Here is a 72,089-nt window from a genome sequence, read left to right as displayed (position 1 = left end):
TATCCGAGTTATTTTAACATCTAAAGCCTATTTTCAACTGAAAATAGGAGTGGGATAGGGGGAGCCGAGAGGTAGAGAAGAAGCCCACTAAAAGTGACGACAGAGGTTTTTTGAAAACACATTGGGCCGAGTAGGATGAGCTACCATCTTTGCCAGTTTTCCATGTAGCGATAGACGAAGGGGTCGTCACCGAAAGTCCCCGCTTCCTCCCCCCCGGAAGTACCTAAAATAGGTCACCCCCGCAAAGGGGGTACACATTGTGGGCGTGGCCATGGGTTTCAGGTCACCCCCACCAGGTTGTGCGCGCGATTACCACAAGGTTACCCTGCGGCGCGTTTACTTCCCGCTGATTGGCTAGCGCGAAATTATTTAAAATGGCGTCAGTGGCGCTGATTGGTTGGTATTTTGGCGCGAAATTGTAAAAAATGGGGTCAATGCTCCTTTAAAGGAATGGCCGTCGCTTAGCTATACTCGGGCTTTTCCATTGTTAACGCTGTGACAGGTTTTTGATTGATTAAGAGCAGATGTTTACGGGGAGACTCGTGGAATGCGCCGTTGCTAGGATACTCCGCGCGCTGTAAGAGGAACTTCTAGAATTTTATTCGGAGCGATTTCGTTGTATACGTGAATTTCGAAGGAAAAATGGCTACGTTAAATAGTCACGATATTCCTTTAAAATTTCTTTCGTGTAAAACAAATAATACCAATTTTAATGATTAACTGAAATTTTTGCGGTTAATTTATTTGTTCCGCTGACCTCTACTCTCGTTTGACGCTGCTCACATCGATATTGGGGAATTCAGAGCCGGATACCATTTCTCTCTTTATGGTTGTGGGGACTGCGTCAGGTTCGCCAACTTCCGCTTTTATGGCTTGGATGTGGTGGGGCTTTTCAGATAGAGAGTCCAACTGCTCCTTCGTCAAACGTTGCAGTTGAACCAAACAATACCTTCCGCCCACTTGACGTCGTCGTTGTGATTGGTGCACTGGTTTTGGGAGGTGACTGTGCAACGCGTTAATTTGTTTTAAAGAAATACCATGACTTCGAAGGTGACCTTCGAGGGTTTGGCTAGTATCGAAGATCCGGTCGCAACTGGGGTTCTGTGGGCCTTATTCCTTTCAGGGTGAAGTGCTCTTTCGTGGCGAAGTACATTGCTCTTACGTTTGGCCCGATATAGGCACTTTGAACATCCAAAGGGCTTCTCGTTCGAGTGTCTACTTTTGTGTCTGATCAAATTATCCTTATTCGCAGACGCATAGCTACACTGATCACACTGAGATGGTTTTTCGCCGGAGTGAGTTCTTTGGTGGCGAATCAAAGTACCCTTCTGTGCAGACGCGTACATACACTGGTCACACTGAAATGGTTTTTGGCCCGAGTGAGTTAATTGGTAGCGAATCAAATTACTCTTGTGGCTCGTTGCGTAAACGCACTCTGTGCACTGGAACTTCTTATCTTCTCGGCCACTCATTTGGCCACAATCACGCTTTACAAGTTTGGTTCAAAGTTTCTTTTGGAATTATGAATTTGTGTCGCAAATACAACCGGAAAGTCTTGCAAAGTTCGTTATCGATAAAACCACTTCTAGAGATCCCTAAAATATAGTAAAATTTAAATAAAATATTTTGGTAAAATCAGATTCGGTGCTAGCCCTCGTAAGATTTCAATGAAAACATTTATGTTCAACTCAGGCGAACCAACATTTTTAACAATCAATTTTGGCTAACACGATTCAGGAACGTTTCTGTTCCACAGCATAAATAGTCATAAACATTTTATTCTATGTAAGGCCCTACGAGTTTATTTGTCGTCTACTAAATAAAAGGGACACAAAGCCATCAACTTCGTGTCGCAGCACGCCTTGAAGAGATGCAAATTTGCGTTTAGCTCGAGCGCATTCTAAGACATATAAACGATGAAAACATTTTGCTATTATAGAGATAAAGTTAAAAACAAAATTAAAATTATAGTTATTGTAATTTATTTTATGATTTCTAATGGAGAAAATGACTTTCAGGCTAAAAGATTCTGCCTCGTTCTGGAGAACACCTATTAATCCGGGTAATAACCTGGCCTAAAACCTCGATATACTCCGTCTGGGCTCGGAAAACGTTGTCTTATTCTCAACACCGCGCAAGCAGGGTGGACCAATCGATTCTCGACACCCAAATGTCCGAATAGCCACAATGCCCAATTGGAATAGGCAGCGAACTTCAATCGGTCGTTGGAAATATTCAACATATTTGCATCGAGAATAAGTTCGTTTCTCTTGTTTAAGACTAGATCGAATGGTTCAAAGCACAAGATGCGAATCTCTTGTCCGTTCGTTAAACAGTCCGGACTGTTACAGCAACTGTTTTTTGTTTCCGTAGGCATTGGTTGACAATGCCTACCGATGCAAAAAGGTTCTGGTAGGGCATCGTCTGGAAGAGGCTCTTCTGGTCCCGCGCCGCCCTCAGCTAAATTGGAATGCATCGTTTCGCTTCTCTCAACGCATAGGTCCATTTCCGCCATCCCTGATGATACGGTTTCTGCAACAGCTTCATTGGTAAAATTCTAGACAATTTCAACAGCAGTGACTCTTTGCCTGCCTGGGAAATCTTCTGTATGATCTTCTAGAATAGTAAAAAGTGGTTTCGTAACTTCAATATGATTCTACAATTCGGAAGACTTACTTGTATCTCCATCTCCGTTTCCGTTTCTAATAAGCCACTGCTTATTATGGAATCGTTATTTCTATCGACTTTAGCCATGGCGTCTCGGATTCCTCTACCCCAGCAGCACAGACAAGTCGTTATATTGTCGCATAACGGTCGTACAATTGTAAAATAGTCTTGGTCATTTCGAGGTCTTTAGAAGACCAATTTGTATATAGCCATTTTTAGCATTATTGTTCGGAGCACCGCTTTCTGACGGCTTTGCGACACCCTTCCCGCGAAGTGCAATTAACCGCTAGATGCCGATACAGTCAGAGCCTACAATATCATAATTTTTCGAAAATGTAACCATACACTAGTATAAATAAAGAAGGTTGTCAACATTTTTATCAGGGATGCCATACTGTTTTTATTTTTAAAAACAAGGATTGGCGGTTTTTGGGCTTTTTTGAAGTTTAGTTTTGGCGGGTTTTAGGTTGAAAATCTGGCATCCCTGATTTTACGAAAACCAGCTGACAACGTGTGAAGCTCCGCATCCGAACGTTCTAAGAAGAGCTTGGGAAAAAAGGTAATTTTTCAGCAAAGATGTTATTATTTATTTTGGTATTATTGGCACAAGTGTAATTGTAGAATTGGTATAAACGTAAATTGCGCTTCCACATAATACTTACTAGTTAAGTGTTTTTTTCTCCTTTAAGCCTTGTAAGTTGTATGCACTGACATTTACCGAATTTCGTCTCGACTCTAGTCGCAACAGTTTTCTAACTAATATAATAATTCCTGATAAATTTCTATAATCTATATAGTTAGAATTTGTTTTTACAAACAAGGAACGAAGATAATAAGCGAAAAATATATGATAAAGATTATGTCAGTAAAAGGCAAAATATTAGACGTAAAAAGGCGTACTTAGAAAATATATTAGCAGAAGCTAATAAAACCTCCATCGATAGTGTGTGTATGTGGCTTCAGATAATGAAGCAAGTTGTTCCAGTGCGAATCCCACTTGCCCTAAATACGTGTTGGAAATTGAAGTTACCCAAGTACATTATGAAAAATATAATGACTTAGTAGATGAACATAACCTTAATGATGATATATCATTAAAGTCAGTATCATCTGATAGTTCTTCAGACTCAGATACCAGCTCAGATGATCAAAACTTAGATTTAGATGATGACTTAAGAAGATGGGCTATTGAGCATAATGCAAATTTTTCATGTGTAAATGATTTATTGGGAATTGTTAGACGACACCTGGACGTTCCAAAAGATGCGCGCACTCTTTTGAAAACTCAACGTACTACAATAGGCCACACTATAAAAGTACAAAACGGAGAATACTATCATGTTGGTCTAAAAGTAGGAATTCAAGAATTTTTGGCCCAAAATCCTGATTATTCTGAAACCCTTTCATTTGCCATAAATACATAAGATTATGTATTTGTACCCCGCCGTTCCGCTGGGCACTACGGCGGCACACAAGACAAAGAGTCATGCCGGACAAAAATGCACTTTGCGAAACAAACGTTCGGCCAGTGAGACAGCCATAAAGACTGGCTCACATATGGCAAACAAACGCCCTCATCATGGCCCAACAAAAGGCGACACCATGGGCTGCCCTAATTCCCACCCTCGCACAGCTGAGGACTAGAGTGACTTCCTCTTCCACCACACAAATCCTCCCCAGTAGGATATTGAATGCCAAGTATGGAACACCCCCGAGGTTCCAGTGACCCAGCGCCCCGATCACGAGACACCTCCTCGAGGACTCCAGTGACCCAGCAAACCGGGTGTGGACCGCCCCCAAGAGCCCCGCGACACCGAACGCCGGGTGTGGAGCCCCTCAAGAGCTCCAGTGACCCCATCAAACCACTGGATAGGAACAGTGTACCTGTGCAAATCAGCCGCAGGTTATTAGCCATACGTTGCCCGGCTCTCGCCACGAGGAGGCTTTGCAGTCAGGATTTAAGATGGACTGCCATTACATAAAAGCACTAATAAACATTTTTGGCCAATTTTTGGAAATATTTATAGCTTCCAGAAAGGCATGGTAGGCCAGCCATTCATGGTGGGAATTTTCTATGGTGATTCTAAACCTGGCTGTATATCTGAGTTCTTAAATCCTTTAATAAAAGCGCTAGTGCAATTACAAGAAGGGATTAAGTTTAACGGAAAAATAATTCCTTGCCTTCTTAATAGTCCATTTATTATGGACACTCAAGCGAAAGCCGATTGTAAAAAAACCAAAGGGCATACTGGATACAAGTCATGTGATAGATGTGAAGTACATGGTGTATATTTTGGGGGACGTACTACATTCTTAGATTTAGATAGTCGTTTACGAACTAATGTTTCATTTCGAACCTTAGATGACGATAAGTATCATTTAGTTGGGGAACCGTCTCCTTTTTTAGCACTAGATATAGACATCGTAAAACAATTTCCATATGATTACATGCATTTAGTCTGCCTAGGTGTGATGAAACGTCTATTAATTCGATGGCTTAAGCAAGGTACAAGGGCTGTTAGGCTAGGGATCCAACAAAGTGATGAGCTATCCAATAAACTAATTTCTTTCAAGAAGTATATACCGAAAGAATTTGCTAGAAAACCCAGATTTGTTAAGTATTTTGAGCGATGGAAAGCCACTGAGCTTAGACAGTTGCTACTATACACGGGTCCAGTGTGTTTAAAGGGCATAGTATCTGAAAGTATTTTAAACAATTTTCTATTGTTACATTGCGCTATTTATATTCTTTCAAGTAGTGAATATTGCCAAAATTATAGTGATTATGCCAATGATATTCTGAGACTTTTCATAACAACTGGAAGTGAATTTATGGTCAGGATTTTGTTGTTATGAATGTTCATGCATTATCTCACTTGGCTTCTGACATCAAAATGTATGGTCCCCTTGATAATTTTAGCGCCTTTCGTTTTGAAAATTATTTACGCATTTTGAAAAAAAAATTACGTACCCCAAATAAGCCACTACAACAGATAATTAGAAGAATAAGTGAAAATTCGAAACTTAAAACAACTCCAATATTAGAGAGTCCAATTTTAAAAAAGGAAATTCAAAATAACTTGGATTATTTGCCACCTAATGTCACTGTGTATGAAAAAGTTATTTGCAATGAATTTGTAGTTTCAAAACGTATTGGTGACAATTGTTTTAAAGTCTCTTCTGGAGAAATTATTACTGTTCGGTGCATCTTTCAAAATCCAACGAAAGATATTTATGTAGCTGCTAACGTAATTAAATGTGTTGGTGATGTGTATTCCTACCCTCTGCTATCATCTCAGCTTGGAATTATAAAAGGAATGAACACTAAGAAATCAAATAACTATCCGCTCTCAAGTTTAAAACAAATGTTTATTTCTACCAGATGAAAAAGGAGACTTGTGTTCTATTTTTCCACTTTTACACTTGTGCTGAAACTATTTTTATTTATACTGAGAAGCTATCGTAAACTCAACCTTCTTAATAGATCTTTGCAGTTGTTAATTTTGTTGACTATGAAGCTGTCGAAGTTATACCTCTAACTTGGTGCGTTTCTGAGGGAATTTGTGTCTATCCACCCAAAAGTTCGAAATTTAATTTGCCAAAAATGGTTAGAGAAAATGTTAAACCCAATACAAATTGGACAGAGTACAACTCCAAGATTATTTATAAATCAAGTATATTACATTTTTAAAATAAAAACCTCATTTAAAATTTAATCAAGTGTCATACGATAGCGCCAGAGAAAAACTTAAATTAGCACAAAATCAATCTGATATCCAGAGTCAAAGTGAACCAGAACTATTAGGACGGGGACTTAGTAAAAATTAAACGTACAGATGTCATCCAGTGATGAAGAATCATGTGAAATAAGTAAGTTAGTAGTGCTTTTTTAACAAATAATCAAATCTATAACACCTACTCGTAAACTTAGATGAATTGCAAAAGAAAACAGTTCACGGTTCAAGGAAAAGGGGGTTGACTTCTTCGTCACAGCAATATAAAAAAGATAAATTGTTTAAAATGCCAGATGCTCCCTCATTTTTGAAGAATAGTGATGAAAGTGTACCCAGTAAGTTTTATTTAAATAACGTTTAATCTTCTTGATCAAATTATTATCGATGTACACATGTTAGCATCCAGTGGCGTAGCCAGAAATTCGTCGAGGGGGGTTTAAGTATATGAATCTTCATAGGGGGTGAAATTTAATAGTCAAAGATAGGCCAAAAGGGGGGGGATTGGACAAAGAAACCCCCCTTGTCTTTGCCACTGTCAGCATCAGAAAATAAAGCAAGCCTACTTCTGGTGAAAAATCCCCAATATAAAACACACTATTTTCTCCTGTTTTTAATTCGAATAACCATAAGATTACTTTTGATAAACGTTAGTAGCATGTTAAATTAGAAAATATTCCACATTTATAATTGGTTATTTTATTGCCAAATAGTTTGTAATGAAGAATCAGATCTCAGATCTGAAAATAGTGGCGAACGATCTACGCTAACTTCCAAAATTATTTCTCTTGAGAATAATTCAGGTAAAATATTTTTTGGGACAAACAGTTTTAATTGCACTATTGAAATTTATGATTTTAAATCTGTTTATAAATAGTATAGTAAAAAGTTTAGTGGACTGTTTACCTCAATTTGATTAATTTTATTTTATTTGTACAGAGTTAAATTATACAAATAACAGCATGGTCCGGGGTATCTTTACTTCAGACAATATGGTTAAGCAAAGTCTCAAAGAAACCTAATACTCACCTATTTTTAAATGCAGAAAATTCTAAAAGAACAGTGCCAGTAATGAAGTTGCCCAACAAGTCAAACCCATGTTTTAATAACATTGTGGAAGGTGGGGAAAATGGAACTGCTAATTAATTTCATATTTTTCATGAAACATTTTTTTTACAGGAATGAGTGATGCAGTATTCAAAAACACTGTGATATCAATTCTTTGTGACATGAAAATTAATCTTGATGGTATTGAAAAAGCTCTAAAGGGTGACAAGGAAATTTATGTGGATGCTTGGGATAACATAAACAACGAAAATAAAAAAAACTGCTGTAGGTTTTACATAGTAAAATTCAAGATAGTATAGAAAAACACTACTATTTAAATTTTTAACAGGTAGAATATTTTTCAAAAAGCTTCAAAGACTTGAAACTGATTGATGTAATTTTTAGTAAGGCATTTAAACGTATTTTTACCATTCAGAATGGCAATTAACAATATTTCCAAAATCAACAGATGCTGTTTCAATTTGCACAGGAATGAAATCTGACTGCTGTAAAAGATACCAAGTTGAAAACGTAGTTAAAAACTGGTTAAAACATGGCAAGGACCGAGAAGGGGGAAAACAAAGAGACTTTTATCAAAATTGCAACAAAATGTTGACGGATAAACCTCACTTGACAACAAATAATTAGGAGGAAACTAATTCCTGATATTTTTACGTCTAAGAGTATTTAGAATTATTTTTTTCAAAATATTTCAATTAGTTTTCTAATTGTGTTAGTTCCTTTTTATTTAAGATCAAGTAATCCACTTGAATATTTAAGTCCGCTTTCAATATAAGTTTTTTTTCAAATCGTTTATTATAACTGTTTAAAAGTGTGTAAAATATAAATGTTACAAATTGACCTAAATGGTTAAAATAATTGTAACATTGTTTTTCGAATATAAAATTGTATCAATTTTTCATTTTTGAACAGGAATAAACTTAGTTCTCTCCTATAACAAAAATATCCACATTAAGTAAACCTACTTATAAGAGTCGCATTTTAGTCGGTTCAACGTCTTTTTGGTAGTCCTAATGTAGTCATATAGTAAGTCTCGAATGACTACATGAGGACTAACATGGGTAGTCGGCCAGTCGTCTGTTAAATACTCATAATTTAGTCATATAGTACGCCACAGACGACTACATCGGGACTAAAATGTGCAGTCAGCCCGACGTCTTTTTGATAGTCATAATTTAGTCATATAGTACGCCACAGACGACTACATCGGGCCTAAAATGGGCAGTCCGCCCGACTTTTTTTAAGTCATATAGTACGCCACAGACGACAGAGAAATAGGCAAGATTATAGAGCGATTTTATAGATAAGGTCCCTTATCCATAACCACATTTTTTATAGATACCAAAATTATAGAGCGATTTTTATAGAGCCACCGAATTTATAGATACTTAACCTCGCCTTCTTTTGCCTCCGGCGTTTATACAGAGCCTCGCTCACCACCCGTCGTTTTATATATACTTACAATGACCGTTCAAGCCGCTGACTTCTTCGCTCCAGGGGTCCCCCCTCTTTTTTCCCGACAATAGCAAGCCAAGAATGTTACTCGCTCTTTTTTCGTAGGAATAAGTCTCTTTCACGACGCGCGTTCAATTGCCTAATATTAGTTGAATAACAAGACATATATTTTTTTCATTTTTTATTTTTAATTTTGATAATACACCAGACTAGGTAACTGAGTAAAACACAAGAAGAACAAGTTATACGCTTGAAGAGCAGATGTCAGGTTACGCCTCTCAATTAGATTAGTATAATCGCTTATAATGGTAAATGGACTTGAATAACAACCAAATTTACGCATTACGTCTGGAAATATATCAGAATCTCCTTGACCGAAATGGATCTCTTCAAAATCTTCGCTGTGAGGGTAGCCGGCAACGCGTTGAACGTGAAGTTTGAGAACTTCGAACATCGCTTCAATACAGGGCCTCTCCTTCTCAATTTCAGTCAAATGTTTGTCGACGGCGTGGATACATAAATTTAAAGCTAGGATACCCGCTTCCCCAAGTTGGAATTCCTCTTTTTTCCCGAAACTTTTATACGCCAAAAGAGTAACGTTCCCTTTACTAGCTAAAAGTTCAAAAGTACGACCCCCAATCTTTGCGAGCTCGAGACTAAATTTTTTTCAACTTCTCTGGTGTGTGATTCAATGAGATACCAATTTTGATACATCTTATTAAAAGCTACAGGCGGGAGGCATATTGAGGATTGGAAAGTAACGTCGTTGAAAAAGAATATTTCCAGGTCCTCACCTTTTAAACCAATTGATAGTCACGAATGTTTTCCTAAACGCCAGCGAAAATTGATTTTCCGTTACCCAAATCGTAAGACATCTTAACGCTTCGAAACCCGAATACGAAATGACGCAAACCCGGGAGCTACCCCCGGTATTAATATCCCTCGGATGACTCATGCACCCCGGGGAAAAATATATCGCGCCCGGACAAGATTTTTTTATTACCCTTAAAAAGTTCCGAAATATACTGCTGAAATATAGAACCGAAATTTCAAAAAAAGAATCTAGTATAAGTACTAAAGGTTTTAAGGGGTTTCTAACTATACTAGGGGGCTTCTTTTTTTACCCTTCCATCACCGATTGTATCAAAATAATTATATGTGGAATAAGAACGAATATATTTTTTTTTTTTAATTTTACCTGGAAAAAAAAATAGGTTTTAATAAAATTTCCGGAGCAGCGATTAAAAAGTAAGACGTACTCAAGACATTAATTGATGGGCCCTCTCGGCCACCGCCGCGGCTAGTATGGCCTGGACCGCGTCCAGGACCACGTCGGGTAACTCGGCTGTAGCCTAAAGAAATATTATTATTTTTTATTTAGATTAGTTAAATTTCTTCTTACACAACGACGATGTTGGAAGACTCCCCGCCCAATGGAGAGTTGATAGCCGCTAGCGATAAAAATATATTTTAAAAAATAACCGCTATTTTATAGGATAATAACTTACGGGTCGGGGATGACGGGACGGCCACGCCCGTACCCCGGAATTCGCGGGGGTGGTAGGCTTTCCCCTGGACTAATGAAAATCATATTTTTTAAGAAATGTAAAAAAATTAGACCAAATGCGAGTCACGCTTCTGCGATGGGGGCAATACATCGACTGCGCCGTAACCAACATCGCATTATCTCCACGCGTTTTCGACCTCCAACGGGGCTATGATATTTCATTTTTTTAAAGAATTGGAAAAAAAATTTGACCAATTTCAACTTACACTACCGCCGGAATTGGGACAGGGGCGATGACATTTTCCCCTTCCGGGGAATGCGATCGGCGTTCTTCGGGACTAACGAAAAATTTTTTTTAAGAAATGTAAAATAAAAAATAGGCCAAATTTTAGCTTACATTGACTCTAGCTGCTCGTTTCGAGATGACATTTTGGAATGAAGCCAGATAATTCTAGCACTCACGGTCAAAAAAGATGACAATGAGCAAGTCGAGAGAAGGGGGGGTGTCCGCAGGGGTTGAATCACCCCACCTGCAAGTAGAAATTGCCGCGAGCCAAACGACGGGGGGACAATACTCGACTTTTTTCCATAGAAAAGGAGTAAAATGGTGAAAATAGATGACAAAAAATAAGCTGAACTTGAAGCAACGAATATTTTTAAAATCAATGATGAAACGGGAGCCCCTGATGTACCCTCAATTCCCCCCGAAAACAATTTAGACTCGCTTAATGACGATTTATTTTTACCTTCCGAAGAAGAAAATTGGCTAGCGGAATTCCCTTTAAACGAGACGTCAAAACTCCCAGCTGACAGTCCCGAGAATAGCGAGACACGTGGCTTAACTACAGCGGGCGGAGACGAGAGGAGGGACTCGCTCCTTCCTCCCGAAACGTCAAAACTCCCAGCTGACAGTCCCGAGAATAGCGAGACACGTGGCTTAACTGCGGCGGGCGGTTCGCCGGAAGCCTTGGCGCCCGGGGAGGAGAGGAGAGACTCGCTCCTTGCCTCGCCAAATATAGGAGCGCTAACTATTTTAATAAGGAGGAAAATAAAATTTTACGCTTAAATCCGGAAGTAGATACTTTTCTCGGCTTGAATAATATTACGTCGGAATTTCACGAGGGTTCAAGCGTTAATAACCTTCTTCCTTCTAGACAAAGGAGTTCTTTTTCACAACTTCTACCCCGTAATAACTCGGTTCTTCAAGCGGATTTAGGGTTAGATTCGTCCCGACCCGGGACTTTTCCTCAAACTAACGCGGTATTTCTTAGAGAGACTGTTTCTCGCGGCGATTCGCATACCCACGTCTTTACTCATAAAATTAGGTGTCTGAATCCGGAAGTAGAAACTTCTATTACCCCACCCCTCGATTTGAATATTACGTCAGAATTTCACGAGGGGACAATCGTTAATAACCTAGTTCATTCCAGAAAAAGGAGATCTTCATCGCAACTTCTACCACTTAATTTAGCGGTTCCCGGGGAAGTTTCACCGCGAGCCGGGACTTCCACTAACGCGATTTTAGTTAGAGACACTTTTTCTCGCGGCGATTCCCCATGCCCGGTGTTTTCTCCTTCGCCACGTAAGAACCCGGACCCTCGCATAAAATTTTAAAGTGGGGGAGTGAAAGTTCGATTTCATCATTTAACTGGTATTCGAACGAAGATATTCCTCCTCTTTTATCGCCTCTCCCCGCGGACGATGACGAAGTTCAACCGCCTCAACCATTTCAGCTCGATGAACTAGAGATCGACCAACCACCCCCGATTCAAGTTGGAGGTAATCAACCGGAAATCGCTCAGCCTCTTCAAGCACCCCAGCCTGAAGACCTGCCTGCTCTTCAAGAAGAGGAGCGTCTACAGCTCCCAGTCATCCCGCCACTTCCGCTTCAAGTCATCGAGGCTCCACCCGTTCAACAAGATGGCCAGGGTCTTCAGCTGGAACTACCCGCGAATTTTGAAATTATCCAAGATGGAACGAAAGAATATCCGCTATTCAATCTCGTTGGAAGATACGTTAAAGTGCGCTTCCTCGCCGACGTAGAACTCGGGATTACGCAGTTCGTGACCTTTATTTTTGATCAACTTCTCCATGATGACCGAGTTCAAATTTCGTGTACCTCGGAAGTTTTCCCGGCGCGGGTGCTCGAGATTTCCTTCCGCCAGAAATCGCAACTTCAGCCCGGTGATGTTTTCGATTTACTCGAAGGGGAGATCTATCTGGATGAGCGAGATGATTTCTGGAACTCACCAATTTTATTCACGTTAAACGTGGTAAGATTACCTCACGGAGGGTCCCTGAGGCGACGAGGACTTAAAAAGCATATCGATTACATACGCGATAAAAGAAGTTTTATCTCAGTCCAAAACAAAGACTCCTTGTGTCTCCCGCGAGCATTAATTATTGCTATCGCTCATTTAAAGAAAACGGAAACCCCAGAAATAAAGAATATTTCCAGGAGTATAAGGCTTTGTACAAGGGCTCTTCGCGAAAACAAAGGGAAAAAGCCGAGGAGTTACGCGTCGAGGCCGGCGTTTCGAAACGCGAATGTGGAGCATTCACGAGTTTAGTGCATTTCCAATTTATTCTCTCTGACTATCAAATAATCGTTTTTGAGGTTTATAACGACAGACCTAGGGTATTATTCCAAGGCGAAGGGGGGAACTCCGGTAATAAACTTTATTTAATTTATAATCAGAAACATTATGACGTAATCGCGAAATTGACGTCATTCTTCCCCACTAATTATGCCTGTTCCATCTGCTTGGTCGGATACGATAAATTTGATCGCCACAAATGCGCAATTTTCTGCAAATCCTGTTTCAGACATCAGAAATGCTCCGGTGAGCTAGTCAAATGCGCCGATTATTTTCGCTCCTTTCATGGACTGGAATGCTTCCAAAGCCATCGCGAATCGGTTCCCTCCCTCTGTAGTCAAGTTAAAGTGTGCAAAGACTGTTACAAATACGTGGACTATCGCTCTAGGGAAACTATCCATTCTTGTTTGGAAGTTTTCTGTCGTATTTGTAAAAAGCACGCGCCGCATCCTCACCTTTGCTTCGTCCAGCGAATTAAAGACCGCCCCGAGCCTGACATGACCAAACGAAGATTAGCACTAGGGGGCGTGCCTTCTTATTTGTTTGTGTTTTATGACATCGAGTCGATTCAGAATAAACAACACGTAAATAAAAAGGGGGCGTTCGAGCATGAGCCGTTTCTTCTAAAATCCCAAATTGTATGCCCCGCGTGTATCGACGAGCGAGACTCGAACTTCGATTGCGGGGTGTGCATCCGCTTTAGCTCGCGACAAAAAAAAATTTACGAGGGAAATGTTGTGAGGAAGTTTGTGGATTATATCAGAACTCTAGCGGATATTAAAAAAATTTGCTTATTCGCCCACGCCGCGAAATGTTATGATCTCCAATTCGTATTTAAAGCCGTTCTATCAATCGACGAGACTTTTGTGCCCTTCGTGATAGTAAACGGGACTAAAATTCTCTTCTTTAACTGTTTTAATTTCAATTTTCTCGATTCCTATTCGTTCATCCCCATGGGACTCGCCGCGTTTAGGAAGACGTTTGGACTAGGGCCTTCCATGGATAAGGGTAGATTCCCTCACCTTTTGTTTAATTTTGTCGAAAATAATTTCGATCCCGCTGACCCCATAAACACTAATTATTCGACCGAGAAGGGGGATAAATTTCCGCCCCTTGAAGCGTACGGGGCTAACTATCTAGGGGTAAACGAAAGAGCGGCTCTTCTTAAATGGCACGGGGAGCAAATAGCCGCGGGCGGTCACTTTGACTTTCTAAAAGACGCGATTTTTAATTGTACGGCGGATGTCAATATACTCCGACTGGGATGCGCAACGTTTATACGTGAATTCATGGAAATCTGTGACACTGACCCTTTCCGCGCCGCCATCACGCTTCCGGGCGCCTACAATTACGTCTTTAGGAAACGCTTTCTCATTCCTGACACGATAGGGATACTCCCCCCCCCCCCGGGGGATGAGAAATAGGGACCGACAATCAACCGCGGCCTTTGAATGGCTCGCCTGGGAAGAAAAACGCAGGGGTATAAGAATAGTGTCAGCTCTGCGGGGGCGGGAGGCTATGGTAGGTAAATTTAAAGTCGACGGTCTAGACGGAAATGACGTTTACATTTTCGAGGGTTGCTATTTTCATGGCTGTCCACGGTGTCAAGTAGTGGGAAGAGACAGACCCCTATGGTCAGATCCCTCGCAAACGTTTAACCTACGCTATCAACAAACAGTCAGGGTCGTTGCTCAACTCCGGAAACTTAAGAATAACGTTACAGAGATCTGGGAATGTTATTTTTACGCGCTTCGCCGTCAAGCGAAGGATAAGGCGTTTTTCGAAAAAGTACGTGCCATGTTAATTTCACCCTTGAATCCTCGAGACGCGTTTTTCGGAGGGAGAGTTAACGCGACAGTCCTTTACTTCAAGGCCAAAGGCGTTGAACGCGCGTTTAACGTCGACATGCTTTCACTTTACCCGACTGTCAACCTTCTAGATAAAATACCCGTCGGTCACCCGAAAGTTTTATTAGATCCTGATGATTTACGAGATCTCGATTCGCTGGACCTGTTAATTTAGTGCCGTGTTCTCGCCCCTCCTAGACTTTTTCATCCTAACCTACCCATGCACTGTAATTCGCGACTTCTTTTCGTTTTATGCGGTACCTGTGCACGTCTAAGATTTCAAGGAAGGTGTCCTCATTCCGATCCCGAGCGGGCATTCGTGGGGGCATTCGTTTCCGACGAACTGAAACTAGCCGTTTCCAGAGGTTACAAAGTGATTGAAATGTACGAAGCTCGGCATTATCAAACAACGCAGTATAACAAGGAGACCCAGGAGGGGGGCTTGTTTTCGGACTACATCAAGACCATGTACAAAATGAAGGCCGAGGCTTCGTGGTTTCCAGCGGGGATCACTACCCCCGAAGAAAAAAACAAATACGTCTCGGATTTCGAGGACCACGAAGGCGTTAAACTCGATCCCGCGAAGATCGCGTTAAACCCCGGTAAACGTGCCATCGCGAAGTTAATGTTAAATAGTTTTTACGGTAAGTGGGGACAACGGAATAACCTCGTAAAAACCGAGATCATTAAGGACCGCGAACAATTCTTTAAACTATTTAACGACCCGAATATCGAAAGGAAAAGTGTCTTGGCGATAAACGATAAGACGTTGCTTGTCAAATGGGAACATCTCAAGGAAATCGATCCGGCTTTGGCTCATGTAAACGTAGTTTTAGCCTGTTATACCACCGCTTTTGCCCGGATGAGGCTCTATAGTCACCTAGAGGCTCTAGGGAATAGTATATTATACCACGATACGGACAGTTTAATTTATAGATCACGTGATGGGAATAAACTAGTGCAGGAAGGAACCTTTCTTGGGGATATGACGGACCAATTATCCGAATTTGGTCCAAATTGCCATATTACTGAATTTTGCTCGGGCGGTCCGAAAAATTACGCCTTCCGCGTACTCAACCGCGATACTTGTGAAATTAAGGAGGTCGTCAAGGCTAAAGGTCTCAGGCAGAACTATTCCACTAGGAATTCCATCTCTATGGACTCGTTGAAAGGGATGCTCGGAATCGACGTAGACGCGCCCACTCTCGAGAAAGAAATCGAAATTCCACACCATATTTGTCGGTTAAATGATCATACAGTGGTAACTGTAAATCAAGTTAAAAAATATCGACCAGTTGTCAATAAATTACGCGTTATCGATAATTTCGAAACATTACCGTTCGGATATAAAGAATAATATTTTAAAAAAATGACTAGTTCAAAATGAGAATGAAAACATATCCTAATATTCAGGTATAACCCGCTTAAATTACCCTTATACGCGAAGTTTCGGTATTAACTGTTTTTTATCCAACATATTCAAAAGATAAGTCGTTATGGCTTTAAAACTATTAACCTATAATGTAACTCATATTAGGCGATAAGTCCCACTTAAAATGGCAGCATCAGTATTAAGTAAAGAACATCGCTAAACTCATATTTTATTTTACCCGAACGGTTTGTTTCTTAAATATCGATGTAGCTAAACTTAGAGACCTCATTTAATAAAAGCATGTTACCACTGTATGGTCCTTTCTCCGCTCTTCTGAGCGGGCCGAGCGGTAGCGGGAAGTCCGTTTTGATGGCGTGAATTATAAAAAATAAAGAACACATTCTCCTCATCGCCGATGATTTAATGAACGAGAACAATGGTCAAATCGGGGCTTTCTTCACGAAAGGCGTTCACCACCGTAATATAAGCTTCGTATTTATAACACAGAACATTTTCCCAAAAACAAAGGATGCGCGCGATTGTTCGTTGAACGCGAATTACATTGTTTTGTTTAAAAACCCTCGTGATCAACTTCAACCCGCTATATTATTCCGTCAACTTAGAGGCGCCAATTACCTGTTCACTATCCAGGCCTATCTCGACGCGACCAAACGCCCTCACGGCTATATTCTTATCGACAACAGGCAGGAGTGCCCCGATGACTTCCGTTTAAGAACGGATATTTTCCCCGACGAAACCGAAATGGTCTATATCCCTAAGAAAAAAAAGTAGGGAGCATAAAGTCAGCGGAGAGGAAGAAGTCCCAAACCAGTTCGAAAATACCGGCCCTGGTTGCTGGACACAAAGATTTTCTCTCGGCCCTAGGTAGATCAAATTTTAAACAACGACGCGCTATTCTCCATCACGCTAAAAAACCCTTAATTGATGCTATTGCTGAATGCTGCGATAATACTTTGAAAGGGAATTTAAAGTTAAACCCTTGTCAGAAACGAAAACTAGCTAAACAAAAGAAATTCATTAGACAGGTAGCCTCTAGAAAAGTAGCCTGGCGTAAGAAGGTAATTAATTTTAGTTCAAAAAGGTCACGGGATTCTAAGTATTCTCATCCCCACCGTTATTTCAGCCTTCAGTGGGATTTTAGGTCGTTCTTAAGGGAATAAAAAAATTTACGCTCAAAAGTTAGCCTTAGTCCCCCTCGACTCGTTAGGAAAAAATAGTAATAATAAAAATGTTCTCATCCCCCCTCGAGATACCCCTCAATTTTCGTTTCCCCATCCGCTAGGGTCCTCCGTGGATGAATTAAATAATAGCATGACCGACGTACTCAATTCCAATCTTGACATTAGAGATAAAGTTAAATTATTCGAGCAGATGTTCCATCGATATCAAAACATTAATTATTTAGCGACGAAGCCAAAAAATAGAAAAGAAACCGGGCAAGACACGGCCTTCTTAAATCTCGTACCGATTCAGTTTAGGGCGAGTGCGAAGGACTTAATTAACCGACTGATTAGCTTAGGCGATAAAGTTTCGTGGTCGAGTGAAGGCGAGTTGTTTATAAATCAAACGCGCGTGCCCGGATCAGATATCGCTACGCTCGTAAGAAAACGAACGCCTCCCCCCACCGGTTGGAACGAGTTCGACGCCTTGTTCACGCCTACGGTATCATTCAAGAAAACCATCCCGCGAGTGAAGAAGAAAAAAAATGCATTTTCCGTGAAACCTAGAAAAGCATCAGTCGTTCGGACACCGCTCGAATTTAAACCCCGGGCCTTTTCAAAAGGGGTTATCAATAGAGGCGCGAAAAAAGGAAAACGGAACAACCAATATGGGAAGAGTTTCTAACCCCGAGGCAGTCTTGGAAAAATTTATTACGATCCAAAACATCCCGCGAGTTTCGACGGATCGGAAAAACTTTATCAGACCGTGAAAAACGGAGGTATTTCCCGGGAAACGGTAGAAAAATGGTTAACGAAGCAAGAATCGTACACGTTACATAAGACCGCCTATCGGAAATTTAAAAGGAGCAAGGTTTTTGTAACAAATATTGGCGATCAGTTTCAAATGGACTTAGCGGACATGAGAGACATTTCCGAACACAATTCGGGCTTTAATTACCTACTAGTATGTATCGATACATTCTCGCGACGCGCGTGGGCAGTCCCTATTAAAAGTAAGAAAGCCGAAGACGTAATCGCCGCGACCGAGAAAATATTCGAGGATCTCACGCCTCTTAAAATTCAAACCGATAAAGGGGGAGAGTTCACGGGGAAAAAATATCAGGATTTCCTTAAAAGAAAAAAAGTTAAATTCTTTACTAGCGAAAACGATACAATCAAAGCGTGCATGGTCTAATAACACTTATCGATACTTGGACGTCCTCCCTGATTTATTTCATAGCTACAATACCACAAAACATTCTACGATAAAAATGTCACCCCTAGACGTGAAACCGGATAATATCCTGAAAGTATTTAAAACAATTTACAAGGAAATTCCCGTGAAAAGCCGGCGTCAACCTAAACTTAAAGTCGGTGACTTTTGCCGTATCAGCAAATACAGGGGGGTCTTTGACAAAGCCTATCCCGGAACTTGGTCAAAGGAAGTCTTTAAAATCACCCGTCTCGTGAATTTAGACCCGCCCCTTTACACGATCGAAGATTTAACGGGGGAGGCAATAAAGGGACGTTACTATCAGGAAGAACTGCAATTAGTCGCTAAACCTCGACTATACAAGATCGATAAAATTCTCAAGTCTTGGAAACGCAAAAATCAAGTCGAATACTTTGTTAGTTTTGTAGGATATCCATCGAACGCGAACTCGTGGGTCAAGAAAAAAGATGTATCTGACATTACCTTCAAACGCTAGCATGCGGGTTTACGCCGACAATACGATGGCCTCCTATACCTCCGCGTTACCGAAACCTGTCGAATTGGCGGGGTCTTGGGAGTGCGGACTAGCTGAGATAAATTACACTAGCGCGTTCTTCAACGTCCTCGAGGGACAAAACACTATCGTTTTCATGGTTGTCGACGAAATCCCTCCTGTCGAATGTAACCCGTCTCCAATCGAAGTCAAGCAAAATGAACCGGAGACTAGCATCGAAAAAACCTAGAGCCGCCTCAAGCCGATCAACCTACTTTGGGAATAACGCTTAAAATTACCACGCCGGGGAAAAAAATCCGAAAGGGAAAAAAACGGAGCAGATATTCGATGTCACCAAAAACGGTGAAACTCTTACGGGTGAAGCTCAGATCGCCGAATGCGCAGCTCAGCCTAGAAGACCCAGAGGGACCTCACACGTTTATAGGGTACCCATAGGATACTATTCTTCTATCGAACATTTAATTAAGGTAATAAACGAAATTATTAAAGATATGAAGACGTCTCTTCAATATAACGAGATCACGCGCCGAGTTCGAATAAGCCCCTTTCGTCATAACGTACTTGTGCAATTTCATTTTGGCCTAGCGATGACATTGGGCTTCGATCCCGGGATTCAATCTTTGGAAACGGGTTACCAGGGCGTTAGACCGGCCCTTATAGGCTTTCAAATCCCCCCTCAACTTTACGTTAATACTAATATCGTCGAAGATCAAATGGTGGGTGACACTCTCGTTAGGATTGTCCCCGTAGCAGGCTCGTTCGGGGATAACGTCGGGAAAATATATGACGTGCCTCATTACGTGCGAGTCTCCAAACGCTATTTCGACACGATCCAAGTACATATAATGAACCCTCAGGGGAAACCGGCGCCATTTGCCTTCGGGTCTCTGACGGTTAAACTACATCTACGGAAACAAGATGCCTAAGCCGGATGTCCTCGACGCGCGGGGGTCCTGTCCGTATAAAAATTATTATCTTAACCAAGCCCAAACCGGGGGGTCTAATTTCTATCAAGGAGCGGCTTATCAGAAAGGACATGGTCTCGGAAGTCTGTTCTCGGGGCTCTTCCGCTGGGCCTCCCCTCTTTTAGTTAGAGGGGCGAAGTATATAGGAAAAGAAGCGTTGGGGGTCGGAAGTAAAATCCTCAATGACGCTATGGCGGGTGAGAATATAAAATCTTCGGCGAGGAAACGTTTCGGTGAAGCTCAAAGCTATAACCGGGCAAAGCGGTTCAGGCCGGAAAAAGCGTAGGAGAACTAAAACGAGAAGCAAGAAGAAAACAACTAGCAGAAAGAAAACTAGAAAAAGGACCGTTAAACGTAGAATCGGGCCAGTAGCTCGTCGGAAGTCCACGAAACACGTTCTTGACATTTTTTCCCTCAACTAAAAGAACAAAGTTGAAGCCTTGAAATCGGAATTGGACCTGTTCTCGGTCACCCCCGTGAAAACTAGCGTCGAAAGCGCGACTCCAACTTTCTATCGACCGATCTCTACGCTACGAGATGTTTCCCAAATGGAATTTTGTATTCCTAAAAGCCCGGAGTATACGGATCTCGCGATGAGAGTCTCCTTCACGTTAAATGTAAAGTAACGCGGGAGAATGGGGCTAATTTAGACCCCGACGTTAAATTATCAACTTGTAATAACCTAATGCATAGTCTCTTCGATCAAATTGAAATTTACTTGAACGACAATTTAATCACGCCCTCGGCAAGTCGATATTCATACCGGGCCTATTTAGAATCGCTCTTGAACTATTCCGGCGAGGCTAAAACTTCTCACCTGACTTCGTGTCTCTACGCCAAAGACGCTGCCGGAAAGTTTGACGATAAATTACCAACTCGGGGAGCAAGATTCGTCTAGTTCCAGCGAATATTTGTCTTTAACCTCTTTTTTTCGTGTGGGATTCGACGAGATTCCAGTTATCGTACAAGCGTTTCCACGCAGCGGGTCGTATACCGAATGTGGAATGAAACGTAACATCGTTGTAGAAACAAATTTCGATGTCTTCTCCTTTGAGGCCGAAACCCAGAGTAGACTTCACACCTAGTTTCCACTTGTAGTTAATTTTTCTATGGAAAGCGGTGGCTCCATCGGCTTTTCGTTTTCCTACTTCGTCAGACATCTTGCTGGTTGAAAATCTCAAGTGGCAATGACGGAGAAGCGTCGCTCTCATATCGTGGCGTTTTACTCGGAACTGGTGAAAGAGAGGGGAGAATATTCTTGCCCAAACAAGTTCGAAAAGGGGCCTCTAGCTTCGTGTTACATAGTGGGCGGGGGGTTTATTGAAATGCGGATAGTATATTGCATCATAATATATTAGTTTAAATAACGCGCCAGCCGCTACACGTGGCGTCATCTACATGGTTAATGCAGAGTTAATATGGAGTTAATGCTGAGTTAAAAAATAGGGGGTAGATGTAGAGTGGTGGATTTGGCTTTAGGTGGACCATTAACGAGAAGATTTTTAGTGAAATGTTTTTATACTTACCGTCGCCGGAAATCGAACCATGGACCGTTGAATCTGGAGTATGACACTCTTGACGCTCAGCCACCTACCCCCTAAGAGCTAATGACCGACTAAAATAATTTTTTTTTCTGTTGGGGAGTTAAAAAAATAAGATTACTTGGAGGGGGGTTTGTTATTTTTTTAAAAAGAGCGGGATGAAACTGGTCTCAACCGGATATTTTTTATTCAGATGTTCTACGTGTTTTTTAAAACGGGCTCTAAAACTAAACTAACGATGTGGATACGAAATTTAAAATGTAATTTGTTAAGTAAATGATAATTTATTCTGTCTTCGTATTCAATAAAAAAATTACCGGTATTTCGTCGAATTTAACTTGTTTCTTCATCAGAGTATAGTACAAAATCCTTTCGATTGTCTTTCCTTTTGCTCCTTTTCCAAACCCTGAATTAAATCGGTAACATAGCAATATACCAGTGCTTTTTCGTTCGTGCTGGAATATGGAGTTTGATTTGACGGTACTTGATTTGATGGTGATTGATTCGACGATGCAGGAGTTGAAGGTGAATCGACGACGTCTCCATCGCTATCAATGTAAACGTCTTGAAAAACAGGGGAGCAGGGTACATTACCGCAATCAAACTTTGTATTAGAGATGAATCTACATCTAGGATAATGTTTAGCGTGTTCTTCGCGAGGACGATCGTGCTTCTCCCAAGCTAGTAATTCACCACCGGCAGATGTAAATTCCTCCACTGGTATAAACTTTACCGGGAATCCTGCCGTAAAAGTTCTTTTCCGTGCTAGCTCGAAACGCATCGGTCCCAAGTTGAACGGGTCATCGGGTTTCTTTTTGCGATACATGGGAATATTGTTAGTCTTTTCATCGTTAACAAATTTACAAGCCGGGTAGCGAGCAATATGAACGAGTAATGGCACATCACCCTTCGTCCATCCTTCAACTAAACCATTGCAAGAAAAACACATTACATCTTCTTTATGTCCGGTGTAAAAAAACCCGGCTTTTGCTAACTCAGCTTTATTTAAAAACGTTGCCGGAAACTTGTTGAAACTCTCTACCCTATTTCTCTCGAAATTCATTTTTCTAGGAGCTATAGAGATAGCACTTCTTACGCATACGTATTCGACTGACTGCTAAAATGTTTTCTACGTCTTAGAGAAAGAAACCCCCACCACCTCTTAAAGAGGCCTCTTTTTTTTGAAGGGCAAGCCCAGGCGAGTATGTAAGAAATAAAAAAATACAGTGTATATGTTAAAAACGTTTATTTTTTTAAAATGATATAATGGTAATACATGATGCAAAAAAATACGTAATAACATTTTTAAAAAAAGACTTAAAAATAATGGTGATTAATGCAATATAAAAAATATGACGGCAAGAAATTATAATACGAAAACTAATGTTAGTATAATATTTATATATAACACGAAAAATATAAAGTCTTTTTACATAAATTTTTTTTAAATGACCATCACTATACCCTCGTCCGCATCCACCGGGTTCTCCGCCGCCTGGTCCTCCGCGATCGATCGTGAGTGCATCCAGACGGCCAACCTGCCAGGCTTTTCGCGGGCGCAAAGAAGTCCTTGGTTGCCCGTTCGATGTCGTTGGCATCGATAGTTCTGCTCCGTGGCTATGTCCTTGGCCTTCGGACATCCTCTCTCTCCTAGTTCGAAAACCGAAGCGCAAGTACGCGTAAGTCTCCCTAGAAAGAGGCATTTCTCCTCTCCTTTAAGATACACGCGCTCGACTCCTTCTAGGAGAACACTTAGATGCGGCAACAGTTCGGTATAGTTCAGTTCCCCGTGATTCCACTGGAGACCGTGTAAATTGTCTATCACCCACCAATTCTGGCGTATTACACTGTCAGGTAGATCACGGTAGCGATAGGGGGCTTTAAAAACGAAACTTTTTACGATCGGTGTTTCAGCGACGGTGGCTACGGCGAGTTCTTTTACTACTAATTATTTTCTCGTTCCGAGCAAAAATTCAAAGTCCACAACCACCGCTGATGTGTCCATGTTTAATATGACTCTCTCAACGACTCTTGATTCTGGTTTTACTTCCTTTTTTAAAGAGGTACACCACGTGGGCGTCGTTTTTCAATTGGTTCCTCGTGAACCTATCCGTGAAGGATTCGAGACTCCTCCCTCTGTATCTATGCAATACGTAAAGAACGCAATATTGCCCGCAAACTTGACTTGTCAGGGCTTGTAATCGACGCCTGCTGTACTTCCATTTCGTAGAATTTTCGGCGAGGAAGCGTTTAATCTCTGGGAGGGTAGGAGTATACGATAACTGTCAAAATATACCCCCGACCGAAACCGTCGAGATATATAGCGACCCAGTGAGAGCCCGGACCGTTATGCGGGTCGAGGTTGATAATTAACGAAGCGGGATATGTAGAAATACGATCTGGTAGTCTATCGCAGGGAAATGCCCCCCTATAGCCGGGGACATGCCCCAGCGCGTTATTAATTTCGATAGTGTTCATTTTTTTTTAATAATCAACGACAACGTTGCGATCTTTGTCAATTTCCATTAAACTGTGAAACTCTCCGTAAACAATGACCGAGACTGATTGGGTCAATGGTGTCTCGAATCCTAGCTCTAAACGAAGCTGACCTCTTTTTACAGGGTTCCAATGCGAGTTGTCACTGGCCGAGAGATCGGGTGTTATGTCGAAGGCGTATAGCGTATAGCCCTTATCGTAATCGGATAACGATATATTGTTTCCGTCGTCTTTAAAATGGATGTTAGTACCGGTAAATAGCGAATAATATTCACGTGCAAATTGACCTCTTGAAAACTTGGGTTGGAAGGGTTTGGATGGAACCGCTTCCGAGTCGACCTATAACGACAAAAAGTTTAACCCAAACGGTGGAAAATTATACGGGTTTTTACTTAAATCTCCGGAACACGCTTGGTGGGAAACTAAACCGATAATAACACGTTGAGGAAGAGTTCCGAGCCACACGTTATCCAAGCTCGTATTTGATACCCCATTCAATAAAACGTGCGTTTTAACCTCTGTTCTGGTGAAATGGTATTTGGCGGTGGCTTTTTGTAGAGCGAGTTCGTGGGCGATTATTATTTTCGGGCTAATTTTGCATTTTCTTACTTCTAAAGCCGCGTCGGTTATGGAGATTCTGAAATTATCGACATTCAGTGGTGGTTCCCCGATAAGAGCAAAGGATGGTTTGGTTCGGGAGAATCTCACTTTAATTTCCACCCCGCTTAAAAGATATTTGGGTATATTGAAAAGGTCGGCGTATATTGCTCCGGTTAAACTCATTTCCTTTGATTCCTTCATAAACGCTTGTCTGTCTCTATTTCCATGGTTATTTAGTACTTCATCCAACTTGCCAGCGGTGTCTTTAGCGTAAATACAGCTAGTAAGATGCGATTCCTTCGCCACGTTGGAGTAATTCAAAAGCGATTCCAGATAGGCTCTGTAACAATATCGACTGGCGGAGGGGGTAATCAAGTGAATCGTTCAGAAAAATTTCGATCTGGTCGAATAGGCTATGCATAAAGTTGTTACATATTGTTATTCGGGCGTTGGGGTCTATATTCGCATCGTTTTCTCTCGTGACTTTACATTTTATATGAAGTAGAGTCAATGCCAAATCGGTATACTCGGCCGATTTTGGAATACAGAATTCGATTTGAGAATCGTTTTTAAGAGTCGAGATTGGTCTATAAAACGTCGTAGTCGCGCTTTCAACACCGGTTTGAACTGGTTTCGTCGCAAATAGATCCAATTCTGATTTTAGAGCTTCTACTTTATACATTTTTTTTTGTTATTTTAGGTTACGGAAAAAATATCGCGCACTTGTAGTCTACGAGTCTTCCGAGCTAATGAGCCACGTTTCCGGTTAGTCACCCTTTTTCTAGTTTTTCGTCGAGGCGAGGCTTTTCGTCGACTGGCTGGTAGTAGTTTTCTTTCTTCTTTTAATTCGTCTTCGACCCGAACCACTCTGGCCTGTAATGCCTTGTATAGCCTCGCCGAAACGTCTTTTAGCGGAAGTTGTGATGTTTTCCCCCGCGACGGCGTCGTTTAGAATTTTACTCCCTACGCCCAGCGCTTGTCTTCCAACATACTTAGCGCCTTTAACTAGGAAGGGTGATGCCCATCGAAACAACCCCGAAAACAAACTACCGAGACCGTGTCCTTTTTGATAGGGGGTTCCTTGAAAGAAATGAGACACGGCCCCTCCGGATTGAGCCTGATCGAGATAATAATTCTTGTAGGGACACGACACCCTTTCATCCAGAATATCTGGTTTAGGCATTTCTTCTCCTTCTAAAGTGTAGTTTAACAGTCAAAGATCCGAATGCGAATGGCGCCGGTTTACCCCGCGACGTCATTATATGCACGCTAATTGTATCGAAATACCTCTTTGAAACTCGTACATAATGCGGCATATCGAATATCTTGCCAACATTGTTACCAAAAGAACCCTCTACGGGAAATATTCTGACGAGTGGGGCTAGCGTATCACCAATTATCTGATCTTCAACCACGTCAGTATACACGAACAACTGCTTGGGCTCATTCACCGTGATCCGGGAGGATCTATTAAACCCGAGGATCGCTTCGAGACTCCTATGTATTTGAATAATTGTATTCGGAACTTTCGTGGGTTTCAGCGTGACGAATCTTGTAACCTCGTTGTATTGAAAAGACGTTTTCAATTCTTTTAACACGCTTTGGCATCTCCCGTTAATCTTCTACACTAAATGTCCCATGGAAGTGTAGTGCCCGTAAGGTATCTTGAATGTATGATACGAACCCGTCAATTTAGGTGCACATTTATTTACTTCTGATAATTTTATAGAATTGTCAATAGTAAGTTCCGTCTTCTCTGGCGGTTTCTTTTTACGTTGAATACCACCTTGATTAGCACGTTTATTGATAGTCCCAAAAGGCGCCTCGTCTTGGTATTCTGCGAAATCAAGCTTTACACGTTTTTTTATCGATCTCGATCGTTTCCCTTGTTTGATCGTCTACGGGCGCGTTACTGGTCGGTTCGTTCGTTCGCGACTGATTTAACGGGTATGCCTGATTCCGTCGTATCAACCGTGACCGGTTTGTTATCTATCGCCGTGTTTATCGGAACAACAACGGACACCGGCGCTTTGTCCTCAGTTTTATCGTCTACGAAAGGCTCGTTTGCTATAACATCGTCTAAGAAAGGATCATCCACGAAAAAATCATCATCGATATTCGAGTCCTCGTCTCGCGTATTGTCGCGGACTGGTTCATCGGATTGAGTTTCAATTTTTTTGTTATCTTATTACGTTTTTGAGAATGGTATATTCCAAGCGCATTCCCCAACGCAGCCTCGTGTCTTATTCGATCGAGGGGCGTACAATCGGGAGGAAGTGTGATGTCGTCCGTAATCAAAAACTCGATAGTGTTTTCGCCCTGGTGGAGGTTACAGAAGGCGCTAGTATAGTTAATCTCAGTTAAGGCACATTCCCAATCTCCGTCCAGTTCTACGGGTTTCGCTAACCTGGTCGTATACGAGGCCATGGTATTGTACTTGTATATCTTCATACTCGCGTTAGACGGCAATGTCAAATACATCTTGCTTCTTTACCCAAGAATTAGCACTCGGTGGATATCCAATATAACTAACAAGGTATTCTGTCTGGCTTCCTCGTTTTCTCGTCTTTAGTATTTTATCGATGTGGTACGCTTCGGGTTTCGCCACAGATTGTAATTCTTCCTTTTATCGGTTCACCCGCGAGATCTTCGAGTATATAAAGAGGCGGGTCGGCCTTCACCACCCGGACAATTTTCAAAACTTCTTTCGACCAATTACCAGGGTAAGATTTCTCGAACTTCCCCTTGTTTTTACTCATTCGACAACGATCTCCGGTTTTGAATTTAGGCCGTCGCCTTTTGGGTCGTTTTTTCCCTGTTTCATATATATCGTTTTAAAAACTTTCAGTACGTTGTCGGGGTTGACATCTAAGGGGGCCATCTTAATAGTTGAGTGGATAGTGGTGTTATAGCTCTGGAGCAAATCAGGTAGGACGTCCAAATACCGATACGTATTGTTGTTACTCGTGAAATATTTGTACATCTTCGATTTCAGGGTTCGATTAAATCTCTCAACCATACAAGCCTTAATATCGTCGTTCTCGCTCGTGAAAAATTTAAAGTTTTTACTTTTAAGGAAGTCTTGAAAATTTTTGTTAAGAAACTCGGTTCCTTTATCAGTCTGAATTTTTAGCGGCGTAAGATCGGCGTAAGATCGGCGAAAAATTTCTTGGTGGCTTCTACGATGTCTTCCCCTTTTTTGGACTTTATAAGGATAACCCAGGCTCTTCGGCTAAACGTATCGATGCACACGAGTAGATAGTTGAATTTTGCAATATCTCGCATATCAGCCAAATCCATCTGGAATGGATCCCCGATATTAGTAACAAAGACTATCTCTTTTAAAATTTCGATACGCACCTTTATGTATCGTGTAAGAGTCTTGAGTAGACAACCAGTTTACGACTTGTTCTCTGGAAATCCCCTTTTCTTTAACGGCGTTATAAAGCTTAGCCACCCCGTCGTAGCTGGCCGGATGCTTTGGATCGTAGTAAATTTTCTTCAACACGAGCTCGTGATTCCGAATTCGTTCCATGGTTGTTTACCCCACCAAGAAATGATACCGGATATTAATAATAATAATAATAATAATAACAATAACAAGACACAAAATTTGGAAATATCGATACGCACCTTGATGTATAGCGCGAGAGTCTGGGGGGGTAGACAACAAGTTGTAATACAGATTAGTCGTGGCTGGCAGGGAGCTTAGAATCGTAGTAAATCTTATTGAAGGCTAGCTACGGTGTTCCGAATTCTGCCCATTGTTGTTTTACGGGGGCTGACTTCTTCTTCTTCGTATTCTTCTTAGCGTAAGATCTAAGAGTTCTCTCGATGAAACCGCTTGATAAGGTTCTAGGTTTTATACTGATGGGTGATTTGACGATCGAAGCTCTTTTAAATCGTTTTATTATCGGCGATAGTTTTTTTCTTTTTAACGCTAACTGGATTGGCGGACGACGATATTTGCACTAGCGGCGAGGGTATTAAAGACGAGAACTCCGACCAGCCAATAGGAGGGCGCGTTCCCTGATTATTGTTTATGGCTCCAACGCCGTAGCTTACCAAAGTGGCAATGTCTGACCCGGGAATCGGTTTATCGTCAATGAACAACTCACCGTCGGAAGACCACGAAACTCGATTTAAACTTACCAATTGTTTCAGTAGCTGTTTCGCGCTGCCCTAAACTCTATCGGAATGACGTTTAAAAACGCGCTATCTTGTCCAATTTTTATTTTATTTTCTGGCTTAGTCGAGAGATGGTGAATGTTTTGATAACGTTGAAACATTTGTGTAAAAAGTTTAACTTTATCACGATCGTCGATATTAGAATTGAGTACCTCGTACATATCAGTATTTAACCCTCCGATGGATGAACCGAGAGGGTGGGGGAAAACGGGTGAATCCCTCACTCGAATTTACACCTAAAGTGTCAGCGTATCCCGCGGATTCTTCAATAATATAATATATTGCGCGTTGATGGAAATCTCCCTATATTCTCTATTTTTCGGGAAAATATTCTGTGTAATGAAGATGAAACTTAGATTTCTGTGGTGCACTCCTTTCGTGAAGAACGCGCTGATTTGCCCGTTGTTTTCGTGCATAAGATCGTCCGCGATCAAAAGAATATGTTCGTTTTCATTACCATGGTAATCGTCGAGTTCCAGAACCCCTTCCCGGAAAATCACAAAGTCTTTCATGCCTTCATAAAGAGGCTGCCATTCGTTATAATGCCAGAATATTTTTGATGGAGGCGGTGATATCATTTGATACCGATGTTTGATTAAGCGCTCTACCAGATAAGTCTTCCCAGAAGCCGAAGGGCCACTAATAATTAGAGAGAACTAAAGATTAAATACTAAATGAAATAGCGCGCGAAAGGTCATTGCTTTTTAACGTAAAAATTTTGGTGCGCGATTTTTCTTATAACCATTTACGATCTAGTTTAAAGGTATAATCGTTTTCGCGTCTACACCCTATTACCCTTCTATCGCGTCAAGTCGTTGTCCCGTATACTGATGCTGCCATTTCCACTTACATCGTTTAACGATATTCAACACCGAATGACACTGGTTGTAGCTCAACTACTTCCCCATTTTTTTATTTATTTTTTTTTAAATTTCTATAGTTAACCCCAGTTTGTTTTTTTTAACTGTCGCATAGACACTCAGAATTTATAACCCGGTGTAACTAGTAACAGAGACCACACCACCGGAGTTCTTTCATCATAGTGCCAGCGTCCCCCTCTAACATTTTTTATCAACCCATTATTATTATTATTCATTAACTGATATTATTATTATTATTATTTAAAAAAAATTAAGGGCAGCCCCCGCCGCCGCCGCCGCGAAAATTTAATATCGCGATCGCGATTCTCGCGTATGACCTTCGCGCGCGATGTTTTTTTTGATAGTTCATTCTCTCCATTCTTGGTAGCCAAAGGGTAGAGTTTTAAAGTTATCGATTACTCGTAATTTGTTAACGACTGGTCTATACTTTTTACTTCTTTAACGGTTACTACCGTGTGATCTCCTAACCGACAAATGTGATGTGGGATTTCAATTTCGATCGGTAGAGTAGGAGCGACAACATCTACCCCCATCATTCCCTTCAAGGAGTAAGTTCGCTTTAAGATATAGCCAGGTCCCCTCGTTTTATTTCATTATTTTGGCTTATGTTCCCATTACATTATTTTTAAGAGTGTATTTTTGTTAAAAAGGATTAATAAAGATAATTTTGATTGAGATCACACTTTTTTTCTGAGATTCCACAACCTCCCCTTTCCATTTCCCTTTTTATAATCATTTTCGGTGGGAGCGTATAACACCGGACTATTAACATCATTTGATTACTTTCCATCTAATCACAAAAACGCTCCGACCGTTATACCCATACCTCATCCTGAAGATCAATCTCAAGAGAGGTTCAATCGCTGCCTCAGGAAGAGTCGAAGTTGCATTGAAAGATCTAATGGACTAGTCAAGTCTCTGCGGCGCGCATTGAGTGATTACGGAGGGAATTTGTTGTATTCCCCTGAAAAGGTTTGTAAATTTGTGCACGCTTGCGCCATCTTATATAATTTCTACCTCAACGAGGGTATGGAAATGCCCGAGCCTGAGGTAGTAGAACAAGATGACACAAGCGAAGTTGAACTCATTCGTGAACCCCCTAGCCCTCAGTTGCAAGCGCGTGCAAATCACGTTTTGAATCAATTGGTTGAAAACTTGAGAAGGCAAAGAAATGAGTCAATAAGTTTTCTACCAATTGATTTTATGTGATTTGCACTGACCCTATTTTAAATTTAAACCTTGAATAGGGATACTTATATATCTAATTGCCTATGATATAATCACGGGACCAAGGTCCGATAATAAGCTAGAAACTCACTTTTATATAATGCCAAGAAAAAATTGTTCCTTGGGGATAACACTCTTTCTCGTTTTACTTACAAAGGTGGAGACATCGGTCAGTTAGCAAGGCTAGTGATGTAATAGGTAAATTCCACCTTTATTGCATGAAACAGTTTGCCCTAGACGTACAGCCTCTAAGATATTTAGTTAAGACACTTTTTAAATTAGAATTTATGGATTTTGTAGTAGATGGAAGGTACATATCTTCATGTTGCTGAACACTGTCAAACTTATATAGGTATATAAGTTTATTTTTATAAAGCAAACCATTTTATCTTCAATATGGATAATATATATTCCGTAAATGATAAAATTTTCTGAATTAACTGTATAGTTGACTTTAATTGTTTTTGAATGTATGAATTTGCGAATATTTTATTGGTCGCGGATTACACGGAATAGTTATCGATTAGTCTGAATGCATTAGGGTCTACAAAACCAATTACTGCGCGAAGTTTAAATTGTTTCTAAAAAATTATTACATTTGTAGGTATTTCCTACAATTTAATTCGCATTTAATCGTGCAGGAAAAATTGTCAGCTCTACGAAGAAATGGTTAAATGTTTCCTCTAGAATCGTAGATACGTTTGAAGTAGAACAGTCTACAGTTAAAACTGTACAAATATTTTAATCTGAAGAACAAATTTATTTTCGTAAAAGTATTTTGTTTAATTCAACCATTGTCAACTTATCCTGCGGCTTCACTACATTCGCCTCATACATGCCGTAGGATGGATGCTCTTTGTACAAATGATAGAAATGATTATAAGTCGTGCCTATTGCGGTTTTTCAGACGTCCCGTTCTACTCATTTCAATGTGAAGTTCTAAATATGAAGACCTGGGACGTTTATTAGGTGGCGAGATTCCCTGTTTCCTCCGTTTTTCCTTTTCTGATAAATTATTTTGATCGCTTAGTTTGCAATTTCTCTTTTCTCCGAAAACGTCTTCGCCTTCCAAACGGTAACTGCAGCCTTCAATTATATGTACAGCTACCTATACGTTACACAGGATCAATAAAATTAATGAAATGTTGCTTACAGGGCAATACGAACTGAAACTCGAATACAAAGGCATAGATAATTCGACGTTACAACTCAGCGTAGCCCTGACTTAACCCGACATACTTGAAAGAGCTCGGAAAGATACCATTCCAGTTGACTCCGAAGCCGACAGAGAAAAATACGAGTAGATGGTCTCAGAAAATATAAGCGAAGCCTTACGTCAGAGATAATTTAGTAACACTCCATACTAATCCGCTTGTGTACCTTATGAGGAATCCGTGTACATAGAAGTGGCACAATGTTAATCCTAATAAAAAGTAAACGTCTAGTAGCTTCAGATTTGGAAAAAGCCGATGCTTTCACGTATTGGCGGTAGAAACGATTCAGAGAAAGGACGTCTCGAATCAGAATCCAAATGGTCCAATAATGAGAAGGTAAGGTTCTGAGAAAAATAATATTGGGAATCTTAAACCGGGTGGTAAAGAACGGTTCGAGAAATTAGATTCTTATTTACCGTCTAATGATTATATCGTAAGAACGGAAAGTAAATTGACGTCATTGAATACGTCAAAGCAGGATTCAAACGATGAAAGCGACGGTTTACCGGCGCCAAATTCCTTTTTTAACGCAAAGAAAACGGTAACTCTTAAGACGCCAGCTTAAAAAAAGACGTGGACACCGATTAAAAAAACAATAAAAGTAAAATGGTGAAGAAAGACCGCTGGAAAAAGTCTCGACAATTTTGAAGAGTTCAATTTGCATTAAACTTCGGATTGTTCTCCAGAATGTCAACGAGGCTCTCTCGTAATTACTCTATGAATGTCCCTTTGTATGCCTTATCAAATGTTGATTTTGCAACGGCTAAACGTACCCTATCACCAATTTGTAAAGTTGGCTTGCAAATTATTTTAGGATTGCCGTAATGTTTTTTCGAAATAGCCGATTCATTGTTTTTATTAACATCTTTAGGCACAATTCCCGTTGTCGAATGTCTTCGAGAATTGTAAGCTTTTGCAATTAATTGTAATTTATTAAGATAATGTAAATTACCGGTTTATGTAATTACTTTAAATATTTTAGATTTTACAGTGCGAACTTTTTGTAGACTGAAACCGACAGAGTACGTGGAAGAAATCATCCATATCCAAGGTTCGTAAAAATGCTTGCCGCACTATAAGGTTGACTCTCCGGGTTTTGGGGGGAAAAACTTTGGAGGGGGAGGAAGAATCGTGCTTCGGGAGATTGATGTCACATGATGTCGGGAGGAAAATAACAAGGTGTTGGGAATCCTATAGCCAGCCGTTTGCGAGAAACTCCAACAAAAAAGGCCCATAAAACGGAGTGAACGCCGCAGCCGCCGAACAGACGCGCTTTTGCTCAACGAATAGAAATTATAAAAGGTATGTTAATTTTATGAAATTGAACATTTTTAAACAAATATCATTCACGATTTCATACTTAATAACCAAAAATATTTAAAATATCTTGGCTGTTTTTTTTTAAGTTGAGAAGTATTGTTATTTGTTAGTACAATGGCACTCAAATCAACGTACAAGGCTTAATAAGTTTTGAAATATGTTTTGCAGGGCCGTCTTGATGGTGGCTGGATAGAGGTTATTCTTATTCTAATGTCTATGGGTGGCTGTCTGTGATATTTAATATGCCTGGAATTAAGTGCTCAGTACTAGGTTGTGATAATTATTACAATACAACTAGAGACTGCGGTATCTCTTATCACAGTTTTCCGAAAGAATTAAGTTTAAGAAATGAATGGTTAAGAAAGTGTAGTAGCCCTGGATGCATCAGCCGGAAATATGCTCGTATTTGATCCACCCACTTAAATGTTGATGAATTTGAATCTCACCTAAAAACCAAATTCAACCTTTGCAACTCTAAGTCACGCAGCATTTTAAAGAGAACTGCTATACCATCGCAAAATCTTAAAACTAATGCATCATTTTGCCACTTCAATGCAAGAACTAGACCATCTCGTACTCGTGGAAAACTTGAAATTATAGCAAAGGAGGAGGAAATCAAGAATACAAATAATTCTACAGATAAGGCTAACAGCAGCGAGTCAACAAAGTTTCACGATGAATGTTCTCAAGCGTTGGATTGTACCAAGGGTACAAATTTATCTACAATTGAAAAACCCGTAAATACCAATGAGTCAATAATTTTTAACGGAAAAAATTTCCAAGCTTTTTATGTGACTGAAAATTGCGATAGCCTTTATAGTTCTCAAGAAAGCTGTGATATTTTTCGGGCTCAGAGAAATATTCTGTATCAACCAATCATAGTCTGAGACAAAATTTATTTAGTTCATCAATTTTTAAAAATGCCTGTGATATTTCTTCAGAATTTCAAGAAAATTATGGGACAATTTTATATCAAAATAATAACGAATGAAATCTAAAAAAAATGTCCAAAAGGTTATCAGTCTTCTAAAGTTAATTGTGAAAATGCAAATGCGATAGGGCGGAGGCAATTGAAAAAGTGCTAAACTTAAAATAAAGATTAGAAAGTCTGAGAATCGGGCTAGTAAAATTTATAAGAAATTAATGTCTCATAAAGCTTCACGTATTTTAAAAATTAATATGAAAATGGCACAAATAGAAATTTAAACACTTAAGAAGCAAAATATTAAGTTCGTATTTGAACATAAAAAACCCTCAAACGATATGCAGCCAAATTAGATTTATCTGGGGGTATTCTACCTGATATCATTAATCTGACGAAAGCCAGTGCCAAAAACATGCCATTAGTTGAAAAAATAAAGGTTTTGACTTATGATGAAGTGTATGTACGTTCAACCTATGAATACGACCCTAAGCGTAATAAAGTTATTGGAATGCATAGTCAAATGCAAGTGATAATGGCGAGAGGCCTTTTCTCAAGTTGGAAACAATCGATTTACTACGCTTTTGACCAAAAAATGACAAAAGATATTTTATTTCCATGTATTCTTGAACTAGAAAAGGCCGGTTTTAAGGTTGACGTATGCACGAGTGACATGGGTGCAAGCAATATGGGTTTCTAGCGTTCCTTGGGGGTATCCGTACACAAAACACATTTCAATAATCCAGTCAGTCCTAATGAAGCTATATATTGTTTCGCAGACGTACATCATCTCCTTAAACTGATAAGAAATGGGTTTTTAGACTACGGTTTTGTATACAGGGTCTTTTTTTGCTCGGAAAAGTGTTTTTTTTTTTCAAAAACTATTTATAGTACCGATTTCAAATTTGGAAGGTCAATTCTCTATACCGGGGGACATCAGTTTGAGAAATTTGAGCGTTTTCGGTAATGTTTTTCACCAATTTTGAAAAATTATTTTTCGACCACTAGGTGCGAGATAAAAAATTTCTATTATAAAGTTGTAGGCCGTCATCGAAAACCCTTAAAAATTGTTCACTCGACGAAAAACAATTTATTTATCAGTGAAAATTCGAGCTTGAAAAATTTACAAGTTGGTGAAGCCAAATTACGATTGTTTGAAACGATAATTGAAACCGAATTACCTAATCCAGTTGAAACTTTGGTTAAAAAAACGACCGGATTTAAAAAACACGAGGCTATAGGTCAATCCTAAACATGCATTGGGTATTTAAAGGAAAACTTTGGGAGATTATTATCAGTGTTTGATAATATTTCGAACAATGCCTCGTTATTCAGTAGCTGAGCGTACCGAGATAGTTGCCATTTACTATGGAGAAGCAGCGCAAAACCTTAGAAGAGTGACTGAAATCTTCGCAGAAAGACATCCAAATGGAGCACCATCTGTAAATACAGTAAGACGAGCAATTCACGATTTCAATCAATTTGGTAACTTGCAACCTAGGTTTCGCGGATTGGGTCAACCGGATTTAGACTTCGAGAACAATGTACTCGCGTACTTTGTGGCATATCCTCGTCACAGTTGCGCTAACGCCGCTGCTGATTTGGGTTGTTCTGCAAATCGTGTGTGGAAAATTCTTCGTAAGAATCGCTATCACCCATACAGAGCTACGCTCCACCAAGGACTAATTGACGGAGACCATCAAAGACGTTATGAATTTAGCAACTGATTACTAAATGCTGTCCAAGAAGATAGACAATTTTTGCGCCATGTTTTGTTCTCCGACGAAGCGTCATTTTCTAGAGATGGGCCCTTTAATCATCAAAACAGCCATCTTTGGTCTGACATCAACCCACATTGGGGTTTTGAATATCATCACCAGGTTCAATTTGAACGGGTCAATGTTTGGGTTGGACTTGTTGGAAACCGTTTGATTGGTCCCTTTTTCCTGCCGACGAACCTCAACGGCCAAAGGTATTTACATTTTCTACAGAACGAACTGAGTGACGCAATCGACGACCTTCCATTGTTGTGGTTTCAGCAAGATGGCGCCCCTCCGCATTTTTCCCGGCAAGTAACTGAGCACCTCAACAACGAGTTTCCTGAAAGGTGGATAGGGAGAAATGGTCCAGTGCATTGGCCAGCAAGGTCACCTGACCTAACACCGCTGGATTATTTTCTCTGGGGATTCGTTAAAGCAAAGGTATACGCCACGCCCATTGAAACTAGGGAGGAACTCATTAGACGAATAATCAGTGCTTGCCGAGACGTCACACCAGAAATGGTAGAGAAAGCGTTTGAGAACTTAATTGTCCGCGCACAAACCTGTGTTGCAGCCAATGGTGATATTATTGAAAATGTTTTGTAAAAATTTATGTGAATAAAATATCTGCATTTAAAAACCAAACGTGTACATTTTTTCAAGTGTGAAAACTCTACTACGTTTGTATTAGACTTGTTCCCTTTTCAATTATCGTTTCAAACAATCGTAATTTGGCTTCACCAACTTGTAAATTTTTCAAGCTCGAATTTTCACTGATAAATAAGTTGTTTTTCGTCGAGTGAACAATTTTTAAGGGTTTTCGATGACGGCCTACAACTTTATAATAGAAATTTTTTATCTCGCACCTAGTGGTCGAAAAATAATTTTTCAAAATTGGTGAAAAACATTACCGAAAACGCTCAAATTTCTCAAACTGATGTCCCCCGGTATAGAGAATTGACCTTCCAAATTTGAAATCGGTACTATAAATAGTTTTTGAAAAAAAAACACGTTTCCGAGCAAAAAAAAAGACCCGGTATAATCATGTTGAAATAACCAAAGGGCCAGTGCAGTTGATTGTAAAAAATTATAATAAGGAGTTAAAAATATGCCACAAAATAACCAAATTACATTTAGAATGCGTGCAGACTGCGAGACAAAATGTTAGACTAGCCGCGGAAATATTGTCACACACTGTTCCCACAGCTGTGACTAGGTTAAACCAAATAGCAATAATAATTTGCTTTTTAATGTAGAGGAACAAAAGGCAACAGCCGAGTTTATAGAAAAAACCAATAAGTGGTTTGATGTAATGAATTGTTACACGAAATATGACAAAAACCCTAGCAAGAGTGCATACGGTATTAATTTTGATGAACAAAATAAAATTTTAAATAATATCAGGTGTATAAAAAAACTGAACCCTAATAGTAAAAATAATCCAAAAAATAATAGTGAAATTCCCCAGCATGGTTGTTTGCAGACATTCCTAAAAGGTATTTTAACATCAGCGAAGTCCTTAATCAGTCTGTGGTATGGAACAAAATACATACTTACGCATAGACTTAACCAAGACTGTTTAGAAAATCTTTTTTCGCAGTTAAGAACCCGGGGAGGTTAGGACGACCATCCCACCCCTTTAAACGCTATGTATCGTCTTAGAATGAGAATTTTAGGGAAAAACCCAGGAATAGTGCAGAACAATGCAAATAAGTTGCACAAACTATAGACGAATACTTTGTAACTAGCATATTTAAAAAATCAGACATAACTTATGAAGACCTAGACCTGGACTTTGTAGATGATGATATTCTTAGCATAGAAGAATCCAAACTTACTTTAAATGAAAAAGATATATTGATTTCTAATACCTAAAACTGTTCAAATTCTACTATATCGTTAAATCCTAACATAAATGTGTGTAATGGCAGTCCCCGAAAACTGTTAAGTTACTCCCCTAAAAAATCAAACTTTGGGAAAGAAAATACCACCGTTTTAAGTAGTGAGGAAGAAGGGTGAATAGAATATTTGGCTGGCTGGGTAGCCAAGAAGTATTGTGAAAAATAAACCTCGTTATTTAACTACTCTTGATATGCGTAGTTGTTTTCAATCAGGTACCCATGTTTCCCGGTCACGCAGATATCGCTGCTTTTGTGACTCACCGTGGTCTATTTAAACCCAAGGTTTTATTGTTTGGCCTGACAAACGCTCAGAGAATGGTAAACTGTCTGTTTTCCGACCTGTACCATCTCTGCGTCTGCGCGTATCGCGATGATCTCATAATCGCTTCCACAGATTTTGAAACTCACATAAAAACCCTCGAAATAGTTTTTAATAGGCTTCTAAAAGCCGGACTCACGATTAAAGCGTTTAAAACGCATTTTTGTAAACAAGAGACTCGTATATTAGGTCACATAGATTCGGACGCGGGAATCCAGGTAGATCCCGACCAGACGGCCACTATGAGAGATTTCCCCACTCCCCGTAATGTAAGAGGGCTTCGGCAATTTTTGGGGATGGCGTCATATTATAGACGTTTTATTGATAACTTTTCAAAATTATCCAGTCCGTTAACGGCCCTCTTTCATAAACATGTAACATGGCACTGGGGTCGGAGCAAGACATAGCGTTTAATACTTTAAATGATAAACACCCCTCAAACACGGGTATTGGTGCAATTTTATCCCAGGTCATAGATAAAAAGAAATATGTATTACAATACGCTAGTCGATCCTTGAGTGACATTGAGCGCCGATATTCCACCACCTTCTATTGAAGGGTCAACATTCGAAAATTTTTACTGATCACAGTGCCTTACGCTGGCTTCTCTCTGCTCCGGACCCTAGCAGTAAATACGCAAGGTGGAATGCCCGCCTTCAGGCCTTAATTTTAATGTACACCATATTCCCGGAAAGGATAATGCGGTAGCCGATGCGCTCTCTCGTATTCCGAATGATACTTCTAAATCTCCTTATTTTGGCCACACTAGCGCTATTCTAAACCATTCCAAAATCGCCGGGTCAATTATTTATGGTAAAGAGGAGATGCTCGAGGCTCAGAGATAGATCCTCAATCAGGACCCCTTCTTTCATATTTAGAAAACGATAATATAAACCCCAACCATTCCATACGCAAGTGGGTAGAAGATATAGCCCCAATCTGCGACGTTGGAGAAGGCATTTTGTATAAAAGCGTAGGCGAAAAGTTCGACATTGGTTGGGATCCGTGTAAAAGTTTAGTCCCCGACTCGCTTAAGGCTCGCATTTTGCACATCAGCCATGATATTCCTACAGCCGGCCATTTTGGCGTAAGGAAAACACTTTAAGGAATCCAAAGTCAATTTACTTGGATAGGGCTCACTCTAGATGTCTTAAAATATTGTAAAACTTGTTCAGTAAGTCAGGCTCACAAAGTGCAGTCTCAAAAACCCGCGGGCTTATTGAAGTCTAGTGAGATACTAGAGTCCTGGGAAATCATTTCCATTGACCTAAAGGGTCCATTTCCCCGCATAGGGGTAGGCGGAACAAATAAATTAACCGCAAAAATTTCAATTAATCATTAAAATTAGCATTATTTGTTTTATACGAATAAATTATACGATTAAACAATGATTTAACATGCAAAATTAATCATTTTTTTTCGGTTATGGATAAATATAAACAATCGTATAATTTCTTATTCAAACGCCGACCTCTATCCCCGCAGTAAGCGTGGCTTTAAATATTTTATTGCTTACGGATTACTTAATAAAATGGGTGGATATTTTCCCCTTACGTAACGCCACCACCACTCCCATCGTACGACACTTAATCGATGACGTATTTACTCGTTTTGGACTACCATCTTGCGTGGTTAGCGATAATGGATCAGTATTTGTATCCAAACTTTTTAAAACATTACAAATTAAGAGAAGGAACACTTCATTATATCAACCCCAAAGTAATCCGACTGTACGTTTTAATCGTATCATTGGTACACAATTTTTTTCCTACGTATCTGGGAACCATCGAGATTGGGACTTCGGTCTTCAACAGTACGCCATGGGCATTCGCACCAGTGTACAAGATAACACCGGTTATAGTCCGGCTTCTTTTATGTTTGGGAGGGAAATTAAAACCCCCCTTAATTTATTGTCATCCAAAAATCCTGAAGAATTTTCAGATCCCGAAAGCTCTCACGGTCCTACCACAAGTAAATAAAGCTTTGGAAAATGCTCGTGTCAATATTAGACCAGCTCAAATTAGGTAAAAATCATATAATGATAAAAATAGAAGGGATTTCAAATTTAATAAAGGTGATTAGCTATCTAGTGCGGTTGATTTCTACGCTGACAAGGTAGCTCCGAAGATCGAGGGCCCTTTTAGAATTTCAGAAAAATTATCGAAATTAACGTACAGGTGAGGTTAGAGACGTTAGAAAGGAAACCGCTCACAAGCACCTACTACGTTACTCAGTTAAAACCATATTTTGCGCGAGCAAAAATTGATTTAAGTCCTCGTGACGTCTATTTATAGGCAAATAATATAAAATTATTTCACAACCTCCGTTGGAAGGTCGTCCCTTACGGCCTCGCGACAAAACAACTGGTATGGCTATTTGCTCAGGGTACAGTTAAATATCCCACGTTTACAGTATAAAGTTTTCAGTATTGATGTATAATTTGTTTGCTCTTTCTGCGCATTTCGCTATTTTTAGGGCATTGTTATATACGTATTTCCTTTTTTTTTTTAAAATTGGTGCACCATTCCTGTAAATATTGAGATATCTCGTTCTTGTTTGTGTTTCCCTGTTTTTCAGGGGTATTGAAGTTAGTTTTTGTAATAAATAATGTAGTAGTGTCACACAGGACGTGCGACCTTTAAGTTTGGGAGCTTTGTAACAATAAACATTCCGATTTAATTCCCATTACATATAATCCCTATTTTATTAACAGTTTACGTACTTTTAATCCTAACTTATATACCTACGGAATATTATTCAAATATAATATAGTAACTTTTACATTTATTTTTTCCAATGCTCGTTTAAAACCGATCCTTTTCCCTTTTTTTCGGTTGACGGTTTTACTTATACTCGCCAGTTTGCTATTAAATTGATTAAGAGGGTTTAATGACCATAGCCCACTATTCCCCGTACTGTCACTTTTGACCTTGTTCCGTATGTGCTCGCGAAACTTCACTTTTGGTCTTGGTTAGGACCTTCTCTCAAATACCAAAATAGTTTAATTTACAACCCCTTTTCTTTACCATACTTTCGTTTTAAAGAAAAGAATTGAGAATTGCCAGTAAGGGCTTATGTTTGTATAACTTCCAAGGAGGAATATTTTCTGATATTTCTAATTTTTATTGTATTTTACTCTTCGGAGTTTCGTTATCTTTAACCCAAGGGTTAAAGATAATTTATGAATGTTAGTGAAGTGTTATCCAAAAGTGCGTGGTGTTTAACCTTTGACCGAAAGGGGGTCACCAATAACTGGTGCTCCTATGTCATAAACACTAGGTTCAACCCCACGTGGCCGATTGGCTTAACTCTAAGGGACGCCAAGGCGTGATTTGGTCCCCTTGACATCACCAGCGACCCAGATGAAGAACAATCATCTGACTCTTTGGTTAAAAACCAAGAGTCCGTCAAAAATTAGAGAGATCCTACATGCCCTCCTTGGTTTAGCAACTCACAAAATATTGCTCTGATTACACAGAGATGTGCGGCTTCTGTGGCTTAGTCTAAATTTGTGCGCGGATCGTAAAACTTAATAAAAGATGTAAATCAAAAGAGATCCGTATGATCCACTCGTTCTCGCTCTTCTTTCAACAATTATGTGGCGCACTTCTACTTAGTTTTCACCGTCCAACAATTTGATTGTTGAACTACTGGACTCTTGACTCCATACCACTTAAGTATGCTTTAAAATAACTATTGCCTTCTGGCGACCACTTCTGTGTACGTAATAACTCTTGTGTCCTTGTGACAAAATGTTTTTAAAAGTTTCTTTAAGGAAACGTTATTTTAAAATAATTTTACTTCTTCTAAATAAATTATTTGGCAATTCTCAATCGCACTCTTCTGATTTAGTATTAAATATAAACTTAGATTATCACTAGACACCTTTAAAATTAGTCATGCCCTCGCTTACACCAATAGTGAAGTTAAGCGAGTTACCCGGGACTAGATAAAATATTGACGTAATTTACTATAAGCCTACTAATGTATATTTTCCATTTAGGGCTTACTTCATTTTTGAATTAAATATATTACAATTTCACGGGATATCCGCACTCAATCGCCGGTAGTTATTTCTTCAGACGAAGAACTAGAGCAGCCGCTTGATCGCGCAATGAGCATCATTTGCTTAACAAATAAAAAAAAAACATTTTGCAAACCTTATAATCGTATTTGCACGTTCGAAGCCTGCGCGAACCGATAAATTAGCATGCATTACATTTATAAAAAATGCCCAGTTTGTAGAGTGCAGTTATTCAATTTCGAAAGAGTTTATTGTTAAGTTTTAAAATAAAATCCACTATTGCACAGTTTGAAATATTTCGTTATGTACAAGGCTTAGCCAGTTTTCCATAGTTTATTGTTAATAATATTGAAAAAAAGTACACAGGACGAACGCCTTACCTAACTTGACCTGTGATTATAATTTGAAATATATGAAGGTCTTTCATTCGTTCGTCGCGGTTTCCCCTACATCCATTCCCATAAGCTACAATTTACCCTAAATTTGTTATACCATGAATTCTTCTCCTATTTATTTTATTTGAAAAATTAAATTTTTGTTCAAAATAAAATTGTTTCAACTGCTAAACCTGCTTTCTCTCTTTTTAAATTTATTTTTTGGCACAAACCGCAATGAAGGATGGGTAAACAATGAAAACACTTGAAAAGGGGATTGGCATTAAATTACTTTTAATTTGTTCCAGTCTACGATAAAAAATTATTGTTTATTGGAACCAAATAAAGGTATAAATACGATGCAATGGAGACTAGAAAAGGTAAATCGGTGTCAAAATGCATCTTATGATCTTAATAATATGATAGAATATTAATATTTAAAATTATAATTTTGATCAAAAAAGTAAAAAACGAGGGCTGTGATTTTGGTAAAAACGTTTTCTTTTTAAAAGCATAGACTGTGTAAATAATAATAATATTATTAAGACTTCGGCTTGAAAAGGGGCCACGGCTCGAAAGCTCGCCGTGATTGTAAATATTACAAATAAACCTTTTTAATCAGTCATGAAGTATCGTGTCTCTTTTATACAATTTTACTAGATTCTCCAATTAAATTATGATCATATTGTTGTGAGATTCCCAAAGGAATTTGGCCTCGACCCCCTAGTAGAAGAAAGTCAATTATATTTGGATATTGTTCAAAATGTTTCAAATTTAAAATGTAATTTAATTTACTAAAATAAAACTTTTGCTATAATCTGTTTCTCTTTATTGTTATATATACATTTAAAGATGACGGTATCAAAAACCGATAAAGAATTAAGTAAAGTTTATTACGATGTTCAAAACCCATGCAGTTATTCTAATAGTGTCACTTTAAGAAAAACCTTTTCCAAAAATTCGGAAAAAGAAATCAAGTTTTTATTCAAAAACCACCAGCCTACGTAACAACTATTGATGAAACATTTATGGCATATTTATTAGATCTGCCTCTTTTACAAGCGTTTAATAATAATAAAAGATTTATTCTTCTAGTTCAGTAAATACGTTTTTATATATCCATTAAGAAATAAGACCTCGAACGAGATTGTTACGGCGTTAAGAGACATTTTCAAATTTCTTAATTTTTGTACCGATGCAGGTTCGGAATTTAGAATCGCCCCATTTCGTTCTCTTTTAAAAAAATATAGTAAACATCATTATCTCGTATATTCGGGAAAAAAGGCCTCTATGATTGAGAGACTTGTTCGCACTGTAAAATCTAAAATATTTAAAGTAATTACATAAACCGGTAATTTACATTATTTTAATAAATTACAATTAATTGCAAAAGCTTACAAGACATTCGACAACGGGAATTGTGCCTAAAGATGTCCTAAAGATGTTAATAAAAACAATGAATCGGCTATTTCGAAAAAACATTACGGCAATCCTAAAATAATTTGCAAGCCAACTTTACAAATTGGTGATAGGGTACGTTTAGCCGTTGCAAAATCAACATTTGATAAGGCATACAAAGGGACATTCATAGAGTAATTACGAGAGAGCCTTGTATGTATATGGTTAAAGACTTGTCAGGCAACATAATTAAAGGCGCGTTTTACGCTCCAGAAATGGTTAAAATTCAAGAGTAAAGAGCTACAATCTTAATTCAACATTTTGTCAGCCATGGGTAAAGTACACATTCTCCTGGGGGTTGCCATCGTAATATTCGCGATGAAATTTAAAAAAAAGGAGTCCCGAATACACCTTAGACATTGGGGTTTGTGACAAAGCCTACGACCTTGGAAAATATACGTATCTCGTAAAATGTAACGAAACTTTCGACGTGCTACATTTTAAGAAGGAAAACGGAACCTTGAAACCATCTATTAGAGGAATCAACTTAACGAAGGATCAATGTTAAAATTTATACACTTTGACGGTAACGTGAAAGATGAACACTATTCAAATTCAAGTCATATTACGGTGTGATCCACACTCAAGAGATAAATTTATCGGCGTGTTTCCAGCAAACAGATTACCGAAGCCTCCAATTAAAAAAAGCTATTGTTTTTAATTAATACTGATCCCGACACTCTTCTCGGCTCTCATTGGACAGCGGTTAACAAATCGGGTGACACTCTGGCCTTTTTTGTTCTCTAGGCAGATCACATCGTGTCTATGGATTTTCACTAGAACGTTATTGTAATCGTATTCGATACAGTACTCATAAATTTCAATAAAAAAATTCAAAACTGTGGACCTCATGTAATTTATTTTTTAACATCAAGCTGTACGGGAATATCTTACAGTAAAATAATAAACGAATTATATAATTTCAATTTAAAAAGAAATGATAGTTTAGCGTTGTTAAATTTATGTATTCATTTGATGAAAGATTGGAACAAAAATAAAAATATTTGTTTAAAAAAAATGTGTATTAATTTCATACATAAATAATGTTACACATAAGTATTTTTATTATTCTTGTCAGCGCGAAGGTCTTGTTTGTCGTTTCGGTTTGGGGATTTCTTTGGCGAGGGTGATTTTAACTTTTGTTGCGGTGAGATTGGAACTCCACCTACAGCAGCCTCCTCCGAATCTAGTTCTTGACTCCAAGCATAGTCCTTGCTTAAATGACTTCCAATATCGAAATTTTCGAAATATTCTCCAAATATTTCATTTTCTCGATTTAAACGATTATCCATATTATTATCACTAATTGTTCTCGGTCGTTTAACAATCGGCGTTGATGATTTTCTTTCACTTGAATATATAACCTTTAAGAGACCCGGAAATTTGACATCCCCTCTAGACTGTCTATTCTCTCGTTGACTAAGATAATTCTTAATCTTGCGAGTCATTGTATTGAGGGGTAATTCGGCCACTTCCCCGGCGTTTATTTCTTCAGGCGTTTTGAGGGTGAATATATTTGCGAAGCAAGAGGGGAGTTTAAACCGGTGTTTAATGGAGCAACATGTACGGGTGCTGGATAATTAGTAATCTCAACCTTGGGTACTGCTGTTGCACTTCGCATTTCTTTAGCCTCGCTAAGAACTCGTAACAATTCTCGTAATTTGGATCGACTGTTAATTTTTTTCATTTTATCTTTTATTGAATAAATTTGCAATTAGCGGTACGATAGATCCCAGGAGTGCTAGTATGAAGAATCCGTTACCCTTTTGAATTAAAAGGGCACACTTTCGTTTTTGCGATATTTTTGGACTGGCTAATAATCTAATAGCTTTTTTATATTTAGCGAATTGTTTTTTCTTGGGTTTTGATAAAACAATTCCTCCATCCTTCAAATTTTTGAAATCAGTTTGTAAGGCTTTAATTGCTTTGTAGAGCTGTTGGCTAATAGATTTTTCATATTTTACCTTTGACTTTATATAATGTGTTTTAAACTTGGCAGGTGGGTTTGCAATAGCACTCGTTTTTTACGTAGTCTTTTTGGAGCCATTATCTTTAATGATCTTGATAATAATATACTAAATGATTTATTATCGGAAAAACTACCATTTTTGGTCCGTTTTTTTTTCAAAAGTGTACGATCTTAACCGTAAAATATCAGGAGTTGTAACAGATGAATCTATAAATAGGGAATTGTAAGGTTCGCTAGTAGCCATATTATACGAATTTTTCATTAGTTTTGTATTATTATGAGATATCTGATTGGCTAGATAATAAATTTCACTTAAATCTCGAGGACATTTAAACAAATACGACATATAAAGAGAGATTAAACGAGATTGTTTGCCTCGAGGAAATAAAGTTTGGGATATTAATATGACTGAAATTTCATAATGATGACTATCTACAGTAACCAATTTAGCAATTTGATCATTTTTGTAAAGTTCGTCCGCTAGATCATCAATAATAAGCAAGAAATTTCTATTTGATTCCCAAAAATCACTTTCCATCGGAGGTAGTCATTGAATAAACTATATCGGGTAAAAGTTGAGATAAAACTTGGCAACCGGGTTGCCAAACGGAGTAGCAATAAATAATTTTAAAAGGAGGTTTATCAATTAATACATTCCTCCATCGAATAACGTTGTTAACCCATGAGGATTTTCCTGACATTGTAGGGCCTGAAACCATTATTCGGAAGGGTGAAAGAAGTTTTATGTAAGACATTGTCGTTTAATCAAAGGTAATATACTACGTAGATTGTTAGTACATTGTTGGTTTTTATACACTATATTAAAAATCAACAAAAACATTTTTTTTTAATTTTTCAAAATCGTTTATTAAAAAATATTCCTTCACTAGCTACTTAAAAAATAAAACACATTATTTTTGAAAAAAAAAATAATAAACATCATAATTTCATCACCAAAGATAAACTCAAAATTATACATTAATTTCCATTTTTAGTAAACATTCTACTTTAAAAATTAAAAGTTTAAACCCCAAATTGTTCAAAAATAAAGTATTTACACTATTTTCGGTAGAAATTTCATTTATTACAACTATATGACTCGGGTTGCCAAACGGAGTAGCAATAAATAATTTTATTAGGAGGGTTATCAAACAATTCATTTCTCCAATTAATTAGATTACTAACCCATGAGGATTTTCCTGACATTGTAGGTCCTGAATCCATTATTAAAACAAAGACAATACACTACGTAGATGTTTAGAAAATGGTTGGTTTTACACACTATTGAAAAATCACACATTTTTCCAAATTTTTAAAAACCATTTTATTAAAACATATTTCAACACTATTTTTTGAAAAAATATTCCTTCACCAGTTAATTAAAGTTTGAATTAAACATAAATCAAAATTTTGAATAAAATTAATAACAAATCCTTCACCGAAAATAAACACAAAAAAGTTTAAACCTTAAAGTGTTAATAAAAAAATATTAAATGATTAAAGGAAACTTGTTTTGCGGGTTTTTTGTACACAAATTTTTCTCCTAGTCTTATGCTTAAAACCTGATAATTTTTTTTACAGTTGTTCATTTCGACATTCTAAATAACCGTAGGGTACGCTAGAGATATTGTATTTTAATACACGTTTACAACAGGTTTTTTTTACAAAGTCTTACTTAAATTACCAACTCGCAACAACATATTATATTTATAACGTTAAAAGCAATTTTTACCTTAAACTCTGTATTTGGGACGAAAATAATTTGTTTAAAAGCGTCAAAGTGAATAATATCCGCGTTAGGCCTTTTAATATGATTTCGGATTTGTTATCTGGACCCCTGTAACTGTATGACTTTGGACCGGTGGACACGAATTTGGTAATATATGTATTCGGGGTTTCACACGTTAATTTGCCTAAATTACCACCGAGGGGGGTAACCATTCGTTTGGTAAATGTGTAAATTGAACACCATCTGTATCAAAATATAGTGCTCGCTTTCCCAACTTATTAATTAGTTTATGTAAATCAATACGTCCATAACTGTTGACAAAGGCAGCAATTATAACATTACCTTTGCGAAATGTTGGTACAAGCTCACTTTTTTTATACATTACCATGGCAACGTCGTTATTGAAAAGATCAAAATCTGTTAATCTATTTGTTTGGTCTGAAACAATTTCGGTTAATTGAGAGTAGGGATGCATAATTTTATACGTTGATTTATGAATTCTGAGCTAATTTGGCTGATGTCCTAAGGGCAGGATGATCAACAATTTCCTCCGGCGCTAGCCTAACACCGTCAGCTTCGTATATTGCGTCTAAATGTTGTTTTTGCTCTTCATATGTTTTTGCTCTTCGTTGGAAATCCCGAATTTTTAACTTAAGCCTTAAAAAAATGTTGATATATGGTTTGAAAAAATTGGTGGTATGATTGTAGTGGTAGACGTCGAATATGTCTAACAATTTCTATTGACACTATGATATCGCATAATAGATATCTATCGAGGTTAAAACAACTATGAGTACTCGCTCAACCTGTGTATGGGTGCATTTATCTACAATGTCTTTTACAAAACTTGCGCATAAAGGATAATAAAGTTTGTTATTGGACCGATAGGGTAAAACTTGTAAAAAAGAGATTTTGGGGGTAATATTCCATTGGTTATAATTGCAAAATAAGCGTTAGACGTATAATCAAAGTTATTCGTAATAATGTTAAGCTGTTTACAACCAAACAGCGTAAAGGCTGCAAAAGTCAAAATATCGGATTTGTTCTCCAATTGAATGATCTATTTCGTGGTATAATTTAATCGTGCCTACACGCCCTCCGACTAAAGAATCTCTGGGGTTAATTTTAGGAATAATTTTAATATTATTAAAAAATGCATTCGACTCAGCATTTTGTCTTAACATATCTAATATCGAACATTCAAAAATTTGAACATGTGTGGTTTGGCAAATTTTCTGTAATAAATTATCTTCGATCCATCGCTCTTTCGTTAATTTCTTTAAATGTTTTCCCATCACAGGGTTAAAGGTAGATCCGGAAAAATGTTTTGGGCACCCGTGCCAGAAATCACCCATTACGTCAATTGCTATACGGGGTTGTTACAAAACCCATCTACGAAATATGGACCTATGGGCTGTTCTCCCCCCGCACTTCTAACGGTTAGCAAAGCTACATTTTTTTCTTTTTCATAATAACCTAGATATTTTAAAGCAATCTCACTATGATTCTGTCTACTTGCTAAGCCATTAGCCGGGATAGTACATAAAGTGTATGGTTCTAAAAACAAGTCAATAGAGACCAAGTTAAGGGCCCCAGAAAGATATATCCCTCCATAGTTTGTAATATCAATTTCGATTAGGTGTTTATATACCTTGCGAAATTTCTGCATAGCTAAGCGTAATAAATTACAATCAATAAGGTCCCTCGTCGTTTAGTTTTTTGAAATAAAGGGAATATTAAGAAAACTCGTTTCGAAGTAGACATCCCGAAGAATCAAACCTCAGCTGGTTTCCTAGACTTATCATGCCACGAAGTTCTCGATAGTCCTTCTAAACAAGTAGATGTGCCACCCAAAACCACCCCATCCAAGCCAGGTCCATCTTAACCAGGCCAGTCTAAACAAGCAGACGACAGGTGGAAGGATATAGTCGTAGAGTTCTCCCGCCATAAAAACTTGTATTTAGACGTTAGGAGTTACGTTAAAAATAGTATTTAGCCAACCGCGACGATAGATGGCGTATGCGTGAAACTAGAATCGGCGTGGGAGTTGAAATAATATCTAGAACAGATAGTTTATGAAGAAGGTGATTACTCTTTAAGTAACGAGAAAGTTGAGATCCTAGCGGGTATGCGAGGTGAAGTACTCGTCTATAAAAATCGTGAACCTATCTACGAAAAACTATAGAACTTGAAAAATTCCGGTGAAGTTTACGACGTCGCGACCACAATACAAACCGTATTAAATATTTACGAAGGACTATAAAAAACAATGGCCCTCGATCTAAGCTCCCGTTTCAACCCAAAATAACTTTTACTCAATAGATAAAATCGTTTCCAGTTCTTCTCGAAAGTATAGGTGTTAATCCATGCTATTCGAGTGTAATTTTAAAAATTTAGACCAATTGAACCACGCGGATATCAGTAATCAATTAACACGAATTTTCCAATCAATATTAGACAGAATTACGGCCCATAATTTAGGCTACATGCGCGTCAGGGTCGTGGTCTTTTCGGATGAATTACACGATCCATTAAATTTTCAAATAATGAATATTAATGAGTTGACAGCTGAGAGAATTTTAACGGGGATTGAAAAGGTAGCGCAGTCCGTAAAAATAATTTATTTGAAATCACCCCTCAGATTTGATTTGATATTTCTTCAAGATACCCCTATGAGAGGACCCCTAGAAGCGTCAGAACAAGAAGTTTTGAATGTTTAGATCAGTATATTAACCAATGTTATGCATTTATCCCAATTAGGAATACGGACAATTTATGTTTTGGCCGACTATCAATATTTGAAAAATTTGGGACAGGGTGTCAGTTTTAATCAAAACGATTTAAAGACAATTAGAAACGGGCAAAAGCCGGAACAAGAAATTAAAGCTGAAAATTACACGCCCTTGCTCAGGTTCCCGAAGGCCCCGTAGAAATAATAGACATTAACAGATTTCAAATTATTTTTCCCGACTACCAAATTAAATTAATCTCGGCGGACGATAATTTCGATAAAATGTTTATTGGGCCCTTCAAAGTAAAACCAATTTTCCTCTTAAAATTTAAAGAGCACACACGTCGTACGATCTTATTCAGCCATGTTTGGGGCAAAATATTATTGTAAATATTGTCTAGTCCTTTTTTATACTGACAATGAGAAAAATAGTCACGACTGCAGACCCGAGCTTAATTGTCGTAGGTGTCGCGGCCCTGAAAACCACCCTAGTATAGAGCAGGCTACCCGATGTAATGACGGTAATCGGTATTTTGCAGGATCAATTTGTTTCTCTAAACACTGTTTGAATTGTGGGAAAGATTTTGAAAGTAATCATGATTGCGATAAGAAATGCGCTTTTTGCAAAATTGAACATCCCAAAAACGAGTGTCACGTCTTCCCTTTAGAAATAATATAAAATGAGAAACGGCTATGCTATTTTGATTTTGAGACCATAACGACTGACACTGAAATTAGACCCATTTTAATCATATCAGCGATGCAAGAAGACCCATTTCAGGGGTTTGATTGTGTTCAAAATTATCTAGATTATATATTAGCCTGCGAGGTTACAAATAATGGTCGTAAAAGAGATACGGTTACGCGGCCTCTCTTTGAAAACCTGATATTAATTATTCATTTCGGGAGTGGTTTCGATACGCTCCTTATCTTAAACGGTCTATAAAACGAAAGATTAAACCAGAGTAAATTTATAACGGTTTCAAAGCCCTGGGTATTTTTATCGCTCAATTTAAAATGAACTTAATCAATAGTTACATGTTTCTTCCTACAGCCTTTCGAAATTTCTCAAAAACTTTTATGATTGTCCAAAAGAAAGGTTTTTTTGTTATTCATTTGCTACGGAAAATAATTTAGATTATATCGGTGCCCTCCCCGAGAAATAATTTTTTGGTATCGATAAATTTACGGACGAAGAAATCGTAAAATTTAATAAATGGTATGATTCGCAACGTTACGTCGTTTTTGATCTAAATAAAGTTTTAACCGAATACGCGATTGATGACGTTAAACCTTTGCAGAAAGGATTCGATAGTTTTAGAAATTTATTTTTAAAAACCGTCGACTTTGATTTGTTAGGTTCAAACGCAATAACGTTACCGGGAGCCGTAACAAATTTATTCCTTAGTAGATTTGTCAAACCAAACTCTATCGTGATCGTTCCGGAGACGGGGTATCGGAAATAGCATAGTGTCAAGGCCCTGAAATGGTTAGCTTATTTGGAAAAAAATACGTTACGTATCGATTAAACGGTTATTGTTCCTTACCCGAAATAATTGACGAATTTTACGGCTGTCATTACCATAAATATCCACTGCACACTGACCACCAGGCTTACGATAAACAGTTAAAAGATTATAATTTTAATATTTATCTCAAAACCCTGGACCGCGATTTGTTTTAAAAACGGAAAGGCCCAATGCACAGTTCATTAGAATGTGGGAACATGAATATGACCAGTTAATGCGGGACCCAGAAATTGGAAATTTTGGCGATTCTCTACCCTTTACAAAACCGATAGGAGCGAGACGCCATTCGCGGGGGGTGGGTTGAAATCTTTGTGATTTACGCAGAAGCCACTCCCGATCGACGAATCAAAGTCGTTAATTTAATAGCATGTATATAACTTGTAACTTTAATTTTGCCATTAACGCTACGGTGCTGCCACCTACCAATTTAAACCTCCCTATTCTCTCAGATAAAAATAATAGTAAAATTTATTTTACTCCATGCTATAAATGTGCAGATGAACAATGTTTCGAATGTACGCATTGTGATCGGGAACGTAGCATAACCGACGAGTTTAATCTAGCGGTAGAGCACGGTTACAAAATTATTACAATTAACGAAGTACACCAATATAAAGAGACATTCGATTAAGATTGTCCGCTATTCGATGAATTTATTCGTCTTTTCTATAAAATAAAAGTTCAAAACACTTCGTTCCCTAAAGATATAATTACATTGGAGCAAAAACTTATTATTTACGAGACTTTAATGAAATTGACGGGTTAGATTTAGATGATATAACCGATAATCCTGCATTAAAAGCCAATGGCAAACTTAGTCTAAACAGTCTGTGGGGCAAAAATTACATTAATTTAAAAAGGAATTAGTTGAAAATTTGGCCGGTAATACCAAAGAATTAACGGATTTTAAACTACTAGATAATGATATAGTCTTAGCAACCTTCCGTTTTCGGGAAGACTACGCTCCAACTTATCGGAAAGGTTCACCAACGATTGGCGCGTTTGTAGCGACTAACGACCGTAGTAAATTGTACCAACTAATGGCAAAAATCGGTTCTAATTTAAATTACGTAGATACTGATTCTGCATTTCTCTACATGAGTAAAGACTTGGAATATTCAGCTAAGGACTACCCTAGGTACATTAGCTGACCAGTATCCTAATGAAAATATAAAAGCCTTTGTTTCCTTGGGATGTAAAGCTTATTCCATTTTATTCAAATCTGGAAAGATTGTTACTAATCTTAAAGGGATTACGTTGACAAAAAATCAGTCAACTTTCAAGCTCTAAAGGACCTAGCTACGCGTAATCAACATTTGAACTACAGCGTCGAAGACCTATTTAACATAAAACGTTTAAAAACGGAGCAACTATTTCAAAAACCAGCTAAAAACTCGTTGGATTTACATCTAACAAGCGGATCTTCAAGAGCGACGGTACCAGTCGGCTCCAAAAAATGTCATAAAAATTTAAAAAAATTAATTTTATCTATAAAAATAATCAGTGTTTTTCAATAAATTTGAATGTATTTAAAAATACTTTAATTCTATAAATTGTTTGTTTTTCAATAAATTTGAATGTATCTATAAAATTGTTTCATTTCCCAAAATGGGGCCGCTGAATCGGCTCGAAAATGATTAGATTATCTTAAAAGGGACGAGATAAGCTGGCGTGTCAAAAGTGAAAGTCTAGATGACGGTTCTACACCTTAAACGGCCGCTCTCCATCCGCCCTGTCTAAGCCCGCAGGATATCTCGGCGCATGCGGTTTGGCGCCAGAGGGAGGCGTTACGCACGCGGTGAAGTTATTCAACAAACACACATTCCTCACTCTACGAAAAAACTTGTTAGTTAAATATCTCACAGCCGTGTATAAACTCTAATACAATTAGAGCATCGGTTTATAACATCCGGGAGATTGTACTTAAATGTCCGTGATATAAGGAGGCATAATATTATAGAAGAGCTCATGAAAGACGTCATCTGAATATCTCATTTCGATTTTTTACTCTTCTATAAATAAAACGTATTAGGTGTTGTTTCACAATAAAAATTCGCGAGTGATTTAGTGTACAAAATAGCTAATCCCCTTGAATTATACCCAGAGAAAGAGGACGACCACACACAATCTACACATTCCAAAACAGCGCTACAAACACGGAACCTCCATCGAACAGACCTAGGGAGATTGATTTCCGAAATGGTAAATATAAAACAAAACTATCATGTTTCTCATTTTTAATTTTAATTACAGCTCCGGGAATCACCATGGTAGAAGGAGGTAATTTCATTTTTAGGTTCAGAGTTAAAAATAATTTTATGTTAAAGATAAAGTATAAAAATTAAGTTTCGTTAGTTCACTCAAATAGACAACACACTGGTCAAAACAATTTTGTTACATATTTACCTCACAGATCGTATCAGTCGATTGACTTTTTTAATGTTTCATGAAATTGTTTTAACATTAAAAAAATGTATAATATACAGGAGGACTGGGCCCATCACTTTCAAAACCGTTTACAACGCCTTCATCCAGTCGGAGTTTCCCCAGCTGTCTAGGGCTATCTTGTCGTGAGCCGCGTGACGTTACGTGAGAGAAAAACTGGCGCCACTGAGGAAAGCGCACCGTCGACGAAAGCCCCGCCGAGGGAGAGAGAGCGAAACATGTGCGCTATTAAATCATTCCTGCACGTTTTATACAAGATATCACTAAAGTTTATATTAACTCGTATTTGATAACAAAAAGTGGATTATTTATCGTGAACAATTCGTACAATGCCCTCTAAAAAAGGTACGTTAAAAGCTTTTAAAATATTTTATTTTTTAAGTTTCTCTAATGGGAACCAAAGCACTGACATTTCCTTGGAAACATGGGACGCCCTTACAAAAGAATGGTCTTCAGCCATGGAAAAGCTCTACACCTATAAAAAAGATTTATCTGCCAATTCCAACCGCTAAACCTTATTCTGAAGTTCCTTCCTCGGGAGGAAGATTTTTGTGGTGTTTAATTCCATTTACTAAAAAATATTTGGAATACGAAATTAACTATTCATAGAGCCTATCACTTAGTAGAGCGCAAGTGTTAGCTTTAAATGAATTTAAAGTGTGTATAGATGAACAGTTAAGTCTGTTAAGACATAGCGTACCGGTTATAAACCTAATGTTTAGTGTATTGCTCGACAATATTTCAAAATTTCATAGCGATTTATAAACCATTGGAGAAGCGAGAAGTACCATGTGATTTTATAGAAATCTACGCCACCTTTCGGACATCTCAGGATCACCAAGTGAAAAAGATTTTTTGGATAAATTTATAGGTTATTGCCCAATCATTGTTTAAATGACGTAAAATCTTCAGTATATAATTTCTTTTTTATTACGAAATGTTGTTATCACACCGTTACTCTACGAAAAATTAGTTATTCCATACACACTCTTTGGTGTAAATTAGCAAATTATATTATATAAACAAATTGAGAAACCGTGATCAACTCAAACAAACTAGCAAATAGGGTCTTAAATACACCGTTATAATTATAGATTGTAGCAGTGTATTTTCGTACGAGCCTCCTCAAATTTATATACGATAGTAATCAGCTAGCGACTTTTAAAAATTTTAATTAAGGTGTCCGGGTTAGGATGCGTAGGATAGTGGTAAGAATCCAGTTTTATAAGATTAAAAAAATTTTATTTAAAATGTACAAGCTTCATTAAAAATTTTCATAACATTACAATACCAACATGTTTCTTAGAATTAAGTGTTCGGTAGAGTAGTCCGTTTGAGAAGTCTTTTCTCAGAATCTTTGATATCAGTTTTAATATGTTGAAAACGAAGTTTAGTTACCAACACACTAGCGTGTAACTTGTGCTCCAGTTTATTGTCATTGGCAAACAGTTTGAGAAAGGACCCCTTAATTACCAGCGGGAGATCACTTAACAAAAAGGTTAGTGTTAATACTAACCCCTGCGGTATCCCACCAGTGACTTCACACCAACCGGAACAGGCATCTCCCACTTAAAAATCAAGGGACAAGTTATCTTATAAGTAGGGAATGGAGCACAGTATCAAAAACCTTTTGGGGGTCAAGATATCCACAGAATCGCCATTGTCCAGGAATTTATTTACCTCCTTTAATGTAGCTAGCACGTTAGTGGAACATGACCATTGCAAGAGGAAGCCATCCTTATCTATGGAAAAAGGAACGAGTCTGAAAAGAGACCAGTGTGTCACGAACACTGGTTTCTAATTCTCGGAAACTGGCATATAACCAAGAACTGTGAGATTTACGGATGGCAAGAATATTTGCCCATTTCCATAGTTTTGGGGGTCAGCTGTTAAAAATATAAAATTTAAATAATGAGAATAAAGGGGTAGCTAAAATTGTAGAACCTTCACGTAGCAATCAGGGATGTAGTTTCCTTGTAGCCCAATTACAGTGGTTTTGCAGTAGTATTGCAGACCCATTACACTGTAAAAAATAAATATTTAGAATTGTTGTAAAATCTAGTTTAAATATTATTTTTAAGTATTTTAAATGCCGAGAAAAATTTAAAACTATTTGTAAAGATGTATCTTAGATAAATTATGCACTGCCATGTAATCTTTAAACAACCATTTGGTGATATTGCATATCTTGTGCAGATCTACCGTTTTTAAATTCCATAACTTACTCGTGAACAGTGGAGATGTTATTGAAATTTCTGACTAATATGCTGTACTTATATTTTATTAAGGAAATGGGATTTTTTTAAACGAAAATCAATCCGAATGGTGGTCAGTGGAAGAACCGTACCATTCTCTAAATAACTCAAATCCTGGTAGTTCAAAAATATATTTATTAAAAAATATTCTTCCATAGATGGACACAGAAAAATTTATTTAAAATATTTGGAGCACCAAAAAAATCAAACGGTTATTATTACTACCTCTGTTAATTATTACTGTAATATTTTAATGAGGCCAAAAAAATTATTTTAGCAAAAGATCATTGATATCTAGGGTGCTATTTTAACAGGTGATAATATTTGTTAATGAACATCCGTTTTTATATTTATGCATATGAATATTAATATATACTCGATTTGTTGAGCGCACTTGAGTATGCAAGTATAGAAAATATAAAATATAACATTTTAATTTTACAAATTATTTCTGACTTTACAGGCTGATAAAGAAAGATAGGAGGAGGTGATAGAATCGGAGGAACAAATGGTGATTTAATTAATTAATTCATTATTAAAAAGAATTCAACTCATGCATGATACAGTATTTAAGATTTTTTTAAGTGTACGACCTTCGATAAATAATAGTAGTTCCTACCTGGATATATCACTCTATAGTTCCGCGTGCATTTGCTAAGTGTTTGTTACGGGTTCTGCCTTGTAGAAGGCTACGTGTTACGGGAGTTTTGGAAACTCTCCGGTAACTTCGCCGAAGCCATTTGCTGTTCAGGTTTTTTCCAAGTGATATATCCAGGTAGGAACTACTATTATTAATCCAAGGTACGACTAGCTTCACTTTCCATAAACTATATGTATAAGTGCCTTAAGAAATCTTTTAAAATGGTGATTTCATATTCTTATACCATTTTCAATACCAATAAAGCAAACTTAAATTGCAATAACTTCACCTGTTCATATTGATACCCTAATTTTAATGTATCTTAATGTAAGCAAATATAAAGGATAATGTGCTACCTCATTTTGAAAAGAACGCATCTTTTTTATATTTGGGTACAAAGTTACGTGCCTTTGGAAATTAGGTATTGAGTGTAAGTGACCTGCAAAGAAAAGTCATTGAGGGAGCAAATAACTGCACATGCTATTTGCCTCTTAAATAAATTAAATTTTGAGACATTCCACATAACAAACCCCAAACAGAAAATTTTATCTCAAATTTGGTCTTTCCCGCTATTGTCTTTGGTATAAATTTTGCCAGATTTATCTTTTCGCCAAAGTAACTTTTGATGTAATTGACAATTTAAAGTGATATAAGATGTATAAAAGCTCTTAAACTTTTAAATCTGAAAGACAATTTATGAAATGAACTAATGTCTGCGTATTTTAGAATTGTTTTTATTTCAAGTAATTAGTTCGAAAATCAAAAGAGCTTCTTTGCCATTGGCTAAAACTAGACTGATTTCAATTGATTACATATATGGGTTCTTGATAAAAAATATGATTGTTTGCAAATGCATTCTAACCCAGTTACAGGGGGGTACATTTTGAAATGGGCACCAACCTGTTTTTTGTAGCGGGGTGCAAGAATAGGGAATTGTACCTTCAACTAGTGGTAAGTAATTCTTTGTTTGATAGAATTTTTACTTTTCATAGTTTTTCTAAGTTATATAGAGGCAAACTTTTAAGCGGCGAGGGGGCGCTACAAACCCCAGCTCCACCTCTCCTACAGAATCAAGGGGCTAACCACTTTTCAAATCAGGTGTCAACATTATCTATTTATTAAATAAATACAACTGATTTGGTTGATTTGAAGATTCTTTTATAAATGCCAATTAAAATTCATAGTAGTTAACATTAATTTTAACTCTCTTAAATAAACTGAAAGGGGGTTTCGGCTCTCTGGTCAACATAAAAAAAATTAAAATCTTACGCAGACCCATTCTTGCTGGATGGAGTTGATCTCGGTGATGCCTTAGCTGCTGAAAGCATTGTCCGCTGATCACTGACACTGCGCGAAGTTCTTTTGACACAGCGACATTGAGTCGATTCCATAGTGGGTGAGTACCGAATCACAAAAACTTATTTAGTAGAGCTGGCATACGTGAATGAGAGCACTGTCCGAAGGTCATTCATCAGGGACTGTTCTGCGGAAAATGTGTCTTCGCTTTTTAAAGCGTGCAAACCACCTACGGAGTTCATGAATTTTTCGACGATGGGATGGGAAAGATAGTTTTTGCCACATTGGGCAATACCAGAGGGCCTAGAACTTTTGTCGGTTGCCAGAGAGCTTATTTTGGTAAAACCCGGGGAAAGAGAGCCAATACCAAAGGGGACATTCATAAAGTTTTAGAGAGAGAGTATATTTGGCAATATATAATTTTTCCCAAATTTCTACTAGCTCCAGGCTCAATTGTTGCTAGCTATTCCGAGATGATAAGTTTTCGGAATTTGGGGCTAAAACACTTGTAGACTTTCTTATGTGAGAAGCCACTAGAATAGAACTTTGACAGGTGGAAGATATGGCTTTAGGTTGAACTTAAAATGCCACTGTGTTTATTGATTATGAATTTATTTTTTCATAGGACGAAAAAGAAATTGCCAAAGATTCTGTATTGAATTCTGATACGTCTACTGTTGGGAATTTTCAAGAGCTTGAACAAACAATCCCAAAGATTGTAGATGTAAATACTATTCTAAATAGTGACGTTTTCAACAGTGATATTGACCATTCACACCAAACACTTTTAAAGGGAAAGTTGATGGGATGTGTATTATTTAAATTTATTTAGTGTAGTCCGCTGTATGAAATTTTGGGTGTGGCTTTTCCCAAGAAGCTTTTAGTTCAAGAAGTTTGTTTTACACTATATGGGTATGCGATGGAACCAATAATTTTGATAACTTTTCAAATACTTTGTCTTCTGCATTCTAGTATGAATTTATTCATATTGTACCATAAATATAGTTTATTTCCCGATATAACATATTTGCAGCAATAACATTAACAGAAAATTGAGATGAATCCTGCTATTTAAAAGAAATAATATCATATTGAAATGATTACTTATATCATAGTTTCTCTTTCGGCAGTAATTTAAATGTTCTTGACTGCTATAAAAGCCCAAATCGGTTGAAATTTCAATAGTTGGTAAATCATTATCAATAAAGGAGAATAATAGTTTAAAAAAGCAAATCTTCCTTACCCACGCCTGATAATTATTTGAATTTAAATGCTTAGAGTTAAAAACTTAAACCTAAATATTATTAAATACTCTTTGGAAAGTATTGAAAAAAAACATACTATTTTGTAAACCCATATTTAAAGAGGCACAACAGAATTGTTTAAGTATCACAAGCTCCTGCATTACGCAGCGGGTCGCATACTGAATGTGGGATGAAACGTATCGTCGTTGTAGAAACCAATTTCGATGTCTTCTCCTTTGAGGCCGAAACCATGAAGGAAAAGAGAGGAGGCTTTATGAATAACCTTTTTACCCCGGGAGCCTGATGCCAACTCCCACAGGGTAGGAGAGTGGGGGCTGACCAAAAAGGGGATCAGCATCCGTCAACTCTCACGGCCTGGCTGCGCGTTCTCTAGTTGGCTCCCTCTATTTTTGTTGAAATTGTTTCCCGTTGTGAAATTACACCGAGTACGCCTAAACACTAAAAGAGGGCGCCAAATAGGGAACGCGTGAGACGACACGAAAACTGACGGATGCTGATCCCCTTTTTTGTCAGCCCCCACTCTCCTACCCTGTGGGAGTTGGCATCAAGCTCCCGGGGTAAAAAGGTTATTCATAAAGCCTCCTCTCTCTTCCTCCATGCCGAAACCCAGAGTAGAATTCACACCGAGTTTCCATTTGTAGTTAATTTTTTTTATGGAAAGTGGTGGCTCCATCGGCTTTTCGTATTCCTACTTCGTCAGACATCTTGCTGGTTGAAAATCTCAAATGGCAATGATGGAGAAGCGTCTGCGTCGCTCTCATATCGGGGGTGTTTTACTCGAACTGGCGAAAAGGGGGAGAACATACTTGCCCGGACAAGTTCGAAAAGAGGCCTCTAGCGTCGTATTACATCATGGGGGGGGGTAAATCAAATAGAAGAATCCGATCGAATTGAAATAACTAATCGAGTAGAAGAATCCATAAGTCAAAAAGAACAATCTAGAAATCAATATCAAACTATGATTTTGAATCAAATAGAATATCCAAATAGAAATGCGATAGTATCATTTGGGAATATTAATGGTATTCAATACCAACCGAATCCGTTTAATGAAATTCAATACCAACCGCATATATTAAATCAAGGATCAAGTGACACTATTTATTTTTAGTGGATAATACAAACACAGTTAAGCGTAAGTTTATTTTATGTTTTGATTATTATAAGTTATAAATATCTTTTTAATATCGAATTTTTTTGAAGTAACTGACACCGCCGTAGAAGCCGTAGAAAATGAAAGTAAGCAATTCTTAATTTATTTTGAATTAATAAAATATTCAAGTGACATTATTTATTTTTAGCAGTTACTACAAAAACCGTTACTCGTAAGTTTATTTTAGGTAATTTATTATAAATTATATCATTTTTGATATGTTACCGTTTTTAATTAAATCATTTTAAATTATTATTTTTTTAGAAATAACTAAAAATCAAAGTAAGCAATTTTAATTAATGAAATACTTAAGTTAAATTATTTTTGTTAAATTAATAGCAAATAATGAAAAGGAATTAAATTAATCATATATTTCATTTAATACACTTGCAAATGATCGTGATAACGAACAAACACCAAATGACATTTTAATGAACTCGATAATAGATTCATTAGTGTTAGATACTGGTAGATAAAATAATTATTTATATATTTCGTAATTCGATAGATATAATATCTAACAATGTAGTGAATAATACACTCAGCGAATCAACAAGTCTAGGAAACCAAACTTCAAGAGTTTAATTCGCCCGCAATGCATTGCATCGAAATACAAACTAATTCGTCCAAACGACAATCCGATTTAGAACCAAACCAAATAATAAATTTAACGATTGAGTATTTTAATTCGCCCGCAATGAATTGCGTCGAAATACAAACTAATTCGTCCGAACAACAGTCCGATTTAGAACCAAACCAAATAATAAATTCAACGATTGAGTATTTTAATTCGCCCGCAAGGAATTGCATCGAAATACAAACTAATTCGTTCGAACGACAGTCCGATTTAGAAACAAACCAAATAATAAATTCAACGATTGAGTATTTTAATTCGCCCGCAATGCATTGTATCGAAATACATACTAATTTAACGGATAAAGAATCTGAATTAGATCAATATAGTGTAGCTGAATCTAGTTCACCTATCACATCTATTCTTCCCACCATAGGAAAATTAAAAGTTAGTTATAAAAGAAAAAATGCGGTAAAACGTATGACTACAAGATCAGCATCGAAGATAAACTTGCCGACAGTCGATGCTATTATATATGAAACATCAATTGCCACCGAAAACTTGCCGACAGTTGATGCTATTATATATGAAACATCAATTGCCACCGAAGATAGTACCAAAAAAATTTCATGGATACAATCCACAATAGAAGATACGACTCCCAAATTAACACGTAAACATAGAACTAAAATACCAATATTAAAACTAAAAAAAACGGAAAAATACACGAACCAAAGAAAATCCAAATAGTGGAGAAAATACGTTCAAACGAAGATAGTGTATTTAATACATAGAATTATTTATATGAAATAGTGCCGAAATGCGCAAAATTTTGTAATAGTATTAAGAATAAAAACCATTTAGATAAAATCGCAAGAAAAAACTTTCCCAAATAAATCCATCTACATCAAAGTATTATATAGATGTACTGCAATCATTTATAAAATTATTGAGTGTACGAACAACTTTCCCAGATATAAACTATACAACATTGTACAAATTATACAACAGTTAAAAAACCACAAAAATTTTTATAAACAATTTTCACGTTTTTTATCGATGGTTAAAAAAGTTTAACAAACTATACCATTTTAAATAAGTATACGAGAATCCCGAAACTGTTGATAGCTAATATATTATACAAATATTTAAATCCTAAATTAACCGTTTCTAAAGATTTTGTAAAACTATAAGCGTAATCGCTACCAAAATGTCAACGGAAATAACCCAACAATTGTTAGATATTACTGTTATATCTAACAAAAAATTATAAACCATCAAGCTCATGCTATAGTTCGTAGACGTAATGGTACATTTAGTAAATTTATAACAAATGTTAATAAAAAAACCTTGATAAAAAAATATTCCCTACAAACAAGAGACTTTATACTACAGTATTGCATTCAATTTTTGTGACGTTAATGTGTGAAAGTGAAAGTCTTCCTCAATCTACCGAAGAAATTGTTGAGTGTCTTATTAACAATGATAATGAACTGTTATCATTGTTACATTTTGTAATATAACAGAAAAAACTATTTCAGCATTAAATGTGGAACTTCGCCTTTTTATTCAAGCTCTTATAAATAATATACGATGCAATTTTAATGACTCTACGGAAGAGTTGAGTTGGAAATATTTTAAAAATTACACATACAATCCAAAATTTTACGATTTGTATATTTTACGTTTTACTTGAAGAAACTGGAATATGAGATTAATGAAACTTTATCGTTCTTTATAATAAAATAAATTTATATGAGTTCGTTAATTATTTCCCCTTTTCAATTATATCAGTTAATTTTCACCCCAAGTGCAATTTTTTATATTTTTTTCACCAATCACCTGAGTTGGAACCAAATTTATGTGTAACGAATCGGGGTTCAGTGACGTTCAACGGAGGGAAAATTGTTGATTAACCGTTGATCTTGGAATGCCTTTTTTACGATTGTTGTTAAGGTGAGTAAGGAGTAGTCATGACAACAATCTTCAGTCATAAATGCAAACACGTAGTCAATAAAAGCCACGTGGTTCACTTTAATATTTTTAAATGTCAAAACACGTGGTTTATGTCAAAATCGGCGTAATTTAACGGCCAAAAGAGAAAGCGGGAGGATTATAACGTTCAATTAAAGAAAAAAAATGAGTCTGATACAGGTTCTAACGATGATACATCTCAGGGAAGGAAATCAATTAGGTTAGAGCCTATAGGTTCGCAAAATAACGCGAAACGGGAAACAAGGTGGTCAGGACATGAAACAGGTTCCACATCTAACGCGGATACATTATCCATAAGCGAATTCGTTAGAATAAACGCGTCAGTGTGTTCCAATGTTTATATAGACCATACCGCGTCTCAACATGCTGGTATTCCTGGCTCAGCCGCAGCAACTGTATACAATTATGATGATGATAATTCGCAATCCATACATGCCGTAAGGGGTTGAACACTCTCTCTCATACTGTCCGCTATGTTTGAAAATTTGAGTACTTCGTATAGTTCTTCGGGCTCTCTTGATAGTATATCTAGTGATAGCTCGAATCATACACCATCACCACCGGCGTGCCACAACATGGTGGTGGTGGTATTGCCGTAAAAGACGCTGTTGGGCAACTGGAATTACCACCCCAATATGAAATCATCGACGATGGTGAGAAAGATTATCCAAAATTTAATTTCACTGGTAGATATCTCACGGTTCGTTTCATCGGCGACGTCGAGCTAGCTATAACGCAATTTGTTACGTATATTTTCGAGCAATTGTTAGACGACGACCAGGTTCAAATAACTTGTACGTCAGAAGCGTTTCCGAGTAAAGTCTTGGAAATTTCTTTGCGTAAAAAGTCGCAGCTCGAGCCTGGTAGCGTATACGACCTTTTTGACGGCGAAATTTACGAAGACGAGAAAGAAGATTTCTGGGGTTCCCCCGGTTTTTTTTTCACTCTGAACGTTGTTCGATTACCCAATGGTGGTGCCCGTCTAAGAAATCGGGTCTTGAAACAACACGTTCGATATATTCGAGATAAACGTTGTTTCATTTCGATTAAAAATAGAGATATATTATGTTTAGCACGAGCACTGGTGGTTGCCGGCGCCAAACTCAAAGTAACGAAAAATCCGGGCGTCAAGAACTTTTATAACGAATATAAAAACATTTATAAGACCAACTCGGTTCATCAAACGACTAAGGCCGAATCATTATGCCAGGAAGCGGGTGTTCTTAGGCAAGAGTGTGGGAGCTACAATAGCCTAGTACAATTTCAATTTATTCTTTCCGATTTTCAAATAATTGTCTTCGAAATAAGAAACGACCAACCCGAAGTACTCTTTAAGGGGGTAGATGGGAACACCGATAACCAACTCTACATCAATGCATGTCGGCGTATTCCGTGTTGGTAAAATGCGCCATCATTATCGAAAGACCGGCGTCGAAGTAAGTGCATTTCCAAATTAACACGCCTCTATAAATTCTTTTACATTTGCGTCACCATAGTGCATTTACAAAAAATTCTTGAATACACAACACATTACAAATTCTGAAATTTAATTAATTAATATCAAGATTCTCCCATTAAGTGGCCAAAAGCCCTTTCAATTATTTGTCGAGCACGACTTTGTCTTTCATTATAATTCAGTTGGCATGCAGTTAAATGTCCTTTTTTCTTGTAGGGAGTCATAAGAAATAAATCCAATGGGTATTCGGAATCTCGTAATAGGTGTCCACCCATTGTGTTCTTTAACCCTCGTAGCTCCTACAACTGGATCAGTTGCTAAAATATAATTTATATTAATTTTGGGTTTACAGTCTATGGAAATGAAATATATAACCTCAACTGCTTGTCTACTCATGCGAAAATGACCCTTTAAGTTTTTTTCAGTATAGTGAGGCGCTACTAATTCAACGTAGTTGGCAATTCTCGGAGGGCTTTGTTTCTTTTTAAATTTATCAAGAGCCATAAACAACATCATAACCTTGTGCTTTTTGGTATTGGGGCCATTATTATTGGATACCATAAAGTCTAATTCATCATCTTCCGAAATTTCACTAAGCAAGTGTTCTAAATAATTAATGATATCAAGTGTTTGAATTAATAAGCCTAATTAGTGTACGTGTTTACGTAAACATGTTTTCAAGGTCAATTAAAAAAGGGCAAATATTAATTTTTTTCGGGAAAATCGGTAAAGTTTCTATGGTTAATAACCGTCTTACCGTTAGGAACCGTCTTTGGGGTCATTGACCTCTTAAATATCTTTAACATGTGTTTTCATTAGGAAAGCGCCGGGAAAATGTTTGGATCAATCAACAAGTGGTGTGTCTTGGTTGGACTCTTAAAGTTATATTTAATTAGCTATGTTTTTGTGGGAAAATTGTTTCGGCATTTTTCTTAGGGGTAAAGTTTGCATGGTTTATAACAGTAATGAAGCGTCTTGGAGATCATTGACCTCTTTTAATGGTCTTCAGAAGGAATTGAGAGGTATAATAAAATGTTATACCATAATGTTTAATAAGTTGTGTTTTGGCCACCATCTTTAATGATTCATATTTACGGTAATGCCTTCTTATCAGTACAGTCTGTTAAAAAATTCTTCAACAAAGGGAGTTTTTACATTTTTCTTAAATTTTCTCGAAACTTGTAAACGATAGTAAAATGAAACCATAAGCAATTTTTAATATTTCCTTTCACTATTGTAAGTAGTTCAAGGACCTTTTAAGGTTAATAGTGCATAATGGGGTAAAGTATGTAGGGTGGTTGGAAAGGGTGCTTTTTATATACTTGGAATTTCAGTTTCTTTGATATGGATATAAGTATATTAGTAGCTCACGAAAGATAAGGGAAAATGATTGGAAAATATATAACTATCATTTTTAATCATAGTTCTATAATGAACTAAGGCGGTGCCTTGGGTATCATTTACTCTTAGGATTAATTCCAGAGCCAATACTTTTCCCCGTACTTTAAGGGCGCGGGGTGAAGTACCAGACTTTTGTTGTTTAATGCTGCTACAAACATTAACGATTATTTATAAATCTGCGTTAATCTAATGCATTCGTGAACTCTTCGTGTATGGAATACAAATTATAGTATAGTATAATATTAACGTCATATAATGTTTCCGCAGCGGTTCAAAAGGCTATAACAAGTTGTAACATTTTATAAAACGGTCCGCAAATTTTCGTGGCAGCCATATTTGGAACCTTATTGTATTTAATTGTCATTTTTCACCACTATAAGATTCATTCTTTTAATAGCATTCACATAATTTTTGAAATACTTGACATAATAAAACCTTTGTTTCAGCCAACGAATGTTTTTAAATTTCCCTATATTTGTTAGTATAATGTCGATATTTCGGTTAATAAAAACGATAATGCAGTAAAATGACCAGCCATAATAAAAAAGGGAGGGGCAAAGAGCTAAACCTAACACTTGGACCAATAGGTCTTCGATAATAAAATGAAAACTCGAACCAAAAGCTATAACTTGTTACTATTTTTGTTGAAAACATTTGCAGTTACACTTTCTGTAACCAAGAATTGAGATTTTATATATTTCATTTCTTTTAACCTATGTCAGAAGAAAATTTTGTTGACGACAGTCGAATAATGAGTGATAAGGAACTGTAGAAACGTATAAATAAATAATTGAAAAAAAAACAGAAACGAATACTGCAAGCGGAATACATACTGGGGGGTCAAGTTAATGGACCCAATATATAGCACATATAATAAAAATTGATAGATTATTTCCTACCATACAAAAGGAACCTTCTTACGAGTCTTTAAAAATGTTTTCGGAACGAGAAAGATTACTGAGTTTCAAAAACTGGGTTGAGATGTAAAAGAAGGTTTAGCCGCCTGCGGATTTTATTCGCTCGACAGTCACTTGGCTCGAGTGTCGAATTTCCTTTCTACGGACTAATTATTGATGAGTGGTAGAACGGAGATATACCGTTAATAGTTCATTGCGATCAAATTCCTTTGTGTCCATTTATTCGAGGATACCAACATGGACTAATTAACTACAGGGACAGTGTGGTAGGGGGAAAACGTAAAAAGAACTTTATGTCCATCCGTCCCTTAGTACCAAGCTTGTTTTCTAATTTCAATATAGTTCTTAGAATTAATTTTGGTAAATCTTACGTTTCTGGTAGGAATTTTGGCCCTCAAATTTGTTATGGTTAACATCATAATTTACAAATTAACTATTAGTACCAAGGCTTAACTGTTGGTTTTAATTTTTGTTTCATATAGATAGTACAAAATCAGGTCTGGAAAATGCATTCTCTCCTCCAAAAAAGGCTAAACCTCCAAAGACAAATGCTTTGAAATCTGTTACAAATGTTTTTAAATTGGAATCAAATAATGCTTCTAAATATCTATTGCATTTGAACTACGACCAGCACTTTTATTCTACCTTTCATGAAGCGAAGAATGCCTTAAAAATATAATGGAAATTGGAAACTTAGAAGAGTGAAATGGGCCTCAGAAATCAAAGCTGAGAGCTCTTGTTATATCGAAGAAAGAGCGCCCAAGTTCAAAAAGCTATTTCATAGTGATATAGAATCACTAATTGACGAATGCAGAAATGATGATACCACTTTAAGTGATAAAGACAAAAAATTTAGTTTAAAGATTCTTATACAAGAAATTTTTAACTGCGGGGATGTGCAAAACAAAACAGTGAAAAATACAAATATTCCAGCGGAAGAAGCTTGCTAAAGATCGGCGTAACAGATGTATTAACTGGCAAAATTTCAATTAATCATAAAAATTGCGGTTAACCGTTTGTCCATGAATATTATCGCCAACCTCTAAAGCTTGCATTTTATTTTATAGTGGGTTTTGAATTGTCCAAAAATAAATTGGCGCTTGCGTTACTTGTAAAAAGCGATTTTTTTTATAAACTCATAATATTGATCCCGGAGAGTAAGAAAAAATGTTGCCCGAATTTTAGAGGCCTGAATCGGCAGGGGGGTGGAAGCGGAACGCCCCCTTTTTCCCATTTTAATTTTTATCTAATGAACTGCTTACTTTAAAAAAGAAATCTTAGCTGAATTATAATTATGAGCGTTAAGGTACTTAATTCAAATTTTTTCGTGGATGCAGTAGCGTCAGGTGGGGGGACGCAGCGGTTTCCTTTCTCACCCACTATATTTAGTTTTAATATATCGCAATTAATTTTAACTTATCTCGTTCCATACATCCAATATATATTTTCATGTTAATTAAGTCTAGCGTTTGATTCCGCGAAATAATCAGACGTGTTATGATCAATTAGTAGCTCAAAATCGTCTCCAAATTCCGATAAAATATCATTCCTGTCCTGACATTGCATTTCGAATTCGGGTGTTAAAGTGTAGGTCGGGGTATTTTGAATTAAATTGTTTAATTCGCTACGATTATTACATTTAATAGGTGTTAGTGGGATATGGCTGAGGTATTCAATTATTTCTCGAAACGTTTTAACTAAATTACTCTCGCTAACTCAGTTCAGTACGCAATTGGTCAAATCGTCATAGCAACGAGTTAAAGCCACCAGATTAAAATAAAAATTGTACAGAAAAAATAAACTTACGGGTCTAATCCGAATAAAGTATCTCAAATCTGCTAGGAGCTGTTCCGTCGACATTGTAATACGTTTTTTCTGGATCAAATTAGAAAAAGTTTAAAACTCTCGGAACTCTAGTTTCCAAGTGATAGTTGCCATGATCTTGGCTGGCCTTTTAATCCTCAAAAACATCTTAGGCTTGTTAATGTAAATTCTCAAAAAAATCCACGTGTCGTATGAAATATAGCACGTGTCATTCTTGCCTATATTTTACGAGTCATTTTAGTTAGACCTATGCATGTTTTTTCGCATTAGGTTTTCGAACGCTCTTTCAAGAGTATTAAAAACAGTACAGCTGTCGTAATCACTCTTCGTTTTTTCGAAACTAGATACTTATGATTTTTTAGGCTGACATATAAAAGAAAGGACCCCTCGAAGTAAATAGTGTCTTGGAACTATTTCCCCTGACTCGTGGGGGCCCCATAGGAATTTGGTCCTTTCCAGTGAACTTATTATGGTTTTAGGCTTGTATATAGACAAATGGGGGGACGTTACGTGAAGAACAGCTTGACTAAATAATGTTTCGTAAACAACTTTTCCGTGGGAAATGGTTTTTTAAAATTCTATGGGGCTCATTTAACTTTACCCTCGCAACTTTATTGCAACCCATACGTATAATAAACGCTTCTTCTAACATATTCTCCAAGTGCTTGACTTTAAGAATTATTTTTTTCAAATTACGTTAAGAGGGGGTGATATTGGACAGCATCTGCCAACATCTGTCTTGAAGATGTGTCAAATGAAATTGGATATCAACATTGTAACGCCGTCAGGACCAAAACATGGTTACATAAGAAAAAAATGTCTAAAGCATGTGGGAACGGTTTTCTCAATATTAAGAACGCCCTCCTTAAAAAACATCTACGAACCCCAACAGCTCAGTCTACCCATGATCAGTGCCTCATTTCATTAAGACCGTCTAAACTTTCAACATGTACACGCCACGATCTCCTTCACCTATCCCCGCGACTCCTTCGCCGGTTCAGTCACCGGCTCCTTCCGTCGAAGAAATCCCTCAACGGCTGGGTACGGCAAGGTCAGTACTTATTTTTATCCATTTTTGAATTTATATGGCCCGTTTGCACGAAAAATCTCTAAAAACAAAACGTTCTTCGTAGCCCACCAATGCCGGACCCCGATCCCGACCACCACCAACACCATCACCGTTATCATGGTCATCATCGCCATAGGAACCAGTCCTATTTCGGGGAAAATCAACTTTAAAAGTTTAAATTTTTTATTTTTCGGTATTCGTATATTTAAACCTTTTTTTCCTTTACTTTAAAAAGACCTCAATTTTGTACAAGGCTGGCTGTTCAGCCTGGATCCTGCATTCAGTGCTTAATAGCGGGGTAATAAACGTTTATTCTAAAATGTCCGTAACAAACGACTAATTTGTGGTTTTAAATATTTATTCAGTCTAACCACCGAGCTATACCACCAGGCTCGGGAATTTATTCGATTAAGACCTGATCTTGAAGGTTGGACCCGTTTAATAGTGCAGGACTTTATCATCGCTATTCATCGGTTTTCTCTTGAACTACTTTAAAATATTTTTACTTACTTTTTTAAATATAATAAATATATTTTTATTACTAAAGATTTCTTCTAAAAGGAGGGGTGTGCCCGATCTTTTTTAAGATTTTTTCTTTAATATATTATATGACTGGTCCGGGGTATCCTAATATAGGGTACGCGAGACATGTTTCAGCGTATCCATCCCCATATGGGGTCCCATTAGTGGTCGTGGGAAATTTAGATCAGACTTTTATCAGCTCCAGTTGTAGTTTACCGTGTCCGCGTTTTCTCTTCAATTAGGGAGTACCTCTATAACAAGTAGGATCTTCTGATTTAGATTATGTTCTTGAGGCTCTCATTTAATTTAGTTATATTGTCTAAACAAATATTGTAATACATTAGTTTTACAACTCTCCCGGAAAGATGCAGTTCGGGTGAATGTTTCTGGGTGCTTGGGTAAATTTTTTGAATTCCCGTTTGACGTTTTTGTTTCTACATTTTATACCTTTTTTATAGATCCCCGCGCCGGGAAAACTTCCGAGGTACACGAAATTTGAACTAGGTCATCATCGAGAGTTGATCAAAAATAAAGGTCACGAACTGCGTAATCCCGAGTTCTACGTCGGCGAGGAAGCGCACTTCAACGTATCTTCCAACGAGATTGAATAGCGGATATTCTTTCGTTCCATCTTGGATAATTTCAAAATTCGCGGGTAGTTCCAGCTGAAGACCCTGGCCATCTTGTTGAACGGGCGGAGCCTCGATGACTGCGAGCTGTATAGGCTCCTCTTCTTGAAGAGCAGGCAGGTCTTCAGGCTGGGGTGCTTGAAGAGGCTGAGCGATTTCCGGTTGATTACCTCCAACTTGAATCGGGGGTGGTTGGTCGATCTCTAATTCATCGAGCGGAAATGGTTAAGGCGGTGGAACATCATCATCGTCCGCGGGGAGAGGCGATAAAAGAGGAGGAATATCTTCGCTCGAATACCAGTTAAATGATGAAATCGAACTTTCACTGCCCCACTTTAAAATTTTATG

The 72,089-nt window shown here is 37.6% G+C and overlaps 1 long non-coding RNA gene and 1 pseudogene across 1 annotated transcript; one reads left to right on the top strand and one right to left on the bottom strand.

Moving 5' to 3' along the window:
• Positions 1–3,526: 3,526 nt before the first annotated feature.
• On the top strand, positions 3,527–6,053 carry LOC149958372 (uncharacterized; annotated as a pseudogene).
• Positions 6,054–27,843: 21,790 nt separating this feature from the next.
• On the bottom strand, positions 27,844–28,303 carry LOC149958371 (uncharacterized). Its single transcript, XR_016478279.1, has 2 exons — positions 28,115–28,303; positions 27,844–28,054 (listed from the first exon to the last, which is right to left on the bottom strand). It is a non-coding gene; the product is annotated as an uncharacterized LOC149958371 (long non-coding RNA).
• Positions 28,304–72,089: the final 43,786 nt, after the last annotated feature.

Source organism: Leiobunum rupestre, chromosome 2, assembly GCF_980474605.1.
Source record: "Leiobunum rupestre chromosome 2, qqLeiRupe1.1.hap1, whole genome shotgun sequence".
In the NCBI taxonomy this organism is placed as follows: Eukaryota; Metazoa; Arthropoda; class Arachnida; order Opiliones; family Sclerosomatidae; genus Leiobunum; species Leiobunum rupestre.
This window is presented reverse-complemented; position numbering and strand designations above follow the sequence as displayed.